This window comes from Crassostrea angulata, chromosome 2 (genome assembly GCF_025612915.1).
Source record: "Crassostrea angulata isolate pt1a10 chromosome 2, ASM2561291v2, whole genome shotgun sequence".
NCBI classification, from domain to species: Eukaryota; Metazoa; Mollusca; class Bivalvia; order Ostreida; family Ostreidae; genus Magallana; species Magallana angulata.
This window is the reverse complement of record NC_069112.1, coordinates 38,016,798-38,088,886: the sequence shown is the minus strand read 5'-3', so window position 1 is coordinate 38,088,886 and position 72,089 is coordinate 38,016,798. Positions and strand designations below refer to the sequence as shown.

Here is a 72,089-nt window from a genome sequence, read left to right as displayed (position 1 = left end):
ATCAGGATTGCACACGTGCATTGCATGGTGAGCATCCCTTTTACTTGAAAACTCTTGCTTGATGTTGTTATATTACATGCAATATGACGTTTCCATCAATTGTGAATGTAAATGCTGACACCTTAAACATGCATCGGTTAATCTTTTTCGTAAAAAATGATATTGCTTGATTCCATTGTCTGCACTGTTTCGGAGAATGTAACTTTTAAACCTGTGATATGCCTGACGTCATGACGTCTATGCCTGACGTCATGACGTCAGGCAATAAATACATCTTTGTATATGTATTTATTTGATCAAGCATCGACTCTAGTTATTACCTTATGTCATTTTTTTTATATTAGTTAGGTTGACTTCTTTTTCTCTGGAGTAGAAAAAGCGGATTTTATATTATTGAAATTAAAAGCCAAAAAACCCCCGCAAAACTTCAAATCACAAATTATTGCATGCATGTACTAGTACTATGTAAAACCTAGTGAAACACAAAAGATATTAGTATAGGTTAATTTTTACATGAGATATACAATACTGTTCTCAAAATTGAACTAAAATTATTTGTATGAATTTGAAAATACAACACAATAAACAGACTAAAGGTAATTATTGACCTTTTTTTTTTATTTTCACCCCCTATAACAATTCCTTAAAGGGGATCACAAATTCATTAAATAATTTAGTAGAAAACTGTGATTACGAAGAAGGCATCATTTTCTGGTTATATTTATACGATTTATCAAAGATGAAATACAGAAAACAAAACAAGTATGGGGAATCGCCCAATGAAAAACAACTACACAGTATTTTATTTTAAGTTTTATTTGGCGATGATTGGTCATGGCTGCTTATAAATGTGTGAGCCAGGCATCAATTTTTGCCTTATAGGGTATCCCTAACAAACAAGCAAAGCAAAAGCTTGAGCCCTGGGAACAGATGCTCAACTGCTTGCTCACCTAGACCATAATAAATATACAAATGCAAATAACTGTCAATTAATATTGTTGACATAGCACGAATGGTAAGCCAGAATGCCGCCCACTGTTGGAATTGCGTGGGATTTCTTTCAGCAGCCATGACGATTGGAGGCCAACAAATACAAAGTCACAACGAACCAACTTGTCCTGCAATGGTGTCTATTTAGCTGTAAATCAGTGCCCCGGCAAGACTTTCTTGCATGACAAAAAGCATGTTTAATGATGGATGAACCAACAATCCAGATTCTTGTATGATCTTAAAAAAATTACATACATGTAAATAAAAACATGCGAGAAGGTTGTCATCTTCAATACCTAAACATTTATGAGAGGTGCTACTGTCTTAAATAATTAAGCAAGCAAGAAGATTTCCATCTACCCTCAATTGCAATATACTGCTGACTTGCTCCTGGCGCCCAAGCATTAGATGCTGCACCAATACGGAATGAATGTGTCTTGAACAACCTAGTGTCTAAACCTAATTTCTCTAGTAACGTTGAAAACTGATACTACCTGGTATCTAGTCACCGAACTTTCTGAAATATGACAAAACAATGACCCCCTACACTTCGGCCTCAACTGTAAATATAACCTAATACAGGACACAGGACAAACAATCTTGTGTAGACTTAAGTTGAATAGCAGCTACCTACCCGCCTGATCAGTCTTTGAGTGATGAAGTACAATTTTAATTGTGTTGTCCAGTGATGAATATGACACATTTAGCACTTGGATAGCATATCCCACATCCTGCTTTGTGTTTTGTACTAACTCGCCCATTCTGAAAAAACCCAAAGAATGCTGTAACAAATATAGTTGTAAAAAGTGTAGATTCATAATATGAGTGGCAGTTGCTTGGGAAGGTCTGGACCATGGTGGTTAAAATCTGCAAGGTAATTGGTTTTCTAGTGTCATGGTGGGAATTGCTGCGGCTCAGTCCCAGCAAAACTTTTTTAAGTAAAAAACCATTGGTCCTGTCTGGGAAGCAATGTAATTTACAGTGGTAAGAAATACCTGCAATATATGTTTTAGTTGTGTTGGCTGAAAATTTCCGCAGTGATAGATATGACACAAACTTGTCTAAATCTGACTGAGATGGAGGCCAAACTGTCCGACTTAGATAGACTCGACAAAACAAATGGAATGCATTTACTGCAGTATCATATAGTTTGCATGTATTGTTTGACAAAGCATAACTCAGAAGCTCCTGGGATCTAAGCTGTAAATCATGTGCAGAAATGATGCAGGAATTGCTAATGGCTGGTTGTTTGCTCCTGGAAAACTGGCCTTGAATCGATTCCATTGCTGTCGGGAAAGAGAATCTGCTTTAACAATGTATATCCCTGCTATATGCTTAGCTTTGAACTGAATATTAAGCATCAGACTTTGCAAAACTAATTGCCTAAGCAAATACATAACTCTTTTTGACTTTGAGATATTACAATCGAGAATTGAAACTAAGGCTTCATTATCGGTTAGAATTATTAGCCGTTTACCAGACAGATTGCTGCCCCAAATTGCAAAAGCCATAGTTATAGGAACTAGCTCCAAAAATGTTATGTCCGAGAAGATATCTGATGCCTTCCAAAGGTCCGGCCAACCCAAGTATGCCCAATGATGACCAAAAACCGCCCCGTATCCTAAATCAGCATTAACTACACTAACTGGAGATCAAAATCATTTGACCAATTGACCAATCTATATGATGTAACTCCATTGGAATTTTCCAAAAACATGAACCAAGTGTCAATATCCCTTCTCATTTCTTCAGTAAACCTACGCCTGTGATAAGGACGCGACAGCCCACAGGATGCATCATACAACCTTCTAACAGATGCTTTACCAGCTGGGATAGCACGAATACAGAAGTTCAGCAACCTAGTTAATTCTTGAAGTTCTGGTAAAGTAACTTTGTGTTTTTGTAAAATATGCAACAATTTGAACTTTAACTGCTAAAGTTTACCTAGGGGATCTTAACAGTCATACTAGCTGTGTTAATTTCTAAGCCAAGATACACTAGACAGTCTGCGGGACCAAGAGTTTTGTCTTCAGCTAATGGGACTCCTAACTCTGCACAAATTCCCTAAAAACACCCATCAGAAAGGCACAGTCCTGTGATCCAGCTTTTCCCGCTAGTAAAAAACCAACCAAATAATACACTATGTTGTCACAACTTGATCTGTCCCTAAATACCCATTCTAAAAATTTCTCGAACTTAACACAGCTAACAGAGCAGCCAAATGGGAAACACTTGTCAATAAAAATCATGTCCTGTATCTTAAAATCTAACAACTCAAATTCAGACTTGTGAATCGGTAGCAATCTAAAGGTACTTTTAATATCAAGGCGAGCTATGTGTGCCCCGGGACCAAGATTAGCTAACACACAAAGGGCTTCATCAAAAGAGGAATATTTGATTGAACATAAAGTTTTGTCAATAAAGTCATTAACACTAGATCCATATGGGTATGATAGATGGTGATTGAGTCGAAATGAGCCTTTTTTTAGGTACCATGCCGGTGACAACCTTAGATTAGGAAGTGGTGAAAACACAAAGGGGCCCGCAACCCTCCCCAAAATAAGTTCCTTGCTGACGGCCTGCATAGCTTCCCGCTGCAAACAGTACAAATATTTAATGGTTTTTAGCGTCTGATGCAACCCGTGGACCCTGGTAACCAAGCTTAACCCCATATGTAAATCCCTGTAAAAACTCAAAAGCAGCTAGTTGATCTGGATAGTGAGCGAGATATTTACTTAAGTTTATGACATTAACCGGAGAGTGAGCAATGCTGCTAAAGTCTAAATTGGTGGGTTGCTTGGGGGGCTCTGGGACGCTGAGGTAGGGCAGGTCTAGCATAGGTGGACGTGGTTGACTGCATTCTAGGTAACTGAGGTCGCCGGGGTGTTGAAACGCTGTTTGGCCTGTAAGTTGAATCAGAACCTGAACCGCGTCTGCATTTGATATAGGGAAGATTTAAAGAACACAAAATGCACTCATGCTTGTATTGACATACACTTTTGGTGCTTTGACCTTTATAATTGAATTCATAACATCTATGGGGGATGTTTTGTGTCACAGACCCTTGAACAGCCAGAGGGCTGTACATATATAAAAGCCACAACTCTTGGTCAACAACAGCAAATGACATATTTCGATTACATTTTTTTTTCAAACGGAATTATATGTCATAATCTCTCCAGTCGAGAGCTTTTGCACGACTAGCCCCTAGCCTGATAGTATGCATATATTTTAATAAAGCTGTACTGCACTCAGGGTGTATAGGACATATATAGAGGCATAGACCAGAAATGCATCAGTCCATACCTGAATATCTGTAATAACCTTTGGTTTGTATTTGGATGATTAGGTAATGTTGCCACCTTGCATACTGAAGTATTTTGTATCGTCATTAGGATCAGATTCATTACGTACTCGCCGTTAGCTATTTTAGCTTAAGGTTATTGGAAACATTGTGCCCAAGGTCATTATGGTAAATTTGCACAAGTGACTTTTGATTGTTACTTATGGCTAGTGTAGGTAGAATGTCAGTACCTGGATACTCTGTGGATGCATCCTGCGTCATCTCATTCTGGGGATGAGAGGTAACTGCCCTACAAGACATGGCGGCCATCATTGCCCGTGTCACCTCGTCCAACTGCTCCCTGTTCAGCGCTGGTGGTTGCTTTTGGGTCGACATGGTTTTCCTATTTAGGTTAGGTGAGGTGGAGAAATCAACCAGATTGCACTATGCTGGGGACCATCAGAGCCAGAGCTGTCTGTTGCGACCCGCTTCCGGTTGCGCGGCTTTGCACGTGGTACAGGACTTCCTCTTTTGGCATAGTTTACTCATTAAAAATAAAAAGAATAAATCAACACATACAAATTTGTAAGATAAAACAAAGAATCGTCGGATGTTTTGAAAACACGTGCACGATCGAGCAATTGCTACATGTGCAGCGTTTTATTTTGAAGCATAAAAAATCAAGCTTTAAATTGTCATCGGCGATTGAAAGGTTTGAGAGAATTAAGAATTTGTAATAAGAATTCGTCGTAACAAAATAATTTACACAAAACGACGGCATAACCAAAACATTACAAAATGGTTGACAGAATCTGAAACAAAAACACGTCTTACCTCTTGAATTTTTTGAAGGATGACTAATGCAAGTACAAAATGACGTCACGGGTTTGGCTAAGAGCCCGATATTTAAGGCCGATGGTTAGGTTAATACCAGGAGGGGCAGATTATTGTGGGAATAATAGTCGTGAAATACGTGCCTAGATTTACGAGTTGATAATAAAATAAAATGTTAATATGATGAAATCTAAGCAGGATTTCCCTTTAATAAATGGATTTAACTCTGATTAGTTAAATCGTAATAAAATAACTTTGTTAGCTAGTTGGAAAGCGCATTACAAGCAGAATCAAGTAAGTAAAGTTTAAATGATGTTAATTAAAGTTTCAATTATGTTAACCTTGACTATTATTATATGTAAACATTTTAATAACCGTTTTCGTAAATATTTGCATTAACAGATAATGATAAAGTTTAGAGCTAAAAAACTAAACAAAATGTACAATTCAAAACCATGAAATGGTTCTAATAACGATTTACCTTCCATAATTGAAATATTTCAATTACTAACAACTACAGGTACATTTATAAAATTCTTTTATACTAGTATGAATCTGTAAAATGGGTTAAGGCAGTTTACGCATTATAAACCGCGAAGCTATTAATAATGTTTCTACCTTTATTCATTATATTAGGAACCATCAAATTAAAAAAAAAGAAATCAAAAATATCAACCTACAGAATTATTTTAATTATAAGTGGTACTAATATTTTACAAAAAAGGGAGCATTTCAATTAGTTTAAAACTCCGATATTTCTTTATTGACAGTCATTTGCACGAAATGCGGTTTTTTCGATTGATTTACAGATTTGTATACTGAGAACACAGTATTTTACTTTAAATCAAGCGAATTCTTTAATTGCACTCCCCTGAAGTTTCTGGTAAGATTGATTTACTATATATTTAATTTATACTGGAAATGGTGCAATAAATATGAATATTTTACACATAATGATATTTGTTCAAGTATCCTTCAGAGAATTCTCTTAATGCAGTCCCCAGAAGAATTTATAATTTATTTAGATTGGTTTACTGTATGTTTATTTCATACTTGGAATAATACATCATGAAATAAATAATTTACGCAACAATATTAATTTAAAAATCCAGTGATAATATTTCATTGCAATCCTCCGCACCAATTTTTATTTATTTTTCTGGGAATGATGCATTATGGAATGAATATTTTACACAAAAAATATTTGTCTACGTAAAATTCAGAAAACTCCACTCAATGCAACCCCATGCACTAATTTTAATTCATTTTTGATTGATTTACACGGAATTTTACAGCACCAAACAGACAAGACTTACGTGTATCACCAACGCACAACCGAAAAGCTGATCTCGGTTTTGCTTTCGTCGTGATCTGCTTCAAATAATTCAGACATTTGGTCATTTTTCAATTGCAATTTGAGGGTCTGCTTCTCAAACCGGGGTCTGCTTTCTCTGTACGCCCTGGGTCAGCCTGAGGTCAGCTCCGGGTCCTCCAAAGCAGACCAGAGGCAGAACCTGAGCGGATAGAGAAAGCAGACCAGGGTTTGGTTTGGGTTCGCTTTCTGTAAGGTTTGATATGATCGGTAATTTACTTTTTATTTTTAGATGAATATTTTGTTGTTTATGCAAATTATCTGTTTCTCCAAATGCACAAATCAGTCAGGACTTATTGCACTACCTGAAAGCAACAGGGTTTATACAAACATGTTCACATTCAGCTTTACAATACAACAATAGGGAGAACTGGCAGGTAAGTAAATCGCTACCGTATGAAGTTCAAATCAACAATTTGATATTTTTAGGTTTTTAACCTAGTAAAGGTAACCAAAAAAAAACCAAACTTACATAAATCGAACATAAGATTACCAATAATGTCTTTTGTCAAGTCGTACATAAAATTCATGTTTTAACTTCGCTTTTTTACGATAATTTAAAAAGTATTGAATCAATTGACGTAAAAATCAATAGGATTTGTCCTTTTACCATGCCAAAGAAGTGTACAAATATTTCACTTTTAGCAAAAAAAAGTATGGTTTTCTGATGCTAAATTATGCTTTAGTTCATGTTTATCTGACATCTCAAAAGGTGTGATGACGTGTATTTTTTTTTGTTTGGTTATAATTGATGAAATTTACGTATATTAAATTGAAATTATTTCTGTTTTCAACTTCATCAGAGAATTTTAACGAGTATGGAGTTACCTTAAGAAGAAAACAAAATAAACCTAAATGTTTTTTATTGACAGCACAGTAATTAAAGAGAAATAAAAGTAATACGTACTGATCAAGGTTATTTAAAAAACGTTGAATTAAATATAAATTAAGATACATTAACAAGCTTCACAGTTATATCCAATGTAAGTAGCATTATTAATAAAAGTCAGACATTTAACATTAAAACCTAAAATTTATATATATATATATATATATATATATATATATATATATATATATATATATATATATATATATATATATATAATATCTTATTTTTCCCAAGCATATGATTGGTCGATTGATGTCACATGACCGTGCTATAAATTCTATTATAGACCTCAGTATACACAAGTCAGTTGCAGTCCGGTATAGTTTCACAAATAGTGCCCATAGTTTATAGAATTTCGAGCGCATACTAGTTAAAGTAGCGAACGGACAGCGTAATGGATAAGCAAATCCAAAGATTGCAGGTTAGAAACCAGTTAAGGATGTTGTATTTTTTTATTATTTTTTTTTTCATATAAGACCAAAAATCGATTTTACAAGTTTAAGTGCAAATTACTTATATCCTCGTTTTAAAAATGTTCGTCTTTCTGTGTTCTCTGTTAACTAAATGACAATGGGTTTATCAAACACTGATATATAATGTTATACATGTAACAACAATAGCTGACCATTATCGAAATAAGAAAAAAAGATATTCGTTTATAAACTTTACAATGTTAAAATGACAAATAAAACGTAACTGACATAGAACAAAAAACCCTTAAACACATGTGATTTTACTTACAACTACACATAATAATACATTGCGGTTTTAAAAAACCGCAATCAAACTCCATCATTATTCCTCTTTCACAAGCTTAAGTTTAAATGAATGTAAAATAAATTATGAATAACAAAATATATATTGTGCAATATTGTTAAGTCTGTAAAATGTCTAGCTGTAGGTCTGTAGCTTGCAGTCTAAAAATGGATAATAGATGACCTTGGAGCTAAAATTCGGGTTAAAACGTTGCAATTTTCGTGTGGAAATAAGCTTAATCAGTCAAAAATTAGCGCAAATATGAGTGCGTTGTAAATCGCAACTTTTTAACAAGAAACAAAAGTAGCGTCTGTGTCCTTCATAAAAAACCTTTGCAGACATGGAGCTACATACCTTAGCCTTTAAAATCGGCAGATCCCATTATTAAAATTTAAAATATCACCGACTTTCTGTAGAACGAAAAAGATTTTAAATTGGTGAACTTTTTTTCCCTTAACCATCTGACGTCACTTCTCTCTGGTCATTGTGATTTCCATCATAAAATGAAAAAAAATCTTTAAATAGGGGGTGAAAACATGAAATATATCAAAGGATTCACATAAGTATTGACAAGCAACGAAAAAGAAAACATATCATGAACTAAGTCTAAGCTACTATCTAGAAAGGAACTGTTTAACAATGCATAGTTTATTGTGTAAATTAAAGGATAGATTGTGCTAAGGAGATAAATCACAATGATAATGCAAAACAACAACGACATTGAGTTTGCTATTCTGGCCCATAGAACAGAAGCTGTTTGGTTATACAAATAATACAGCTTTCGAACATTGAAAACTACAATAATAAATGGCAATCCACAAATATACAAGCCAAACCCAACCTCAGCAAAATCTGCACTTTTGAAAGATTTTATGTTCATTATTTTTAGCACTTTAAATGTTCCGTATCCGATGGAAACGACAATAGAGCTTATCCAAATGGCAAAAGACATCCACAGAATTTTTTTACAAGTCAGTATCAAACTGCGAAGAGGATTTGTAATGAAAACAAAACGTACATATGACACTAACACCATATGGAAAAATGCCGAATGAAGAAACAAAAAGCTAAATGTCCAATATATATATATTTGTGTATATTCTTTAAAAAAAGATTTTTCAAATATCTGAACATATCGCGTCACGGAGACGAGTACGTCAGACACTGCTAGGCATCCAATCAGGACGTATGTTGGAGTGTGCAGCCGTTTGGATACAGCAACAAAACAGACGGTGATAGAATTTCCAATTAATCCAATGCAGAACAAAACGGATGCAGCAATAACAACATACGTATTCGCCATTGTACTGCGTTTTTTCCTGATACACAGTTTTACGAAAATGAATATCAAACTTTTCCTGCAATACTGCTAGTATCAGTATATGAGGTTCCTATGCTGTCTGTAAATTAATATTGAAAAACAGTGATATCATAAACGCAAAGTATATTCTAATGTAAACAAAATAACATTTCATCTCTTTAACGTCCGACCCAAAAAAAAAAATACACACTGAACATCAACTGTATTTAAACAAAGTGTTAGAAAATAAATGAATATTCTACTCACTGATTAACTATGCTAAAACTATTTTCTTCGATTTGTATGACCAGGATCCAACGTCATCAAAATTTTCTTGCCATTCAATTTAATTCTCAATGAGAATCTTTATAGAGAAGTGCATTAATTTAAAGTTAATACTCAGACATTAGATTGCGTACTGCTAATGGGAGAGGAGTCTTGTGGGTGATGATAGTGGGGTTAGTATCTTTTTTAAGCATTATTTTTATCTCCATCCGGTTTAAAGTTAACATATATGTCACGTGACATGGTTGAAGAGAACCTAACAGTTTCTCTGTGTAGTCTTTACATATATATTTATATATATAAAGCTTACATTATATAACATCCTGTTATCAGGCAAGTCCCAGTACACTGAATATGAGGTCAACGTATACGCTACAAAGTACATAAAGGGTCGTTTATACTTTGCCGAAATAAAATGAAAACAGAGAGAAAAAAAAACACTTTGATTTCTCTACGTCTTTAAATAATGCAACAACGCAGCTTTAATAATGCATAACGTTGCAGTGGTTTTTAAAGCTGCTTGGTCCGATTTTTTTGTAATTACAGTATCAAAATTTTTTTCATACAAATCATATATCTTAGAAAGTTATGGACTTTCTCCTATTTACACCAGCAGAATCAGTCTCCTTTCAAAGTTAGAAATATTCAAAGTAAATAAAAATAATTTCTCTTTGGGCAAACGAAAAAACAAACCAAAATGCATCACGGGAATGTTTAGAAAAGGAAACTGAATGGTTTCGCCCCCCGAATGATTGGGGTTATTCAACCCGCATGCTATGCATCGATTGTAAAGAAAGCAGACTTTATAAATATTGGCTAACAGAACGTACACATGTTTATTTGTAATTTGTTTGATCATTTCGACCTTTATTTAAAGCGATGTCAAATTCGTAATACAACCATTCCCGCTTCGTCGTCAGGGGTGAAATTTAACATGAGGCGAAATAACGCGGTACCTTTTAATGTCGTTTGTTTTGTTAGCAAATTTTGTACGTATTTTTCTTCATTGAAATTTGGCATAATTGACGGGTAAAACTACTGCAATGTCTATTATTATACATATACTAAGCATAGCCATCGTTTAAAAGCGTGCATAAAATTTGATATAAAATCGGACCAAGCAGCTTTAAAGTAAATACGTATTGTTATACATATACACCCTAGATCTTGCATAAAACATTCGATATTTTTAGTATAGAATAGTTATTAATTTGTTAGTCAGCATAATTATAGACGATTTTTGATGGTTTATCTTTTTTATTCTGTAATGATATTTAAAGTACGCAATTCAAAAGTACTGAAAGATGCTTGGAAAATTTTTAAGACACTAATCTCAAATATTGATTATTGATATCAAATAAATGTCATGCAAGCAGAAGAAGGTCAATACGTACTTAAAATGTTTTAGTGTTAACACCATTTATTATTTTTATTGTTGAATTGAATCAAAAATTGGTATATCAAAATAAGATTATAAAAGTTTGGACTGATATATTTTATAAAAAAAATAATTGGCCAAAAGCTAATATTTTGTACTGTTTAGGTTTAATGCTCCTCATATTAATTGTATTTCATTTTTAGGGGGTTTTTTTCTTCAGTACACCGAGATAGATATTCTAATTATCTTGTTTTAATTATCTTAAAGTAAAATTGTATAACTTGATATCAATGTTCAAATATTAAAAGCAGTAGATTCTTTTATTGCAGCAACAAAATTATTTTATAACTATTTATGAAAACAGAATTTAGTCTTATCTTTTCTTTTCAAACCGGTAACAAATTGTTATTTATTTTTCTTTCATCTTTTTTTTAATCTGTCTCATTTCTTATTCTGTGTTGTATTATATTATATTGAACATTTAAATATTTCATTGTGTTCAAATTGACCTTGATGTATGGAGAGAATTCATATAAAATGGCGGTCATTATGGTGCTTTGCTTAAAGCCAATTTATGCTGACCTATAAACATTAAAACATAACATACAGATGTATGTAAAAGCATAATTCAGTCCTGTTAATATAGAAATGTTGACCAAAAATTGGTTACATTAAAAAAATGTAAGCCCAAGTAATCCGAAACAGATATAATGAAATTCGTGAAAATTTATAGGCATTTAGGATATAAGGAGTAGATGTTACCCTTTAAAAACATTTATCCCACTTTTTAGGTCACCTGGGTCACTCAGGTGACCTATTGCAATTGGTCTTCGTCCGTCGTCGTGCGTTGTGCGTCGTGCGTTAACAATTTTACATTTTTAACTTCTTCTTGAAAACTACCAGGCCAATCATTACCATTTTTGGTGTGAAGCATCTCTATAGTAAGAAAAATCTAAATTGTGAAATTTATGGCTCTACCACCCCTGGGGTGCCACGGGCGGGGCAAAATATGCAAAAAAGCCAAATTTTCAAAAATCTTCTTCTCTACTCCCACACGTGTGAGGAAAAAACTGATTACCAAAATTGTGAAATTTATGGCCCCTGGGTCAGGGGTTCAGGCTCTAGGGTGGGACAATATGGCCATATAGTAAAAATGTATTAAATCTTAGAAATTCTTCTTCTCTACTACCATATATATTTGTTAAAAACTAAATGCATGATTATGATGTCCATGAAGCCCTCTACCTAAATTGTGAAATTCATGACCCCTGGGTCAGGGGTTCAGACTCTAGGGTGGGGCCAATATGACCAAATAGTAAAAATGTATTAAGTCTTAGAAAGTCTTCCACTCTACTACCAGATACATTTGTTAAAAACTAAATGCACGATTATGATGTCCATGAAGCCTTCAACCTAAATTGTTAAATTCATGACCCCTGGGTCAGGGGTTCAGGCTCTAGATTGGGGCCAATATGACCAAATAGTAAAAATGTATTAAATCTTAGAAAATCTCCTTCTCTACTCCCATATATATTTGTTAAAAACTAAATGCATGGTTATGATGTCCATGAGGCCCTCCTTTAAAATTGTGAAATTCATGACCCCTTTGTTAGGTGTTCAGGCTCTAGGGTGGGGCCAATATGGCCATATAGTAAAAATGTTTTACAATTTAAAAAATCTTCTTCTCTACTCCCACACATGTGGGCAAAAAACTGAATACATGGTTATGATATCCACAATCTCTTTTACCTAAATTGTGAAATTCATGACCCCTGGGTCAGGGGTTAAGGACATGAGGGGGGGGGGGCAATATGGCAATAAAGTGTTAATGCATATAATGTTTAAAAATCTTCTTCTCTATTCTCACACATCTGTTTAAAAAAAAACGACTAATATTTATGTTTACCAGAAAGTCCTCTACTGAAATTTTAATATTCATGTCCCCTGATGTATGGGTTTTGACTCTAGGGCAGGGCCAAAATGGATGTATAGATGTTAATGCATATAACGTTAAAAATTATCTTCTTTACTCCCACACACTTGAAAGGAAAACTGAATTCATTGTTTTGTAGACCAGATCTTTTAGTTTTTCACCAAAATTATAGGTTTCACAGTTCTTTTTGAATTAAATGTGGTCGTCATTACACATTTAAAATTGTTCTACTCCAGTATGAAACCTAATTAATTAGATGCATATATGAGACTCCATGAGAAGTTTGTGTATGGGATATATGCTACTCAGGTGACCGTTAAGGCCAATTGGCCTCCTGTGTTGTATGATAAGCAGTGTTCTGCCGATAAGGAACGTTCTAAAGAAATCTACATTTAAAATAATAATACAATAAAAGACATATTTGTCAGACATTTCTTTTTGACAGTGTTATAAAAATCACAATTTACACATTTTAATAAAAAAAATTAAGAAATGTTTTTATGCCCATACATTGATCTTAACAATTACCAATAAAGCCTATTCCATTAATAAACTAAAATATTTCGTTCCATCTATGAACTGCAGCTTGTTAATTTTTACCTAACAAAACAACTAAATAGTCAGAGAGGAAATAATGTCATTTATTAATGGCGAATCAAAAACTTGTACAAATAAACCACATCACAAACAGGGATATCCCTGACAAAGTCAATACTTAAACGTATTAAAATGAATTATGTAACAGGGGTCTTCCTTATTAGTTAAAAAACATGAACAAATGTTAATATCACCATGTAAATATAAAACAAAAAATAGTAACCAACAATGGCAGGGTGAGCTCCCTTAATATAACATGTAAAATATTAAGGTGGCATATACAAAATTCTGCCAAAGTTCTGCATAAAAACCATGATGCACACAATATAAACATTAGCATAGATTTCTGATATTGGCACAGACTATGATGAATTTTTTGATATTGTCACAGACTATTATGACTTTTTTAAAGTTTAAAATTATTTGGACTGTTAGAGGGGGGTGGTGGTGGTTTTAACTTTACAAAGCGATCTATATCTTAGTTTACGAAAACACGTCCTTGTCACACTTGAGTAAAAACAAAAGTGATATCCACGTGATCAAAATACTCTCATCTCATTGGCTAATGACAAGGTACAAACACATGCATTTATAAATAGGTACAGGATGGACGAATTAGCAAAAAATAACCATAAAAAAACGGAACTTAAATTAGAATTTCTAAAAATAGAATTAGCGATACAATGATGAATTAAAACATATTATTTGGCAATAATATTTCAATGTTTATAATCACAACATTTTTCATAATGTTTTTAAGACATTGTTAAAACTAAAAAGAAATGTTTTATACAGTCTTTGATTGATATTGTATAATGTAAACTTTTTTTTTAATCAGCCTTACAATTGGAATAAAATGTTATGAAGACATGGACTTGAGTTCAAAATGTACACGAGGGTCGTATCTCAACATTGAATATTGAAACCAAACATGTTGAATAAATATCCTTAAACTATTAGTTGTAGTTTGCAGTATCGTAGCATTGTTTTCTTTAAACCAACAACATATAAAAACGAAATTTAATGAATCGATATTATAACAGATAAAAAACGGCTGCAATTTCTTCATTAGAAAGGTACAGTTGATACATGTTCATATATATTATTCTTTAGATTGACATGTGGACATTAACATTATCATTAATCTGTATTTAGGTGATTACATAAGAAACAGAAAGGTATAACCCAACGTTTATTTCAAAGCACCTTGTACGTTGTATGCATATGTAAACTGGACATTATTGATTTGTTTGGTTTTCAATACAAAAGAGTTCTACATGATAGCCTCCAGTAAATAGCGATTTATTTAACTTCAAACAAACATAAGAGTTTACTTATGTACTTCATCGTCAAAACAGTATAACAAACCGGTGCAGTCCCTGAAACATTCTACTTTTCCAATTTAATGGCGAGTGAACGATAAGCGCACTCTGAAAGAACAATGAACGCACACTGAACGGAATTGTGTGAGTACTTGTGAACTTTGGACCGTGAGCGAACGCAGAGCGCAAAGTGAACGGTGGATGATATGAACGATTTATTCGGAGTGGCTAGAGAGTTATTCTTACTTTGTATATCGTCGTTCATCAGGAAACCCCCCCCCCAAAAAAAAAAAAAAAAAAAAACAAAAAAAACTACATATATGTATTGTTATCAGCCGAGGTAAAAATTGTAGCTTGTTGTAATATCGTCTAAAATATGACACACAAACTGTACTGACTGACCTCCTGGACATTAGCATCGTACATATAAAAAGTTCCAATGATGTGCATTGTATTAAATATATACGTTATTTTACCATTTTACTCATTTCCTGCTACAAGAACTGGGCACAACGTGTAGATGTTGATGTTAAATTTTCATTTTTCGAGAAGTACAGCGCCTAGTCATTTACTGTTAACTAATACCGTTAAATAAGCATACAACGGTACTGTGAAAGTCATAACAAATCCAAAACCATGTTTTATTTGTATTTACGGATTTAATCAAGAATGTGAACTTTTAATCGTACGAATTAAATTGAATAAAAATGATGTGTCTGATGTGAAATGTAAATTTAATTCTACCTTTACGCGTTCTTTCCTCATTTCCTCAAAGACCGATCGTTTCACTTTAGAATTCCAAATCAATAAATGAAATGAATGAAGAAGGACTGAACAATAAGTGACAGCTGATTGAATGGTATGCACAAGGTGAATGTTTTGTAAACGCACAGTGAGCGCATTGTGAACGATGACCGCGAACGGAGCGCAGAGCGAAATTAAATGCACGATGAGCTCACCGTCAGCATACGGTGAAATCAGAAAAAATTGGAAAGTAGATCTTTTTACGGACTGTATAATTATGTATAATTCTAATAAAAACGTTTTATGACTTTCCTTTCCCTTTAAATAAGTTTGAAAACATTGCATCAATAAGTCACAATCTTTAAAAAATGTGTTTATTCATGTTATTGGTTTGCTGGTGATTTAAGATGTGTACTTTCCTTCATTTAAGGATACACTTATTCTAGGTATGATACTACAATTGTTTTCCTGTCCGACGTTTTTTTCAATTGTTATCATTAAAATTGAAAACAATATTTTAATGCCAATATCATTTTTACTTTATATACAGAAACTGGTAAACTGTAACATATCCAATTAATAATGGAAGCAGTTTTTGTTGGCATGGTAAACGCACGCACGCACGCCACACGAACACACACACATTTTTAAAAACATTACAAGTGAATTATATTTACAAACAGTTCAAAATCATTAAGTCGCTGAACAGAGATAAGATGTCCAAATCCTGCTCATGCTGTTATCCTTTATCTCAAATGCACGGGGTATTACCGTAGAGAAAAAATCGACATTCAGTTTTGTCTGTAAATAGAATCCATAACAAAATGATCTATTAATCAAAATCAAAAATTATAATTAAAAATGATTACTATACTATTAACAAAATTACTAGTTCATATATATTGTATATGGTCTAGAATTGTATCAATATTCCTACTAACTACCAAAAAATATCAATTCATTACATGTTATAAACTATTTAGCATCTATATAAATCTTTGAAAGTATATTCTGGAAATAATTCTAAAAGTGACAAGTCAGTATTCCAATTAAGGCATGTCGTAATAGCTGATATTTTACGAATTATAATAATTGTGCAATGAGCATCCCAATTATATCACATGAAATAATACGACATGCTAGTGATTTCAATATACTCCTTATAAATGATATAGAAGAACATTTTAGGCACGGTTAACTTAAAACTTTAGAAGATTTTTTTTTTAAATGAATAACTTTATGCCGTTAGATAAACTGTATCTTAAGATAGTACTTACCAGTGTTAGCTTCAATTTTTTCAGCTACATATTTACAGACACCTATCTTGTTGCCGTAATATGATCCAACCAAGAAAAGGTCATCGGGAAAAGCATAACTCAAACAGGACGCTTCTGACATAAGTTTTGAGTTAATAAATATGTATGAAAGGAAACGTCCATCTTCATCGATAACATGTATTTTTTTCGATGAACTATCACACACTATGATGTGTGACAATCCATCCGTGCAAATTCCACGTGGTAATAGTCCTGATCCAGAGGGATCTCCTGTGTAGGTAAAACGATGTTGACCCCCACGGTCTGTAACAACTACAGCACCTGTCTCCCAGTCTGAGTCGGACACTACCACGTCTCCATTGTTATTTTCAGTTATATAACGAGGCTCGTTATACAACTCCTGCCCAAACTTGTCGCAGATTATTGATTGTTTCAGTTTTCCGGAATTGCTATACCGGGTAACTATACCTATTTTCAGATCTTTTCTAAACATTCCGACGAGTAGATCCATAGAAAAAGGCGAACAGTACACACAATGAGGTTTCCATGTACTACTATTGGTCTGTAATAACGGGATTTTTGTTTCCGTTTCTAAAGACAATCTGTATATGTCGTAATCACTATTGATGTATATTAATTCGTTCTCCTTGTCCATTGTATGCAAACCGTTGAAAGCGAATTCAGGTAAATAATGCTGGAATAAATAAGTGTCACCTGTTTTGTTTATATGAATGATATCTTTTCCTTCATTGATACAAATATTGTCTGTTGTCAGACAGGATATATGGTAACTACCATAAAAATTTTCCACTGTTCGGTATAGCTCAATGTCAGAGCAATGTATCTTCTTAACTTTATTCTTTACTACTGGCATTGACATTAGAATAGCATACTCTTTATCAGAAACGGACATCAAGTCCGTATTTGTTTCCTCCATGTCAGACATTTTGTCTTCATTTCCCGTCTCATGGACAGACATCATCAGTGTTATACCTTCGATTACTTCCTCAAAGACGGACAAATTAAGCATTGCCTCATTTATTTCAGATTTTCCAGTGTTGATTTTTTGAAATTCCTCTGATGACTCGATTACATCAAATCTGGAAGAATTTGACTCTGCAGACATACAAAGGAAAATCATAAATTAACGTACAAAAATGCATTAATAAACAATAACAAAGTATTTATCTAGTCCTTGTTAAACAATAAAAACAAACAAACAAACAAACAAAAAACTAAAGAAACCAAAACAAAAGGAAAAAAAAACAATTTAAAAAAAAAACCTAAACAAAACAACAAACAAACAAACTAATATGAACAAAATGCAACAGCGGATACCAAATCATCTTCGCAAGTGAATTGTTTCTGATCCACTCCACTCTACGTAAACCGAACTGGATTAATTTAAGGGAGCTAGAAAGCCAGCTATCTGGTTGGTTTGAGTAACTCTTGCATGATCCAATAAAAAAGAAAATATAGCTCTTTAAAAAGCTGGCGAATGTACCCTGAAATTACTATAAAATGATGCCTAAGGACTTGCTCTTGAAATTGCACAGACATTAAAATTGCTGATTTATTTGCATTCTGTTGTTAGAGGGACCCAAATTTGCATGGGTGTACTGCATTTAGAGACATCCTTTTGTCTATTTTCCTCATGGTTTGAGTGCTAAATAAAATATTGTATTAAGTTACACGTACATTATTCTTTAATATTTAAAACATCCGAATTTGTAGGACTCTGTTGATATCAAAATATATATGTAACATGTTTTTACAAAATATTTTATAGGAGTCAGTTTTTCTCTGGTCTCATAAAAATAAGTCCCTGTAACGTTACATTTAAAACTGTGTTTTGGACCCTATGTACCAACTAATGATTCAAAATGCACTGCTTTAGGATGAAACGATTTATTCCACAACAATATTTACATGAAAGTCATATCTATATCTATATCGATATCTATATATATGTTGCTATTTTAATTGTTCTTTCAAAAAGAATGAAAAATTTCACAAAAAGTTAGCAGAAATAACAATTATCTAGATCTTGTAGATAAGGGTTTATAGAAACACAAACATTTTGTTGCAGAGGGATTTGATTAATGTGTTTCGGAAACAACCCCAAAAAGTAAAATTGCTTTCATATTTACATATAAATAAGCCCCCGACTTGGTGGGGGGAAATAAAAGTTAAACGCATTCCAGGTATTCACAGTAAAGGTAATAGAATGAGCGAACACCTTTTTTTAAAGTAATTGTAAAACTGAATAAATAAAAAAGAAGTACTGGCTGTTGATAACTAAAAACATGTGTATCACACCTTGAAAATGATGAATATAGAGAATGATTAAACAATATTTTTAAACGTCTCCACAAATTATCCGTTGCTTTTTTCAAAATGGGAACATTTTTAACTTAAAGTACGTGACTTCTCAATAAATTTCGCGAAAAAAAGTCATCATACAATATAGAATTTAAAATACAAAATCTGGTAAAAAAATAGATGAGATAGAAAAATATATTAATATGTAAGAAAAACATGATTTTGAAGAACTTGATAAACTGGAAAAAAAATGCAAAAGGCGCGCAAATAAGATCAAAACAAAGACGGACCAATGAAGGTAAAAAATACAAGCTATATCATAGAACTAGAAAAGAAAAATCAAACTAACAATACCATTAAAGAAGTAAGAAATGTAAATAACAAAATATTTAATACAAAATCCGAATTTATTGAAGAAATATGTCATTTTAACGAGAACCTTTACACGACGAAATCTATCGATGACTAAAAAATATCTAATTATATTAATGACATTACCGTATTACCTACATCGTATATTATGTGATTACATATTATTATAGGTTTATTAAGGTCTTCCGTTTCAAACGGAAGCCCTTATTGTTTTTATACTGTTCTTATTTAAGCTCATCTGTTTCCAAGGGAAACAAAATCAAGAATAAGGGACTCCTCCCTTAAATCAGGGGACAAAAGACTTGTAAATTATATTACAAGTATCTTAAAAACGATCACGATTTTGTAATGCGTTACAGAAGCAATATTGTTGATTGTAAGAATATCTCTGTGAAAACCTCATTCCGACACTCATTTATAACGTAATAGGGAATTTTATACATTGTATGAAAGTGTGTGTGTGGGGGGGGGGGGGGGGGGGGGGTTCGGGGTTGGGGTTAACTCTGACATTGTATCGATTTTTAAGGTCTTCCGTTGGAAACGGAAGACCATTCTATTATTGTAGTGGTTAAGATTATTCTTGGTTTTCTTTTCTTTTCTTTTTTCCTAGACGCGAACTTTGAAGCTTCATATCTTGCTCATTTCTGAACGGTTTTTGCTCAAATTTTAAGGGCTAATGGACTTTACAAAACACTATCTTAAGCAATTCATAAAATTTAGAATTCCCTTTCCGTTAAAGAGTTATTCTCCTTTTAAAATTTTAGACTATGATAGCAGGGAATGGGAATCCAACGAATTTGAATAACAGAGACATTGTAGTTTTGCACATCGGTTTTTGTTTTTAGATTACGTTTTATATCTAGGAAAAGGTAGGGGGTCAAAAAACAGGATTCCAAAAAGTGCAAAAAATTAGAAATATTTTCCTTTATATCTTTTAAACGAAAAATATTATGTTAAGATATGTAGGATAAAAGTTGTGCAGAATATCAAGGGCTTTATTTGACACCATTAAAAAAGGGCTGGCCCCTTAAATTAAGTTTTTGCTTAATAACTCAAAAACGGTTAGGATTTTAATATAGCTGTCGCTGGAAAAGTTATTTGTTGGGATCTCATAAAGGTCGTTACAATATTATTTTGTAAGTGATTTGTGAAGTATGAGCGTAAAAAGCTTTACATGTTAGCATGTACCTGTTTTCATTTGACAAGTTATACACAGGGCGAAAACAATCTTTAAGCGAGTCCTTAAAGGTGGCGTAACGGTGGCTTAAAGGATATACAATCTTTAAGCCAGCTTTAAGTCACCTTTAAGCTGAGCTTATAGGTCCTTAATGTCCAACCTTCTTAATTCACCTTTAAGTCATCTTTAAGCCACCTTTAAGCATCTTTAAGTGGCATTTAAGCTCCCTTTAAGTTGTCTTTAAACCATCCCTTTAAGTCAAGTTTGATCAAGCTGAACAATAAAAACATATATTAAATGCAAAAGTTCTTTTATAGGGATAGGAGGGGGTCATCCGAGTGATAATATAATTTCCATGGAAGGGGGGGGGGTGGTGTTCCAGGCGGTTTTAATTGTCGCTCCATTAAACACAGATCGCTATCATCAGCACCGCTCTGATAGACACAGATTGCCGTTATAAAATTCTTTATAATTTTGTGGGTGTTTCAAAATTTGTGTAGGGGTGAGCGCAGTCTCTGTATCTTAATATGTGCATAAAACTAATTTAAGTATCTTTGTTTCCTATTATAAATAAATCGGTGAAAAATTTCTCTCTCTCTCTCTCTCTCTCAGTTCATCCGGTTATTAAACAAAATAAAGATAATGAACCAAAAATGCATGATTTAATTTGATAATCGGTTTAAGGTTTGTATTTTTTTTTCTTTCAATTATCATTATTTCTAAGTCTAACTCTAGATCTGCTAGATACATGTTAAAGATGAAAAGACTCTCAACTGCCTTTGTTATATCGGGCAGGATATTACTGCTTTGTTTGTCTAGACATTGTTTTGTTCGTTTGTGTATATCTAATTAGAGTCTATTGTTTGTCCAACTTAAGAAAACCCCTGGAACTAACACAGAATATACAAGATATACACAACAGTTGTGTCGTGTGCCCAGGTGCATGTTTGTGTATATAAAATTAAAGTATATTGTTTGTCCAACTGAAGAAAACCCCTGGAACTAACACAGAATATACTAGCTGCAGGTCTGTAGCTCCTGGTCTGAAAATATTCGGATTGACGACCTGGGAGCTACAGTGCCTCCCATAGTAAAAAACTGCAATTTACGGCGCACAAAAAATTGCGCTAGTTTTGAACTGATTAACCTTATTTTCACACAAATTCAGTGAAAACAATCAGTACCATTAAATTCTTCAGACAATTTACTATTGATATTGTTACTTTACTTGCCTCAGACTTTCTTTGAATCACTAACCGGCCTCCGAGAATAAAGTATATTAATTCACGTCGAGATCGAGAGTCGCCATTTTTACATGTAAACAAACTGCACAACTTCACTTTACAGGGCTGGTGATCGTGTTTAAAAGAATATCAGAGGCAAGTTAAGTAACAATATCTGTAGCAAATTGTCCGAGGAGTTTTTTGGAATCTAATATTTGTACAGAATATGTTCGGAAATAAGATTAATCAGTCCAAGACTAGCGCAATTTTTTGTGCGCCGTAAATTGCAGTTTTTTACTATGGGAGGCACTGTAGCTCCCAGGTCGTCCATCCGAATTTTTTCAGACCGGGAGCTACAGACCTGCAGCTAAGAATATACAAGATATACACAACAGGTGTGTCGTGTGCCCAGGTGCACGTCAGGGTTTCTAAAGGCGTTGAATCTTAGTATGTACGAGTATACGATAAGTCTAGTGAATAAAAGTTAATTTACATTTGTAATTCATTTTCAAAGTAGTATTTCCTAGCTCTGGGTTTGTTTCAAAAATGTTACGTCTACAAATTAACGATACATGTATGTAAGAGTAAAATCTTGAGGCTATTTAATTAATGTACCGGTGATCATAAATAGGGGTTGATTATTTAAATATATGTAAAAGGGTAAATATGTCACATACCCGGCCTGGCACATCATACTATTGTATGTACAAGTATATGTATACATCATTTGCAATTGCCACATGCAGTAATTACCTCACCGGTGATTGGTAATATTGTTTGTTATAGAATTGATAGTTTAAAAATCATGTATACAATTACATGCAAATATTTAAACATAATGGAACGGCACCGCGATCATGAAAACCGAGAAATTGCAGGAAATTGAACAAATACCCTAATAGTATCAATGCATTTAATAAAAGAAATGATTTCATTTTCTTTCTCACATTTTTATAGCTATAAATTAGATGAACGTATATCTACTCGGTTTAAATTTATTAACTAAGAAAGCCTAATAGTGAACCTAACGGTTTCCATTTAGGTATAATATATTTTTGTTCACTGAAGACCAAGTTCCGTATTTCACTCTAAATACATGCATGCATGTAATTTATAAATTAGATATAATTGATTGTTACAAACTGAATGGTTTGTCAAAATCTTTTTAAGTAAACACATTCAATACATTGATTCAATATCCACTGACATATAGGATATAAAAACGCAAGTATGTTAGTTGCTGTGGCGCTGAGGAAGTGTGGTGATGCTAGTAAACTAAGGGTCCCGGGTTCAATTCTCGCTGTAGGGGTTTTTTTTTTCATTTTTTTTTCTAGAACAAAAACCGTTTTAATACCTTTTCTTTCATAAACTCTATACATTTTGTTGGAAATAACGCACAATATTGAATCAAAATTTTTTCAATGGCTTAAAGGTGGCTTAAAGGTAGCTTAAAGGTGGCTTAAAAAAGTTTGGACATTAAGGACCTATAGGTTGTCTTTAAAGGTGGCTTAAAGATAGTCTTTAAGCTGCCTTTAAGCCATATTTACGCTTTCTTTAAGCCACCTTTAAGCAACACATATAGCTTAAAGGTGGCTTAAAGATCGTCTTTAAGCTACCTTTAAACACCTTTAAGCTATCTTTAAGGAGGACTTAAAGATGGTCATTCATCCTGTGAATTAACGAAAGACTGTGCATACAACTGGCATAAAGTTACCGCAGAAAGTATGCTGGTTTATACAGGAGGCATTAATTCATAAGAATTTTTTTTTTAGAATACATGCTCTTTTTTTAAAGGAGTTTAAGTCATTGTTGTTAAGTTTTTATAGTGCATAATCCTTAAAAACGGGAATTGGAAAACAAAACATTCTTTTTCTTTTCTAGTAAAACACAAAATATGTAAATACAAAAATATATACATTACATTTTTGTTATAAACACCATGCATTTAATCAGAGCTGTGTGTGTGTACCATTACGTAAGCTCTTCCTCGATCGCGGCCGAGGAAATCGGTCACCGTGGTCGCGGCTGGACTACCTAGCAGTCAGCGGTTATCTAATACACAAGAGTTGCGTCTCTCATGTACGAGTTTATTTGGCCGCGAACTCAAAAATTGTTTTAGTTTTGATTACACATAATTATGTCTCCCCTTTCAAAGGGGAGACATATTGTTTTTGTCGACTTTCTTATTCTTCTTATTAAGGTCTTCCGTTTCCAACGGAAGACCTTATTGTTATTCTTCGGATTCTTTTTCTTCTTCTTCTTCTTTTTTTTTCTTACGGATTTTTGTGCACGCGATATCTCAGAAATAGCTTGACCGATTTGCACGAAATTTTCAGATCTTACCAACTATGTTCTGAACCTTATCGGAAATAATTTTGGTTGATGACGTCATTTCCGTTCTTGAGTTATTGGCATTTTAAGGATTTTTAGGGGGTTGGTTTGTCCAAGGGTGTTCTCCTAAACTACAAATGATATTGATTTCAAAATTTCAGGGATGATAGACAAAAGATTGTTAATCTGAACAAAACCATTCCTGTTAATTAGCACAAGAAACACCGGAGCTCGGTAGGGCTTGAAATTTGAGATATGAAAAGCGTCGTGAATTTTTGTGCTTTCTTTGTTTATCTCTTTTCTGGAAAATATTTTGATATAACATGTAAGGTAAAAAAAAGTTTAAATTTACAAGACCTTTTAGCTGATATCAAGAAAAAGGGGCTGGCCCCTTAAATTAGGGACCTATAGGGGTCTAAGGTCTTAAATCTATAGCTCCTCACCGAGGGATATTTCGTAATAAATTATAGAAGCAAATAAGTTTATCTTACAGTTATGAAGCCCAACAGTATAACGATTTTATCATGCGTTACGTAATTAGGGGTTTTTAGGGGTCAGAAGTCCAAAATTTTGATGCTCAATATCTCAAAATGGAGGAAAATTTTGATAAGCAATATTGAACAAAAGATGCTCAAAATATTGTGCTTAACAATAATCAACCATAATTTCTTTGTTATGCGGTCCTTAAAGGGACTTACACGGTCGGCCCCTAAAACAACCCTCTCCAGATATCTCGAGAACGGTACAGAATTTTTAAACACTTCTTGCACAAAATGTGTTTGAATTGACTAGAACATTCTTATGACATCAAGAAAAGGGGGCTGACCCTTGAAATAAGGGGCGGAGGGGGCTCTAAAGTCTTTTAATGATAACTATTTACTGTGAAATATTTTGTGATACGTTATAGAAGCAATTATCTTTATTCTAACGGTATTCACCTATATATGGTAATCATTCACTCCTTTGTTATGTTGTTAAGGATTTTAATGGACCAGACGTCCAAAACTGTGATCCTCAATATCTCAAAATAGAGGAAAATTCTGGAAAGCAGTATTAAACAAAAGATGCTCAAAATAATGTGCTTAACAATGTACAACCATGAAATATTTGTTATCTGGACCTTAAAAGGAGTATTAGGACCGGATATCAAAACGATTTTTCCCAGATATCTTAAAAACGGAAACCAATTTCTAAACTCTTATTAGCGGTACACAAAAATACCTTAAACTAGAATGAATGAAAAGGAGCTGATCCCTTAAATAAGGGGCATTAAAGGGATATATAGTTTTTCACCCAATACTCGTAGATCCCGCCTCCTTTTCCGGATACGTTTCGTTGACGCAGATCAAGAACAAGGTCATTCCATATTCTAAAAATCGGACGGAAGACCTCCTCGTTGCTCGCAACGAGATCGTGTCTAGTTCTTCTTATTCTTCTTATTCTTCTTCATCCAAATTTGTCCAAGCCGTAACTTAAATACCCTTTGACATTAAGACTTCAAACTTAGAACATAGGTAGATGGTATTGAGAAGGAGTGCACGCCACCAAAATTTTTGACCTTGACCTATTTTCTTTTTCAAGGTCAAGCGTTTTATAAAAAATAGAGTTTGGACTATAACACAAGATTCCTTAAACATACAAACTTTTAACTTGTATCATAGATAGATGGTATATAGTCCAGTTCAACCTTACCAAAATTTTTGACCTTGACCTTAAAATTTTATTTCAAGGTCAAATCAGAAAAAACTTCATTGTTCACCTCCTAAATATTCTTTGACAGAAGGACTTCAAACTTTACACAAAGAACAATTATAATACACTGAGGTGTACTATTGATAAATATTTGACCTTGACCTTGTTTTACTCAAGGTCAACTTGAGAAAAAATAATTAAATTTTGTCTGGGTGGTACCTTAGATACCTTTTGACATTAAGACTTCAAACTTGGAACATAGGTAGATGGTATTAAGAAAAAGTGCAGGCTATCAAAATTTTTGACCTTGACTTATTATCTTCTTCAAGGTCAAGCGTTTTATAAAAAATATAGTCTGGACCATAACACAAGACTCCTTAATCATACAATCTTTTAACTTGTATCATACATAGATGGTATATAGTCCAGTTCAACCTTACCAAAATTTTTGACCTTGACCTAAAAATTATATTTCAAGGTCAAATTAGAAAAAACTTCATTGTTCACCTCCTAAATATTCTTTGACAGAAGGACTTCAAACTTTACACAAAGAACAATTATAATACACTGAGGTGTACTATTGATAAATATTTGACCTTGACCTTGTTTTACTCAAGGTCAACTTGAGAAAAAATAATGAAATTTTGTCTGGGTGATAACTTAGATACCTTTTGACATTAAGACTTCAAACTTGGAACGTAGGTAGATGGTATTAAGAAGAAGTGCACGCCATCAAAATTTTTGACCTTGACTTATTATCTTCTTCAAGGTCAAGCGTTTTATAAAATATATAGTCCGGACCATAACACAAGACTCCTTAATCATACAATCTTTTAACTTGTATCATACATAGATGGTATATAGTCCAGTTCAACCTTACCAAAATTTTTGACCTTGACCTAAAAATTATATTTCAAGGTCAAATTAGAAAAAACTTCATTGTTCACCTCCTTAATATTCTTTGACAGAAGGACTTCAAACTTTACACAAAGATTAATTATAGTACACTGAGGTGTACTATTGATTAATATTTGACCTTGACCTTGTTTTACTCAAGGTCAAATTAAAAATAATTAAATTTTGTCTGGGTGGTAACTTGGATAGCTTTTGACATTAAGGCTTCAAACTTGGAACATAGGTAGATGGTATTGAGAAGGAGTGCACGCCTCCATAATTTTTGACCTTGACCAATCTTGTGTCTCAAGTTAATTCATTTTCTAAACTGTATCATATATGGATGATATCTAACATATAGCTGACTTCATTCTTTTTCACTTATTAAATTTGCCCAATATTACAATCCTTTGGGAGAAGGGGAGACATGTGTTTTTTTGTATAAAAAAACAATACCCACTAGTTTTTTATGGATTAAACGATTGGGTGTCAATTAAGAAATCGTTCAGTTAAGTAATAAAAGCAATGTCATTCTCAATCTAAAGCAATAATAAACATAGATCAATTGTGGGTTTTTAGTTTAAAATAAAGAACTTATATTTGATATAGTAAGGTCATTATACTGCAAACTTTTCAAATCTTCCTAGGTTCTGAGCAGTGCGTGTTTGTGCGAGGTACCTTTTCGTAATCTATCCTTCGCCCACGGCCGATGAGATCAGCCACGGCTGCACTACCTAGCGGTAAGCGGTTATCTAATACACAAGATTTGCACACAGCGACGTACACTTGCATCCATATGAACGTATTTGAGGTAATATAGCCGTAAATACAAGAACTGGTTTAATTTTATGTTATAAAAGTTTGTCCAATTTGTATTTATTTAATTAAACATTTGAGTGTAAATGAATATTTATGAACGATATTTCTCCAAATCGGAAACATCGTCAGACATAAATTCATGGTTGGTTTGTTTATCTAAAATATTTTAAAAACTACAATTCATGTTTGAAATCAACAACCCCCCTCCCCCCCCCCCCCTCAAAAAAAAATAAATAAAAAAAAATAAACCTTTAAATGATGATCATTTCTCGCACATGGCTGAGGAGATCCGACGCGAGTGGACAAGTTATCCGTGGTCGGTTCGTGTTCTTCTACATGTACCTTATCACGCGTTCATGTTTCATATTTTGCACGGACACAACTATATTTTATTATATTTTCATCTATTGTATTGGTTTAAGATGAAAAAGTCAAATTTATTTTACTTGTACAGTTGATTAAGCATTGATTTATACGATAGCGTACAAGGTAGTTTAGAAATCAAATCAAATTATAATCAAAGTTCCATGTTACATGTTTGCGGTAGGTGCTAGCACGATAAAAGAATGTCCTGAATTGATGCATTCGATGATTATTTTAAAGAATATTAACATGAGTCTTAAACAACCTTACATTAGATTCTATCGGTCACATATTGATCATTTCTGTAGTTTTTTCTACATGATCGTCCGTTTCATTGTGGAAGCGATCTCATTGCTGCGCCCCCACCCCCCCCCCCCCCCCTCCTCCCGCCCAAATTGGCGAAAAGATATCCAAATCTGTCGAAAATCATTTTTGGCGACTTCTTCTCATGTGTAAAATTTTGTTTCAATTTCCCACCCCTTTGTTTATTCGGCCAGTCTGTGTCAATTCAATTGCCACGTGCGACCGAGAATCTTGTGTCGCTTCAGCGCACACAGCTCAGAACATATATAGCCCCAGGTCATCAATTGTTATGTAATTAAGTAACAGTTGGACGGGTGCTTTTACTACATAAACAAATAAAATCATCCAGAAAAAGGTTACTCAATAGTCAATACCAAAAATAAAATCCGTATGATTACAAACTGAAATCGGTTTTTCAGCATTCAGTGGGATTTGATTTTTCTTCTAACATTTGTACTTTTATTGGTTTCAAAGAATACGATGTAAAGATACAAACAGTAAATAAACCTCATATTATTTAAATCGATAATGTTGAAAAATATTTAAATTAAATAAGTCACATTCGTTAGAAAAAAATATTATTCTAACAACCGATAATGTTTTTCTTATGTCGTATCATTCGCGTAAATAAATATGTTCTGTACATATTCATGTACCTCAGAAAAAATTAAAATGATTAAACAAAAAAAAATTTGTAATTACTATTTAGGATCTTTTTTTTTCACAGTTATTTAACATTGTATCGAAAAGAACAAGAAATAAAAATGGTTTAAATTTCTGATTAATATTCGTATATATTACCGGCGCTCCGTATAACGGCGTGTAGTGTATAGATTATCATAATCTATTTGAATTAAGTACCATGGGTATAGATTCCAATGATAATACATGTAATTGCACGACTGTGTACATTGTAGGAAAATCCCTGTGTGTTAATTTCTTCCAAGACTTCTTGTTTTCCGTTAACAGTGGTTTAAATAATTAAAATAATTACTTGTAAAAATAGCTATAAACTGGATTCCAAAGAACTTACTTCTTGCAATTCATTGAAATGAACAGTTTAATTTCTTTCTATGTTTACATTTAATTTTGTTCAAATAATTAATAAATTTTCTATCATTTAAATTGTGTGCTTCATCAGATACTAATTCCGGTTACCTTGAGGTCATTAATTTTCCATTGGCTATTGACAAAAAAGAGACGCTTGACCATCCAATGAAAAGAAATACACAGAGTTTGATTGACAGGTTCAGCCAGGTGCAGGTCTCACTCGATGTACGAGGTTATGTGTGCTGCTTGTACACAGCTGAATAGTCTCAGTAAGACTTATCGATGTAAATAAATTAAAAAAAAATACATGCTTATCAAAACATGATCGTGCTAGTTAAAGTTGATTTAGGTTTGTTCCAATAGAAATCATGTTTTGCTAACTGTATTTAATATTTTTTATGTATAGCGAATTTTAATATTGTACCAGTACAAACATCGTATAAAAACGCTATTATATAAATAGTGCCTGTTTAGGAGGGTAACAGTTGAAATTGACACCCCGAGAAAACCATTGTCAACCGACGCGAAGCGGAGGTTGACAATGGTTTTCGAGGGGTGTCAATTTCAACTGTTATCCTCCCAAACAGGCACTATTTATTTTGTTATACTGAATGTCTTTTTTAAAAATTTTAAGAAAATTTTACTGCTTTTATATAGGAATAACGTGAATTCTACAGCGAACCGTACGCGCATAATTTTCGCGCATGTAATATTTTTTAATGTTACCCGTTGCCAAGTGCGTTGCTAACGCTGAGGGTAATAGTAAATATTATTAACTGCGTCTTAACCAATCAGATTTCAGTATTTAACATGAAAGTATAACAAATATACATGTAGTCTGTAACCAGTCGTATTTTAATACATATACATTTCTTTTGTTTGTTAATTCAATTTTGTAAAAAGATAAGTACATGCAAACATTTTAAAGTAATGCAAAGCACGGACGCCATTTTGAAACAATTAAATTGTCAGAGTTCCGAATGAAATCTGATGAACGTTTCACACAGTTCTCGCACGCTTTGCTCGAAACGATTTACACGCTTTGCCCGAAACTCTGCACGCTTTGCCCGGAACGCTAAACGGTTTACACGAAATGCTTCACGATTCACACGAAACGGTTTACTCGAAACGTTTCTCGCACGTAATTTGCAGCTTTTTGGTGTAGTGTCATGTACAAATTTTGATTATCAATAATCTAAATTTTTGTAAAGGACAGGTTATCGTGTCAAAGATTTTACTTCTGTTTAGTTTGTTTTTCTTCTAAATTTTAGCGCGATTTTAATCAAAATACTTTCTCAGGGTTTGAATATGGCTATTGTTTTGAAAAAGCTTTTGTTAGGTTCAAATGTTGGTTAATCTCATTTACTCGTTAATCTACGTTTATGATAGTAAAAACGTCAAATGTCTTAGAGTTTTAGATAATTGAATTTCCTCACCTGTCATCTTTATTTTGCTAAAAGCATTTACAGGCATTATATACTTCAAAGGGAATTAATTGGCTAGGTAATTTACTTAGGGATTAACTCAGGTGTCATGGCCTGAGCTATTATTCATTTATCGTTTTACACATGTTACATAATTTTTGTTTTATATACTGTTGAAATTCTTTTGTACATTAGTCGGAATCGGACAGCCGTCCCGATATCACCGATCTGTATCAAAATTACTGTCAGATCCTTAATAAATGTTGAAACGCTGATTGGACTTTACTCGGTTACTTTTGCCAAATTGAGGGCTACCACCCGAGTGTTGATCGGGTTATAGTACAGCCGAGTGTTGATCGAGTTGTACAGTAGTCCTTATTGGTGGTGCTAATTTAATTGTCGGTAATCGTCCCAAACCTTTCTGGACTGGACATTGCCGGTAAAATCCTTACGGACATTCCGGGAAGAAGGATAATAGTTGTCATGTACAAATTTTGATTATCAATAATCTAAATTTTTGTAAAGGACAGTAGTAGTAGGTTTCAGGGTCTGTAGATTTTGTCAGCACGCAACAGTTCTAAACGTGCACGTACGTGCAGTCTTCAAAAATTTAGAAAGATTTAAATAAAGAAGTTATCTTAGAGAAAAGGTTACGTGTTTAGTAGGCGGGTTCGGTTAAAAAAAATACAATTCCTGACATGAATCATGAGTACATACTGTTTATAACAATACTTGCTACCCTTTGAAAATTTAACTCGCCATTAAACATCTCATTTTTTAAAGAATGTTTGAAACGATTACAAATGGTTTTCCTACATGTAACACATTTTCTCCCTTTCTTTTTCAAAACACGTTTTATATAAAGGATTTTCAATCACAACACGTTTTTATAACAAATGCAGAACTGAAAGTTTAGTCATTACTATAACATTGAGTCATGATTTTTTGAAGTACACAGTCTTATAATTGCAGCGGTGTGTGCATACAAATTGAGTAACTCGCGTTAGCGCGTTATGAAAAATTGTATGCAAACATATCTGCAGTTATGAGACTGTATACTTAAAAAAAATCATGATTTAATGCTTACATTTACATTATTTTAACTTCATGCCTTGTCTTCAAATGTGATTTATACCTTAAAATTCCTATCTTATCCTAAGGGTAAGTTCATATTAATGGAAGAGCCACAGTAACAGCCGCAAGCGTGAACATTGATTTTCGCTTGTGACGTTGCAGTTAACAGCGTTCAATGTTTGTGACGTCAAAATAAAACTCGTCATTTTAACCTTTGAGTACCCTGTGTGCATTACAGTGTTATAACTGCCGTAGCTTTCAACACAATATACAAGCAACAAATATTTGGAATATAAATGAAATCGTTTGACACCATATCACATATATTTTCAACTCGCAGCAACAACTGAAGACCTACTCGTGGCTTTGCCACGAGCTCTGCTCTAGTTCATGGTATCATTTAAAACAGATATCGCACGGAAGACCTACTCGTTATCTAGTGTTTGTACTGTTTCTTATTAAGGTATTCTGTTTCCAACGGACGACATTATTGTTTTCATACTGTTTATTTTTTTTTCAAAAGTTTGTACACTCAGTTCCCCAAAAAATATCGAACGAATTTCAATAATTTTTTTCACATATGATGGAATTTTATCTTAATTTTATGTTTTTTAACTTTTTGTTTTCGTCAATTTGTTTGTTGCAGAGTTGATATATGAGGAGATATGACATTTTCAGGAAAGGTAGACTATAGTTTGAAGTTTTGCACTATTAAGTTGTTTTGCACCAGTGGCGTCATTTCTTGTAGCTCGCTTATGCACGAAAATTGGGTACAGATTTTGTATCAAAATCTTCATACGTTTTGATATATATCTTTTTTTCAGTTGATATTTTGTTAAGACATATTTACCAAAAAGTGGTAGAGTATCAGGAGTTTTTCCCAACAAAATGAAGAAAAAGGGTCTGACTGCTATCATATCTAATTGCGCTTGCAATTTTGCATCTGATAATATCTTTCTCATATTGATTAAATGAAATCTAATTTTTTCAAAAAAAAAAAAAAAAAAAGAATTATTTAAATCATGTAAAAATGATCTTATACTAATTTTAAACATGATATCCAAGTTGTTCGTGAAATTCTGCGTCGGATGATACGTTTTTCGAATTAAAAAGATAAGATTTTTTTTTTTTTGGAGAAATGTTGACTCATTTAAATCGTGTTAAAATGACCTCAGATTAATTTTAAAACATAATATCTTGCGATTGCAATTTTGCAACTGACAAAATCGGGTTTTTTTTCGAATTCATGGGATAAAGTTTAAATTTTTCAAAATTTTTAAAATCATTTAAATCTTGTATAAATGACCTCAGACTGATTTGATTAGAAGATATCTTAGTTACGCTTGCAATTTTACGTCCGATGTCATCTTACACAAATTGATTGGATGAAATTTAAAGTTTTGAAATATTTGAATATCATTTACATCGTGTTAAAATGAACTTAAACTAATTTTAAAATATAAAATTTAATCTAAGTTTTGCTTGTAATTCTTCATCTGACGACGTCTTTCTCGAAATAAGTGGATGGAATTTACATGTTTAACTTTTTTTAAATCATTCAGTTCTTGTTTAAATGACCTCAAACCGATTTTAAAACATGACGTCTAAGTTGCACCTGCAAATCTGCGTCTGATGACATGTTTCTCTAGCTAATTAGATGAATTTTGATTTTTTATTTGAAATTCAACCTCATTAATATTGTGTTACATGGCCTCAAAGGCTCAAACTAATCTGACGACATCTTTCTCGAACTGATGGAATGAAATTTAATTGATTATTTTTTTTAAACTTATTTAAACTTTGTTATATTGACCTCAGACCGATTTCCCTACATGCTATATACGTTGTGCTTGCAATTTTGCGTCTGATGATATCTTAAACGAATTGATTGGATAAAAAATTAAATTTTTTTCTAGAAAATTCAAACTTATAAAGCGTGTTAAAATGACTTCAAACTAAATTTAGAAATAGAAGCAAAGTTACTGATCGCTACAATGGCATTACTTAAAAAAATGTTGCCCCTTTTATTTGTGACGTTTTGAGTGATATTCAGAGATATTCAGGAGACTGAAAGCTTTGATCTTCATTTTTTAATCATGTAGAAAAAAAACATAACAAAACAAAGGGGGAAACAAACCATAAAACAAAAATCCAAAGACAATTAAAAATCCTTGTTGTTGAGCATTGTTACGGATTTTGTCCTATTTTTCTGAATTGGGGTTGAGGTTATAACAATTTATCGATATTTCATCGTATCGTTTCAAAAATTAAACGGAATACCCACTCGCTACTCTTAACGAGATTATATCTAGTATTATTAGAATAATTCCAAAGTACAATTTATGAATAATATTATCTCTTATGTTGCCTATATAATTTTAAAAAATTAAATGCTATGTAGATTTGAGAAAAATGGTAAGACCTCTCAAAATCTAAAAATAGTACGTTTAGAATTATTTAATTAGATATATAAACTAGAGCAGAGCTCGTGGAAAATCCACGAGTAGGTCTTCCGTTGTTGCTGCGAGTTGAAAATTTATATGATTTGGTGTCAAACGATTATAATGACTAGTGACTAAAATTTCACTTCTGCTTTTGTTATGAAATCGTGTTGTGATTGAAAGCCTGTATAAAGACAGGAAGAAAATGTTTTAGGAAAACTATTTGTCGAACACAGTTTGTGTAATTGTTTTGAAATCTCTTTAAGGCCCTGTCACACCAAGTTGCGTTCCCAGGGCGTGTTCACGGCGTTGTAAAATTCATGGAATCGCCGTAGGATCGCAAGGAAAATTCAGAAAAAATATACAATCTTGTTAAAAAATTTACAAGTGAAAATGTCACGGCATCCTGATGGCGACTGAGGCGTTCTTACAGAGCTCCCAATTACGTTCCCACAGAGTTCTACTTGGCGATTGACTGCCCTCTCGCTGGGTATCCGCCGAGCGCTCATGAGGTGCTACGAGTTTTTACCGTGCGTCCATAGCGTGCTCTGCACGCTGACTGCGTGCACATGTGCTGTTGGAGACTTTACGGCACTGTCATTGCGACCTAACTCCACTTCTACGGCGTGTTTATCAGAACGCAGAGCCACGGCGCGTACTTTGTGCATGTTCAAAATGCGCGCCGTCGTGTGTCGTTCTAAAATGTTCTAGGCTAGAATATCCCACCGCGGCGAACGAAGATGCCGTTGCGTTGTTACGGCGCTGTAGAAGACTCTACTTCGTTCGTTAAATTATGTATAAAACACAAGGAACTACACCGCCAATTAGTAGATTCCCTGCGATCGCCTGTCTTCGCAGCCAATTATATTCTGTTGCAAAAGTTTTGATTTTGTCGGCTTAATCTGCCAAGGGTAGTAGGAAAGCAAAGTTGATTGCAAATTATTGGCTATCAAAAATGGTTTAACTATTCTAACCGACTGGTATCTGACATTTTTTTTCAAATGTGTCTATATTTCTTTGTTCAAATTTGACCCCCATCTAATATGGCCCAACCCTATCCCTCGATCAAAATTTAATTTCAACAAACTTGAATCTACTCTCTCTGATAATGCTTTCACACAAGTTTTACGACAAGCGCCTCTCATCTAATGATAAGGTCACCACTGTCGTACAAAAATGACAATTACCTATATAAAAATATATGCTGAGTTATCTTATGTTATGAGCGTTATAAACTACTATAAACGATTATTTGTAATGAATTACAATTATGGATTGATTTGTGTTGATTTGTGCTTATCTGCACCCACATCAAGCAATATCGAACAAAGACAAAAAAGTGATACAAACCTAGCTAGCAAGGTCCTTATTACTTTCGGTGTCATTGGTCAATACTACTTGGAGTTTGGGGTTCAAATTACATCATATGATCGTAAAACGATTTCTCTGATAGATATGATAAATAATCACTCGCAATACAGCTATAGCTGTCAAAAAAGTTATATTAGTGTGTGGATTATATCTGTTATAATTACCCCTTTTTCTTTTTTGAAAAATGATCCAGCTTAGTATTATCACCGCTAAAACTGCAGCAGTTGCAATTATGTAACTAATTGCAAGCCATCCACGAGAAGCTCCTCTAAAAGTTTCACTCCCGACAGTTTCCATTTTGGAAATGTTGAGATTTGATTCTGTAGTATGATATTCTCTACAATATGAATAAGATTAAAATATATTTTAAGTTATCTTGACCATATACCTATGTACATTGTACATTATATATGCACATGATTTGAAAACTTCAAAGTGCTACCTTTTTGCAACCATTATCAAATACTACCTTTTTTTGCAACCGTTGTCAAATACTACCTTTTTTTGCAACCGTTGTCAAATACTACCTTTTTTTGCAACCGTTATCAGCAGCAAAACACCGGAGCTCCCTATCAATTTCTAGGCACGCTGGATCTGTTCAAATACATGTACACGTACAGTTCGTAACAAACATAGAATACAATATAATACTGTATATAGTTATGTTTTTTTTCTTCAAATTAATGGATTATAATTTTATTGCTCTTATTTTTTTCTATAGGTCGTACAGGACAATTCCATATTGTGACGTACTGTTAATCAATATAAACAATAAAATGGAGGGTGATTTTATAAACAGTTTCTTTCACGAAATAGAGCAAAGCTCGTTGCAAAGCAACGAGTTTGTCTTTCGTTGGATCTGCGAGGCGAAAAAGAACGGTTCATGATTGATCATATTCTAAGTAACACTGTGACTCAAAAAAGATGTTAACTTTGTGATTGTAAAAACGGAAATAAGAAGAAATAAACGCAATTTAATTACACGGGAGGTTTCATGTATTTAAAGGCATTATCTACATATATCAGTTTAAAAGGCGTTAAAACACATTTTAGATAACACACGTTAACAATCAAGTTGTTTTGGACATTAATTTTGAGTGTCACTTGATTGCAATTCTGTCTAAAAATTTAAGCTGATATATTAATAGTACTAAAACAAGATATATGTGAGCCTATTGATACCCCCACTCTGATGTGAATATGCAAAATAAACAAAGTCGACATTTAACAGAGAGTTGGCATCCTTTTGGTACAGAAAAATAGCCCACAATATGGCATGCCTAAACAAATAGTGTGTTAAAATTTCAAGCATCTGCGATAAATAGCTGCTGAGAAATCTTTGAGGAAAATTTGTTTGAAAATTTTGGCTAAAATAAACAAAGTACTCATTTAACAAGACGATGAAGTCCAATTGGTACAAAAATATATCCGACGATATGTCATGCCTAAGCAAATCGTGTTAAAATTTCAAGCATCTGCGATAAATAGATGCTGAGAAATCTTTGACCAAAATTTATTTGAAAATTTTTGCTAAAAATAAACAGTCATTATTTAACAGGAAGTTGATGTCTGATTGATACAAAAATATATCCAACAATATGGCATGCCAAAACAATGTGTTAAAATTTCAAGCATCTGTGATAAATAGTTGCTGAGAAATCTTTGACGGAAATATGTTTGAATGAAAATTTTGGCTAAAAATAAACAAAGTACACATTTAACAGAAAGTTGACGTCCGATTGGTACAAAAATACATCCCATGATATACCATGCCTATACAAATACTGTGTAAAAATTTCAAGCATCTGCGATAAAAAGTTGATGGGAAATCTTTGACGAAAATTTGTTTGAAAATTTCAATTAAAATATAAGCAAAGTCGTCATTTAACAGGAAGTTGACGTCCGATTTGTACAAAAATATATCCCACGCTATGGCATGCCTTATCAAACACTGTGTAAAAATCTCAAGCATCTGCAATAAATAGTTGCTGAGATAAATGCGACAGAAATGTTTCTTACGGACGGACGGACAGAGAGACAGACGGACAGACATACACACACAAGGGTAAAACAGTATACCCCCTCTCGTTCGGAGCGGGGGTATAATTATGGACTCAACAATTGGTGCTTAAATACAGGTAAATGGGATGGCGGATAACTTTCAATTTCCCCGGACATTATATACATTAAATGTTACCTAATTGGGCCAATCGGGAATTGTTTTCCTGCTAGCATTCTAGTCCGATAAGTCGAAAAAAACCTTTTAATGGCAAATAATTATTATTTGGTCCAGCATGATTTTTAAACATAATCAAAGTGTGCCGATTCCAAAAAAAAAATATGCTGGCCTTCATGAAAATGGGTTAAGTAGATCATAATGGCGATTCAAAATGGCGGACAACCAATTTTTACATTTTTTTTCTTAAAGTCTTTTCATTGATTGACAAACAATAATAAAATGATCCAGCTTAGTATTTTATCATATCTAAAGTTTTCTAAGTTTAAAAAATTTGCTGGCCCTCCCTAAAAAAGGTTAATTAGGTCAACATGGCGATTGAGATGGCATATACCAAGATTCTATATTTTTTTTCCTAAAAAAAATTAAAGTAGGGAAAACGCATAAAAACAATAATAATTCAGTCCAGCAAAGTTGTTTTTTACATATTAATTAAGGTGCTTAGTCTGAAAAATATGCTTGCTATGAAAAAAAGGGTGCTAATACATGTAAGGTCAAAATGGCGGTCAAAATGGTCGACAGGCAAGTTCTATAATTCTCTTAAGTCTTAAAAAGTGAGGTAACAAACGATTATAAATTGGTTCAGCATAGCATTTTATCATACCTAAGGTGTGCTTAGTCCAACAAAATATGTTGATCGCGATAAATAGTTTAAAATGGTGGACAGCCATATTTCATTATTTTTCGTGTCAGTCTGTTTTTTGGGAAAAAAAATAACAATACAAAATCAAAAATTGGTCTAACAAACATATTTATCATAATTAGGTTGTGCCAAGTTTGATGAAATATGTTGGTATTCATGAAAATGACGTTACTTTTGTCAAAATGGCAATTCAAATAGGAGTATATTAGTAGCAAAATGTCATCATTCTCTATTTAGATTACTAAAAGCCTCTTAAATGGGGAAAATGTTTGAATATCATAATTTCAATACTAATGATATAACTAACAATCAAATTTGAACACTTGTATTAATTTTATTTGGAAAACAAATTCTGCTTTCCCTTATTAAGCTACAGTATATAATTATGTTATTTATACCTTCTTTTTTGGAATGATTAGATTGTGATTTGAAATTTGCAAATGTCTTTACCTGGAAAGTAGGCACGTTTACATTCACAAATAAAAGTTATGCAGCCTGTGCGGCAGTTGCAACATATCATTTCTAAGAAAGCTTTAGGTATACGATCTTTAGGTCATTAGTTCTAGCAACAAACAACCATCACTTGATTTTGTCTATCCCATCTCGGCCGGGCATGGTAATATGGGCATTCGTATATATGCCTGTCTCCCTATCATTACCTTGCTATGTGTTTGTTTCATAAGCAACGTAAGGCAAATCCTAAGTTGGGATATATTCCCGGGCTTTAATTTTAGGAAAGAATACAATTAAATCGTGTCAGTGGGCAATGTATCTTGGTTATCAAATTGAATATGACTGAAGAACTTTTCGAACTCTTCTATTTTCTGGTTAGTTATTTCCCCTTTTCATTCTTGTTTCTGTTCACTAATTATGTCGATTTTCTCGATATGCTGTAGAAATAAGAAGTTATGTCACACCAGATCAGTGAATGACATGAACCAAGTGCAAATTCAAAGTTCTATAAAAGGGGAACAGTTTCTCTTCAACAACATTGACATGGATGTTTATCGGCTTTAAAGAGGTTCATACATACATCAGCAAACTTAGTTGTGAGGATAGATTGCAAATAAACACTGGCATGGTCTAGCATAACAGGCCTCAACTTTTCCTCTGAATATAGACACGCGTTGCTATACTTTCCTCAGCATATTTAAACAAACACATGTTTACAATTTTGCAAGAGCTTCTTTTATCTTTAACAAAGATAAAGACAGCTTCATTCCTGATACCAATATATAAAATGTCCCTAGTAATGTTAAAAAGAGTAAAAACTGTTGGGTTGCCAAAAACATATTGCGCATACTTATTACTATATATAAAGCTGGGCGATTTGTTAATCTCGGCTCATTTTGAATCACGAGCTGTTCCAGTGTATATGGTAATATATAAGTAAGATTTATTTGCTGGAAAGGTATTATAGGAAGAGACAGACAAATACTACAATAGTTCTTTATGTCGTACAGTGTTCCTAAGTACCTTATTGTATCTCTGTTATCATGTAAGCATATGACATCGATGTCTATAAAGCATACAAACACCAGTTTTATAATGCAGAAATATTTCTCCTCTCTCAAAGTTTGCTTTGTATGCATTTGTTGTATTCCACCAACTTGCAGGTCGAAGAAATCGGTACATAAAGTTTGATTTTAAAAAAAACCAAGATAGGTGTAGGAACAAGACGGATATTGAAAAGCATGAGCACATAATGTTTAAATAAGATACCGGTATACGCCTTATAAAGACAAAACGAAAAAAAAACCCCAATTTTTAGTAAAATATGGAACTGTTCTATTTCTTCCTTAAAGTGTTCCAATCTAATTTTTCATGTGCATATTTGTATAATGTATACTTACACGTTTTATCCCTGTAAACGGCTTTAAAAGAGAATTATGAATTCTGGCAGTCGGCCATTTTGAAACCCAATTTTTACCCAAATAACGCCAGTTTTGTAAAAATAAGCATATATCGTCAAACTCAGTATACCCTAATTATAAATAATAACCAAATTAAACTTGTAGGTCTCATGCTTTTTTCCGTTTTAAAAAAACTTTAAAGAAATAAACATGAAATCTGGCTGTCCGCAATTTCGACATAAAAAGCATCGCTATATTGGAAACCTGCATGATTCCTCAGACTTAGCACGTCTTATTTAGGATTTAACAATTTATTTAAAAAATTTTAATTGTTTGTTTCTCGCTTTTTAACCATTTAAGAAACTAAAGGAGAAAATGGATGTCCACCATTATGAATCGCCATTTATTTTTTTTAGATAATATACGACATTTTCTTAAAAATGGCATATTATACATACCTATTCACACCTTACTTGTCATTAAAAACTTAGCTTGATTGCTTTGCTTTATTCCTAGATGATAAAGAATGTTTTGGGCGAAGGATGAAAGGGGGGAGGGAGTCTGCATCTGTAAACATTTATACCTAAGTCATGTCAGTTAATTATATTGGAATATGAAGTTGACTCTTGATTTATTTGAATTTAATTGGAGCATTTGTTAATTTCCAAAAGACAATATGCAATGTTGATAATTATATATATATATATATATATATATATATATATATATATATATATATATATATATATATATATATATATATATATATATATAAAGAAATCAAAATTTAGGGAAAGTAACACAAAATATATGTAATTTACATGTAATCGTCAAAGTGGCATTTCAAATTATTACTTTATGTAATTGTAAGTGACATTTGCAACCATTCTTCTTTGTTATTGTACATGTATTAATAATGATGGTTTTTTTAACCCAGATTGGCATTGTGTTTGAAAAGGGGTGGAGTTGAGGAAAATAAATGTTTATTAATCTTGGACACACTTTCGCAAGATCATAACCTGGATGGCTACTTTTGATATTTTACACAGTGTTCAAAGAGGTTAAGAGGTACATGGAAAAGTCGGCTGCTGCTTTGTCTTACTTCGGATTTGCTTATTCGCTGATGAAAAAATGACGCAATAACCCTAGTAAATGATGGATTGTCGGGTTTATTTATAGATATGGCGTTGTAATTAACTCGATTCAAATAAAGCAGGAGTGATTTTCGGTGGAGGAGATCACATTTAAATTATACATGCAACATTAAAAAAAATGTAGAAGGGATAATACCTTTTTGAAATATGTGTGACTTAGTATTGTTTTTATAAATGTTGATGTCACGTGATAGACACGTGATGACTCCAAATGCATATGTGTCTAAACACATGGGTCACTTAAGTTAAATATATATATATATATATATATATATATATATATATATATATATATATATATATATATATATATATATATATATATATATATATATAAAGTGTTGTGCTAGATTTGATTGATGCAAGCATCACACTTGTAGGTCGTTTTTAATGAAATATGCCCGAGTTATTTATGTAGATGGTGCCTTAGAAGTGCTGTGTATGAATATGTAATACGATTTAGATTTAAGACTAAAACGTATGTTATCGATATAACATGCCTATTCTAATCACCTTAGCTTGGTTTATTTTTGTGTATTTTCTATAATGTGTTACTCAATGGTAGCGTCATATTATAAAAGGTTCGCGATTTTTTGAGTTGCTGAGTGTTTTTAGTTCTGAAATTCAGTCATTTTGTGCATATTGGCAACAAACTTAAAATTGCGCACACCAAACTTTGTTTAATTCACAAGTTCATAAAAATAATTTAAGCTTGAAAACCTGCTTTGGTATTTTTAACTGAATTTTACGGGCATATGCAAGTTTTTAATTCCTTGCGTTTTAAATATATAATACTGTAGCTTATTGAAAGTCATATAGTAATTTATGCACGTGATAATTTTCACAGGTACATATATTAGTGTTCAGGACAAGCTTCTACGCACATGTATTTCGTACCGAAGTCTTTTTTCTTCAATACAATCTTTTAATTTAATTTACTTTTATTTTAATTTAATCTACATGTTCCACAGGTACTTATGGACAGAGCAGTGCATCACCCTACGTCCACGTCTTTTCCCATCAAATGAAAAAAAAAGTTCATTTCTTATCTCTAACTACCACATTTTAACGAAGCAAATATATATAAACGGTACGTTACATAGTGGTTCTGACTCCCTAGAAAAATCCACACTTATTTAATCAACCAATCAAATGATTAATACAAAATCATCTCCTAGAACCCCCCCCCCCCGGATCTTTTTTAAAATAAAACCGCGCATATGCATTGTACATGTACATGTATAAAAAACGTATCGTTCGTATATATGCCTCTCTCCCTATCATTACCTTGCTATGTGTTTGTTTCATAAGCAACGTAAGGCAAATCCTAAGTTGGGATATATTCCCGGGCTTTAATTTTAGGAAAGAATACAATTAAATCGTGTCAGTGGGCAATGTATCTTGGTTATCAAATTGAATATGACTAAAGAACTTCTCGAACTCTTCTATTTTCTGGTTAGTTATTTCCCCTTTTCATTCTTGTTTCTGTTCACTAATTATGTCGATTTTCTCGATATGCTGTAGAAATAAGAAGTTATGTCACACCAGATCAGTGAATGACATGAACCAAGTGCAAATTCAAAGTTCTATAAAAGGGGAACAGTTTCTCTTCAACAACATTGACATGGATGTTTATCGGCTTTAAAGAGGTTCATACATACATCAGCAAACTTAGTTGTGAGGATAGATTGCAAATAAACACTGGCATGGTCTAGCATAACAGGCCTCAACTTTTCCTCTGAATATAGACACGCGTTGCTATACTTTCCTCAGCATATTTAAACAAACACATGTTTACAATTTTGCAAGAGCTTCTTTTATCTTTAACAAAGATAAAGACAGCTTCATTCCTGATACAATATATAAAATGTCCCTAGTAATGTTAAAAAGAGTAAAAACTGTTGGGTTGCCAAAAACATATTGCGCATACTTATTACTATATATAAAGCTGGGCGATTTGTTAATCTCGGCTCATTTTGAATCACGAGCTGTTCCAGTGTATATGATAATATATAAGTAAGATTTATTTGCTGGAAAGGTATTAAAGGAAGAGACAGACAAATACTACAATAGTTCTTTATGTTGTACAGTGTTCCTAAGTACCTTATTGTATCTCTGTTATCATGTAAGCATATGACATCGATGTCTATAAAGCATACAAACACCAGTTTTATAATGCAGAAATATTTCTCCTCTCTCAAAGTTTGCTTCGTATGCATTTGTTGTATTCCACCAACTTGCAGGTCGAAGAAATCGGTACATAAAGTTTGATTTAAAAAAACCCAAGATAGGTGTAGGAACAAGACGGATATTGAAAAAGCATGAGCACATAATGTTTAAATAAGATACCGGTATACGCCTTATAAAGACAAAACGAAAAAAAAAACCAAATTTTAGTAAAATATGGAACTGTTCTATTTCTTCCTTAAAGTGTTTCAATCTAATTTTTCATGTGCATATTTGTATAATGTATACTAACACGTTTTATCCCTGTAAACGGCTTTAAAAGAGAATTATGAATTCTGGCAGTCGGCCATTTTGAAACCCAATTTTTACCCAAATAACGCCAGTTTTGTAAAAGTAAGCATATATCGTCAAACTCAGTATACCCTAATTATAAATAATAACCAAATTAAACTTGTAGGTCTTATGCTTTTTTCCGTTTTAAAAAAAACTTTAAAGAAATAAACATGAAATCTGGCTGTCCGCAATTTCGACATAAAAAGCATTGCTTTATTGGAAACCTGCATGATTCCTCAGACTTAGCACGTCTTATTTAGGATTTAAAAATTTATTTAAAAAATATTAATTGTTTGTTTCTCGCTTTTTAACCATTTAAGAAACTAAAGGAGAAAATGGATGTCCACCATTATGAATCGCCATTTATTTTTTTTAGATAATATACGACATTTTCTTAAAAATGGCATATTATACATACCTATTCACACCTTACTTGTCATTAAAAACTTAGCTTGATTGCTTTGCTTTATTCCTAGATGATAAAGAATGTTTTGGGCGAAGGATGAAAGAGGGGAGGGAGTCTGCATCTGTAAACATTTATACCTAAGTCATGTCAGTTAATTATATTGGAATATGAAGTTGACTCTTGATTTATTTGAATTTAATTGGAGCATTTGTTAATTTCCAAAAGACAATATGCAATGTTGATAATGATTTATATATATATATATATATATATATATATATATATATATATATATATATATATATATATATATATAGATATACATATAGATATAGATATAGATATAGATATATATATATATAAAGAAATCAAAATTTAGGGAAAGTAACACAAAATATATGTAATGTACATGTAATCGTCAAAGTGGCATTTCAAATTATTACTTTATGTAATTGTAAGTGACATTTGCAACCATTCTTCTATGTTATTGTACATGTATTAATAATGATGATTTTTTTAACCCAGATTGGCATTGTGTTTGAAAAGGGGTGGAGTTGAGGAAAATAAATGCTTATTAATCTTGGACACACTTTCGCAAGATCATAACCTGTATGGCTACTTTTGATATTTTACACAGTGTTCAAAGAGGTTAAGAGGTACATGGAAAAGTCGGCTGCTGCTTTGTCTTACTTCGGATTTGCTTATTCGCTGATGAAAAAATGACGCAATACCCCAGTAAATGATGGATTGTCGGGTGTATTTATAGATATGGCGTTGTAATTAACTCGATTCAAATAAAGCAGGAGTGATTTTCGGTGGAGGAGATCACATTTAAATTATACATGCAACATTAAAAAAAATGTAGAAGGGATAATACCTTTGTGAAATATGTGTGACTTAGTATTGTTTTTATAAATGCTGATGTCACGTGATAGACACGTGATGACTCCAAATGCATATGTGTCTAAACGCATGGGTCACTTAAGTTAAATATATATATATATATATATATATATATATATATATATATATATATATATATATATATATATATATATATATATATAAAGTTTTGTGCGAGATTTGATTGATGCAAGCATCACACTTGTAGGTCGTTTTTAATGAAATATGCCCGAGTTATTTAAGTAAATGGTGCCTTAGAAGTGCTGTGTATGAATATGTAATACGATTTAGATTTAAGACTAAAACGTATGTTATCGATATAACATGCCTATTCTAATCACCTTAGCGTGGTTTATTTTTGTGTATTTTCTATAATGTGTTACTTAAAGGTAGGGTCATATTATAAAAGGTTCGCGATTTTTTGAGTTTGAGTGTATTTAGTTCTGAAATTCAGTCATTTTGTGCATCTTGGCAACAAACTTAAAATTGTGCACACCAAACTTTGTTTAATTCACAAGTTCATTAAAATAATTTAAGCTTGAAAACCTGCTTTGGTATTTTTAACTGAATTTTACGGGCATATGCAAGTTTTTAATTCCTTGCGTTTTAGATATATAATACTGTAGCTTATTGAAAGTCATATAGTAATTTATGCACGTGATAATTTTCACACGTACATATATTAGTGTTCAGGGCAAGCTTCTACGCACATGTATTTCGTACCCAAGTCTTTTTTCTTCAATAAAATCTTTTAATTTAATTTACTTTGATTTTAATTTAATCTACATGTTCCACAGGTACTTATGGACAGAGCAGTGCATCACCCTACGTCCACGTCTTTTCCCATCAAATGAAAAAAAAAGTTCATTTCTTGTCTCTAACTACGACATTTTAACGACGCAAATATATATAAACGGTACGTTACATAGTGGTTCTGACTCCCTAGAAAAATTCACACTTATTTAATCAACCAATAAAATGATTAATACAAAATCATCTCCTAGAACCCCCCCCCCCCGATCTTTTTTAAAATAAAACTGCGCATATGCATTGTACATGTACATGTATAAAAAACGTATCTTATTGAGCCTTCGTATATCATAGCTTTTTTTCATCAGTTAATGATATTTATGTCGTTTGTTAGTTTCGTAATAATTTTTTTTCGGGAGGAGCAGTTGTAACGTCCACACTGCCGCCTGACGTCATAATGCAGAATTAAATTCATACAACTGATATTCGTCTTTATTGAGCGTGCTTTAAGTTACGTTCGTAACAGAGATAGAAGTAAGAATGTACCCAAATAAGAAGAGAATATTGCAAAACAGAATTACAAAAAATTACACAGAATTTTAAATGGGCTTGTAAACAATTTTACCTTTCTAATTGTTCAAACCTAATTTTTTGGCCAAATATTGTAAAATTTGAAAATTCTAAAACAATTGAAGAATTATTGTATTGGCAGGTGTCCCATAACACCGTAAACGGTCCTTATAATGGTCGAAACAAGATGCATCGTTTTACTAGTAAGAAGGTTTTTTTTTACATCGACCTTATTTATCGACTAAGAAATAAAGCACAATTTTTAAAAATCTGAAGTTTGAAAGTATTACAAGAAAAAAAAATCATAGTTTTTTTTTTTTTAAAGTAAACATCACTCACATTTGTAGATCTCTTCGTCATTATAAAATTCCAAAGGACAGGTACTATTGAATTTGTCCACACAGCTGTAATGGTCCAGGTCACCTGTACCTTCCAGTATTACACAGTTACCTGTTATTATTCAATTTTTTGTGAGATATTAGACTTTTTCATAATTTGAAACAATGATGGCATTGGAATATTGGTGATTTTTAATACAGTAAACAATAATAATGCGTTAGTCATTGTCATAACCGGCTTATTTTTTTTCTAAAGCTTATAAATTTGTATTCAGATGACTTAACAATATACATGTAATAACGTATTATAGTCAAAATTATTACATGATTATTTGTATAGCAACAGTACTTGCTCTATAAATTCCTAAAATGTGGTACAAAGAAAAACGATACCATTTAAAAATAAATGAATTGATTGTCATATTATTCCAATGATTAATGAATAATTATCACTCATATAATATTCGCCATTATACCTTCTTGATAAAGACCTTTGTGTCGGTCTGTGCAAAATTCTATTAGAGATGATAGGTATTTATTGGGGGCACACAGATATCGTAACCCTTTTGTGCAATTTCTTCTTTGTGCTGCTGTTTCAAACTCATCTTTGCTTCTAGGACATTCGTTAACAGGATAAACAGGAAATCGATAAGGTTTTGCTGTAACCTATAATCGAAAAAAAGAACATCTTCTGTTTTAGTTGCAAATTTAAGTTTTCCAAACAGGTTTATATTTGTCGTTTTAAGCGGGTTTCTTATATTTGGTCAAATAAATGCTGTTACATTGAATGCTATTGAGTTTCTACTGTGACTAAATAAAATGCTAAAAGAACAGGTTCATTCAAAAGCAGATAAATGGAGCTCATACAGGTACGTTCGTTGAGGGACCTAATATGTTGAACTTTGTCTCGCAAGGAAAATGATTAGAAAAAACAAATTTTGATAAATTTCGGAAATCAAATTATCGACAATGATTTGATTTGGTTTGATTTCAAGAAAATGATTAGAATTGCTCACTGTAATACGATTAAACAATATTATTTTAATATGTAAGTCTATATTGTTCCAGTTTTTGCAATGTTCTCCTTCATACTGGCATATATGTACCTGATGCATATTTTATAAACAGACGAAGATATAAGAGAAACATGAAAACGAATGTTCTCCATTTCCTTAATCAAACAGGTGTGTTTTATATCCGTCCTAACATGCGTACAAGTTCCTCTAATTTCTTGTTTGCAAACTGAGTCCCCTTTTACACTGAATATTACAATTCACAGGAGTTCTTATTTGATCGTTACAGTATTGCTAGAATAAATTATAATATATTCATTTCTGTTAGAGTGAAACAAAGTCAATATTTTACGTCTGTACTACAAGGTTTGAAGGAATTATTGAATGTATAAATATACATTCATATCAAAGTGAAAGTTGATATTCCCATTAAAAGGGAACAAGGGTTCTTCAGCATAATCGTTTTTACAAAGTTAATGATTAACCTTTATAGATATCAACAAAAAAGTATGCCCATCCATTTTTACTTTACAAGTATTATCTTTGCGTTTTTAGCAATTTGCTTTATGTCTTTTTTATTATTTTTTTTTTATATTTACGTGTAAAATAGTAATTAAATGCGGGTGTCGAAGAAAGGACACATATCCTTCTCAAACCTTCGAGACATCTACATAATACACTACATTTACTTTTTTTTTAAATTTCACAACATTGACATCCATAATGCATGAGTATCTCCAATTCTAACAAAAACTGATTGTAATTCACAGCTTTTCAGACACAGTTTTATAGAAACTGACAAAACGTAAATCTATACTATCCAGTTCTTACAGTGTACCAGGTTATCGATCGGTTGAAACCTCCAGCAACCTAAAACAATCAAGGACAGCACAAAATAATTACGATAATTTCCGACTCAAATTCTATAAAGGACGATTTGACTAAATCTCTTAATTAACGTACGGATGAAAATAACTGCGTTACATTATTTACTCTTCACGTTTATTCATAAAATTGTTATAAGAACGATGTAAATAAATTTATTTGTGTAGAGAAAAATTGATATAATTTTTGACACGTCAAAACTTCTAAGTATTAACCTAGTATAATGTATTTACTATATGATATAGGCACAGGTATTTGTCTTGTCGACGGGGTGATTGATTTCCACCTAATTGTAATGATTCATTGATTTTGACCTCTTGTTGCGAAACAAGACCTTAAGGGAAATCTTTTAAGTGTTCTTAAGTCTCTGTAGTGTTCTTTTTGTAACTACTGTGCATTAATGTATGTTTTGATACCTTGAACACATTTAGTTGAACTATTTCACAATTACTCTGATGACATTGTTTTTAACTTGACCTGTTGATTACGCTTTCACTTCCTTCATAAAATTCAGGTTTATTGTTATTATTCCTTCGGTCCGCCAGTCACGTTTTTATTTCTCATACTGCTCTTACATTTTACGGATTTTACTTATGATCTCTTAGGATTTGATTTTTGGTGTTCTTTTAATGCTTGAATAGCGTTTAAAACATGCAACACATTAGCTAAAAATGAAGCCTTTTTAACCCAAAACCCGCTTTCCAGAACTCTTGCTACATTTTACACAATATCAAATATCATTTGTTAGAAAACCATTGTGGATGCCCTGTAGATGCGTCATAAAGTCTCAAAGGTGTAATATCTTACCCAGGAGTCATGGCTAGAAATGACGGGTTATTTGTGGTTGCAAAAAGTTTGTTCAAATAACGTTATCATTTTTTGAAGTATTAACCAAATCTATTTCTGGAAGAATGTGATTAAACATATTTTGTTGGTGATTAATAATAAAAGTCAATTTAACTTTGTTAGTCACTACATGTAGGTTGCAAAGAAATTATGTTTTTTTTTTTTGTAAACATGAATACCCGAGTTGCGTTTTGTAAAATTAATTTTGCCTTTATATTGCGCACAATAATTTTAAGATTAAATCTGTTTACTCTCGTGCTACAAAGCAGCTTTTGATGTTGTTTGGGTTGCATGTACAGCAAATGCATTTGCATTTACATGCAATAAAAGTAAATAATACCATAACATATGTATATATTTTTCAAATATTGTTTTGTGCCAGATGTTTGTAACGTTATCATTATAGTCAGTCCAAAGGTATTCATGCAGCGCATCTCACCTTTTAAAAAAATATACAGTCCTCTCAAAGAAAGGCAATTCAAAATATCTAAGACACTTGTAATGGCATATTATATTTTTTTTACTGCGAAAATTCTAAAAACAAAAAAATATTTATAATGCGAAATGTTCAATTTTTTTTTTCGTTTTGGAGGTCTTTCGTATTACATGTACCTCCCACATATATAAACGTTTTCACCAGGGTAGTTTTATAACTGGCGCAATGAAACATTCTCGTATTATTTTATTTCTACCATTTTATTGAAACTTGTACAGCTTGATTGGGTGTTAGAGAATATAAATCATTGGATATCTTTAATAGTATTAAATGAACATCATTTGAAAATATGATGTATCTACAAATATTTAATAATTTAAGGTAGTAAGGGACAGTTTCGAATAAAGTACCCGTCAAAAGTTTTGTAAAATTGAGAGTTTCTGTACTTGAAGGCTTATGAGTGTTGCTAAAATTTATGAAATGATTTTTAATGATTATCATTAGTTAGAGGGGTGTCTCTTGTTGAAATTGATATGCAATATGTAGGCCCCTTATGTTAGGTACATGAGAATCAGAAGTAAAATGCGAAACCTGCGGCTATGACTTTTGTGCTGACTTTACACAGTGAAATTGCAAGTTACAGACGGGAGGTAAAATAACACGAAAAGTAGGTAGATGGGACATTGTAAACTATACACCGGTAAGTTTCTGACATGTGATAGGGCAACATGCACACGGTGCGGAAGGTCAACCCTCTGCAGGGAATTAGCTGGGGGAGGGCTAAAAAGCTGAACAATCATGAAAAATCAGCAAAATATGAAAGGGTCAAAATCTCATAAACACCAGTATGTAGAGAATTTTACAGGTTTTGGTTAGTTATTTTCTTCAGAAATTGGTGATTGGCCATATACAGAGTGAATTAAAGGTATTTGTGCTGAATGGGAACTGAGGAAATTCTAGTTACAGAGTTCCGAAGACATGCATCCCTTGGCTACAATGAATTGTATTAAAAAAACTGTCCCCTGCCACCTAAGATAATAAATAAAGTATGGTCAACACTAAAAATATAATATAAAACTATAAAGTGCATTGTTTAAATCCTATTTAGCATGGACTTTACCTAAGCGAACAAATAGACACCAAAGGAATTTACTAAAGAACCTCAAATCGACAAAATAATGTTTAAGTTCATAAAAACAACATATTTCCAATCTTTTTGATTGAAAAAAAAAAAACACTATAAAATTTTGGCCAACTAATTAATTTTGTTGATGAGAATTGTTACACCACACATGCATAAAGATGAATTTTTTAGAGTAACATACTTGTATATACTAAATATAAAGTTGCACAATTAGAAATATTAAAGTTTGTTTTATACTTACCGGATTTTCTGTTGCGATGTTAAATGCGTTAATGACTAGACACACACGAAACAGTAAAAGTCCCATTATTCAAATGTCCATTATTCTGCTTTTATCTGAAACTGAACATGTCAGAAGATTTTTTAATGTTAGGGTTTTGATAAACATTCTAATTTTTTTTTATATACACCAATGACTAAATTGTTATGTTTGACTTTCTATCGTGAATGTTTTTTGCTTTAAATGAAATCCCGACTTCATCATAAATTGAGATAATGTTATTATTTCATGAAACGTACGGATCATAAAACATTGTAGTCAGTGAACATTCTTCCAAATTATCCAGACATTAGTTGTGCAATAAACATAGAGAAAAAGCGCTGGCCAAAACTATTATTTCTTTTCATTTGAGAGGTGAATTGGTCGTAATGCACAACAACAAACTAAGTGCACACATTCCAACTCTTTGCAACAAAGACTTTAAAGGGACAGACTGTGTCGGCCATAATAATGTGTAATATATAAAGTGATCCATTGAAACGCTAGCTTTCTGCAAGAAAATATATACATATATAATTGTTCAAAAATACATTATCCTGATTAATATAAGATTTGAACTTTACAAAATACGATTTAAAGTTATTTAACAGTAAACGTATTGGTAAGAGGCGACTTCTTATGAGAAGTAATCAGAAATTTGGATAAAAAAATGGCTCCCATGAATTTACAATTCAACTTTCAGTGATGCTATTGATGCAAACATTCACTCAATGACACGAAATAACACGATATAACAATTACAAGATATTCATATACTTTACATACTTATATTGTTTTGGATACTTTATTTGGTTTCGGTTTTGCTCTGACTTGACATGTTAAGACCTGCGGAGAACTCAAGCGGAAAATGCAATATTGTATGGAAAGCCGAAAGGTTTTATCAATATTCTCTCTACGCAGCACTGTTGCGGTGTACTATCAAAGTGCTTTTAACTTTCTTAAAATATATGCATCTTTTAATACAGAATATCTATGAAATTTATATTTACATGTATATAAACTGCCACTTCTATGACACTTAGTGTTGATAATTCACAAAAAAAATTCAATATTGCAAGGATAAACCAATATTTGCATGAAAACGATGTATCAAGTAGAATCTGCTGCTTCATTTATAGCTCGTATTTTATTACAATAAACATAAAAAATGAACTTTGCTTGAAATTGCTATGACTTGATATTTTGAGCATTTATTTTTTAGACTATAAACTTCATTAAAACAGCAGCACTTTTTGATGTTTAAACACTCTCGTTAGTTATGTAATACATGATAATAATTTGTTATCTTCAGTCCTTGCAAAATATTCATTATTTTGTTTATCAGGATTTACCCATCGAACATATACATTAAACGATTTGGGATTTAAAAATATATTTTCTTTAAATAATAAGTATTGGTTGGTTAAAACAGCAATATCTTACTTGTATATAAAACTCGGCTTGGTTTTAGTATGCATTTTTTTTCAAACGAAATGGTATATCCGCGTCGCCTCTCGTTTTATAGAAAATCTTTGCGTCCAAATTTACAGCATGACGTCATATCGACATACAATCTCAGCAACTTGTTGAAATTTATCGATGTTGGATTTAGTTGTTTACAAAGTTGCATGCAAATGTAATTTTTAATTTAGTCTGATATGTTAGTACATATGAAAATTGCAAATTTCTTTTTTTTTTTTTTTTTCGTTTTTGATTACTTAATTGTTGTTTTGTGTCATAACATAGTAAACATTAGTACTTTCTTGTTGGTGCGACTACATAATTGACCTTTACGGTGCTGCTTATGTTATTATGTGTTTGTGTTTTTCAATTACGTTATTCGTTACATGTTTATTCTGGTATAGGAACCACACGCATTGCAAATCATTTGTAAATAGTCACTTGTAAGACTTTTCGAGTTTTGGTAAAAAAAAATTATTCATAACCCGATCGATTTAAGTTTGAATTTTGTATGCGAGTCATTTTTAATTTGTTTGTCTGGATTCGTAAGGAACTGTTTTTTTTAATAACGACAGGAGCGCTAATGCTACGTCGAGTCTAAGGGGAAATGGTTTATATATATATTTATGAGTAAGATATCATATCAACCTGAACTTACGATCTTTTATAAGATATGTTGTTAAAAACTCGATATAAACATATGCTTTCATTAAAAACAAAGACTTGAAATATATATATGCTGATACTCAATGCCATTTCTTTTTAAATAGGTCGTGGACTGTATGACCTCGAATCGCATTCATTATTTACAAAAAATACAGATTAAAAATAGTTAGGTGCTCCGAAACAGAGAATTTAAAGGGACAGCTAATGGCGGCCATGTGTAAAAATCAATAACTTTATGGAAAGAACCCGGTAGCTATCTACAGGAAACCCTATAAGTACAGCAAATATATCCCCTTGGCTGATAACAAAATTTACCTTTGGCAAAACACAATTTATTTAAAAAAAATATTTTAAACAAGAAGTGTTTAGATAAATGTCGACTTGTTGTGGACATCAATCAGAAATAAGGATAAAAAAACAAAATGGCTCTCGTGAATTTACGACTCCATGCTTAGTCATGCAATCGATGCACATATCTTTTCAATAGCACAAGGAACTGCTAATTAACACAAAAAAAAACGATTAAAAGATGTCTTATATTTTACGTACCAGTACTTCTTTGGCTATTCTATCTAGTTTCGCTTAATGACTTGGCATTCTTTAAGCAGCGTAAAACCCAAGCGGGAAATACAATAATGTATGGAAAGCCAAAGGGTTCAATATTCTATCCTCTCAGCACTGTTACGGAATATTATGAAAACATAAGGGCTTTAAATGTTTATGAAAACGTAAATATTTTAAAACATTATTCATGCAAAATTATATTAATAAGATCTGATGTTAAATGAAACAGCATTTTATAATGGCTCTACGATTACACAAAGCACTAGCCCCTGATATAAAAGTCACCTGATATGTGTTGATAATTCAACATCGCCCGGCAGAGTGAGCCCTCATTTGAATAAACACGTTCACAAATGAATAAATTATAGGAACCTAGTTAATTCTGTATCTTTTATTATAGCTGTTCTTCTATTACAACAAACATAGCAAAATGAGCTTTGTTTGAAATTGCTGACTATTGCAAAATATGTTGAGTATTTTATTTTTAGACTACAGATTTCATTAAAACAGCAGCACGTTTGATAAGTTAAACATTCTTATTCATATTCCAAAGATTATAATAATATATGGTATTATTTTTGGGCTTTTGTATAACTTGATGTTTTGTGTCATATAATAGTAAACGTTTCCTGTACTTTCTTGTCGGTGAGATTACAAATTCTACCTTTACAGTGCTTTGCATGTCATTATTAACTCGTGTTTTTCAACAATGTTATTTGTTAAGTGATAACAGAGAATGTTTGAGTCTTGAAACATTGTATATAGCCATTTGTAAATCGCCATTTGTATGACTTCTCTTGACTTTATTATTTTTTAAAAATAAAATTAGAATTAAAATTAAAAATGTACTTTTTATGACGATAGGGACGCGTGCTACCTCCATTCTTATGATAAACAGTCAGCCGAGGTATCATATCATTTTGTAAGTATGATAAATAATATTCAATGCTGGTAATTACTCGATGCAAGCCTATGTTTCTAATAATAAAGGCTTTTAAAATATAATTGCTAATGACCAAGCTCAAAGTTGGCAATTCTCGTCAATATTAATTGAAATCCTTTTTTAAAAAATGTTATGCATCGAAAAAATTGTTGGGATTGATGGACACGGCTCTGGCACCCCAAAAATTCAAATTTATTATATGCACAAAGTAAAGTTACCTAAATTGGCCTTTTTACCTTCCTATTTCAAAACCTATCCCTTTTGAAAAATGTGAATGAATTAGGAAGGTTTATACTATTATATGCATTCCTGAATGAATTAAAAAAACAACAACAACATCATGAGTACATGAAGAAGACAGTTTGTTTACTTAGTATATGTATTTTTAATTTGCAAAAAACCAATGTGATTATAAGTAACAATTAACGATGCGAGTAGCTATAAGCCCATAGTTATATCACAATGAATATTCTAATTTCCTACGATATTTAAGTTTGTGTCGAAGCAAAATGAATTGTCAGAAACGAAATGTTGATATTTTTCCGTTCGATTTTTCAGTGAATTATGTAAAGTATAAAAGAATGTTTTTGTTGTTTTCAGTTTAGACGTATTTACATACATAGTTCGGTGTGCATTATAAAGATACATGTAACATATCCCTTTTTTGCTCAATGAGAAATGTGTAATTGTAAAGTCCAGTGGTGAGGCTGTCAGCGCCTGTACAATAATATAGTTTAAATGCTACTACTGACTACGGTACATCAGATCATTAGAATGGACTTGATTGCATTAGGGCAAGAATGTCATAGTTCTGTTTCCGTGCGTCTAAAAGGGGCAAGGTTAAACACATATCTCTAGTACTCATTTAAAAGCTGTGTTTCTGTCTCTTCTTTTTATACAACTGAGATAAATTCTAACACTTCCGCGCATTCTCAAAAGTTAATAGATTTAAAAGGTTTAACCTTTGTTTTTCTGCTTCAAATATTTTTGGTAATTAATACTGTTTATAAACTTCATTAAAAATTAATATCGATATTTATTGTGAAATTGTTATAAATAAACTAGACTCTTGTTGCAATAGCAACAAAAAGGACTTCCGTTCCTCATGTAATAATCTGCACAAAAAATCCAGTTATCTTGTAAACAGAAAATGGATATAATAGATACATTTTGTCTTTCCTCAAAGTTTGGATGTTCAAGTTTCTGTTAGTTATAATATCTCGTTGAAAAAAGGTATTTGTCTCGGCACCGGAAACGGACAAATGGAAGTCATTAAAGAAATTAAAAGTAGATAATTTTAGTACATTTACCTACGGTACGTTACTGTTCATCACTCTGAGTGAAATGTTGAAAAAAATTCTAAAGTTAGAAAATAAACCTCTATTGCTAAAACCCTTCGAGTGAGTACCGGAAGTGACGTACGGCCAAATGAAACCCGTTAAACACATGTTCCATCGAATGTCCATTATCCATAAAAGTTTTGCTGCTTGATCTCTTACAGTTTCTGAGATAATGTGGGTAGTTTGTTTTTAAAAAAGAAGGCTACCTGAGATATTTTAATACGTCTCACCGGAAGTAGATCTTTTTTACGTTTTTTTTTTATCATGTGCAGATGACATTTTGTGTTTTTATAGCTAAAATGTTACTTCCTTGCAAATAACCAACATATTTTTAAAAAATCAAAATTTGGTGTACTTCCTGTTACGACGGAAGTTACGGCGGATAAAACGAATTAATGTTAACACATGAACATACACAGGTCTATATTCCCACAAAGTTTGGTTGTTTAAATCTTCACCGTTTTTGAGATCTCGTCGAAATAAGGATTTTTGTCTCAGGACAGGAAACGGGCAAACGGAAGTGCGAAATGAAAATTATATTTGTTATTTTTTGTTTACTTACCTATTTTACATTACTATTTATCGAAGTAGGTAAAACTATCGAGTAAAAACAGTTAAACAGATAAACAGCTTGATTTGATTGAATTCTTCCGGTGTAAAGCGGAAGTGACGGACAACAAAATGAAACTGTTTAAACACATCTTCAATCAAATGTCTATCATCCATATAAGTTTCATGTCTTGATCACTTATAGTTTCTTAGATCTTACGGGTACAAAATATGATTTAAATAGCTAATTAAGATAATCGAGATATTTCACCGGAAGTAGCATTTTTTTTTGTTTATTTAACATTGCATAGATTACATATATAAGGAACTAAACTAATATCTTTATTCTACGGAAAATTAATTAAATACGTAAAAACAAAATTTGTTGAAGTGCTTTCGGTGACGACCGGAAGTTACACCGAAAAAAACCAAAAAATGTTTAAACACATCTACAACTTAAGGTCTATCATCCCTCAAAGTTTGGATGTTCATGTCTTTACCGTTTCTGAGATCTAGAGGTGACAAGGTTTTTTGTCGTGGGACAGGAAACGGACAAACGGAAGTGCTCAATGTAAAATGTATTAATTATTTATTGTATACTTGCCCTTTGTACATTACTGTTGATTGAGCTAACAACAAATATCAAAGAAAAACAGTTAAACTAATACACAGCTTGATTTGTTTGAACTCTTCCTGTGTGGACCGGAAGTGACGGAAGAAAAAAATGAAACCAGTTAAACACATCTTCAATCAAATGTCTACCATCCATGAAAGTTTTTGGGCGTGATCATTTATAGTTTCTGAGATCTCGTGGTTACAAAATGTGTTTCAAAAAAGCTACCTGAGATACTTGAGATATCTCACCGGAAGTAGAATTTTTTTGTTAATATAACATCGCATACATAACCTATGTATAGATTTATACTTATATATTTATTCTATGGAAAAAGAATTTAATGCGTGAAAGTTATTATTTTTGAAGTGCTTCCGGTGACAACCGGAAGTAACGACGAACAAAACAAAACAGTTTAAACACATCTACAGCTATAGGTCTATCATCCCACAAAGTTTGGATGCTCAAGTCTTTACCAATTCTGAGATCTTTTTCGACGCGGGACAGGAAACGGACGACTGGAAATGATTATTGACAAAATGAAAAAACGTCTCGAGATATTGTCATTATCTTTCATTCTAGAAAATTTCACAAAAATCTGTCCAGCCATCTCTGAGAAATCTAGTGGACAAAAAAAATTAAAAAAAAATAATAAAAAACATTACAATCACTATAAGGTCTTCCGTTGGAAACGGAAGACCTTAATGAATAATAGAATAGCCAATCTAGAAGATGTCCTTCTGCCTTTTTCTTTTCACCACAGGATGAACCTCTGTCATTCGCTCAACTGAAAGATGACTGAAAGGTTATTGAAATGTGGCCGAATGGCATAGCTATGGGATTCAGTCACCTTTCCAGAGCATTCAGTTAACATTCAGTTGACTGAATGGCAGAGCTTCATCCTGTCCTTACAGATTGGGAAACGGGCTGCGGTATTTAGAGGAGGATACTCTTCAGAGTAACACCTTGTTCTTACGCGGGAAATTAGGAAAGAAGATTTCAAGGATCTATATAAACTAAATAACATCAAGCTCCACATAACAAAAAATAAGCGTTTTGATAAAACGTACACGTAGTGGAAATGTAATAAAACAAATAAATATGTCATAAGAATATGTGTAACTGAAAAAAAAAGTAAAGATTTGTATATATGTATGCAAATGAATATATAACTATGCAACTGTGTAAATTAGGCATGCATTCTAAAGTATGAGCCAGATTGGACCAAACGGAGAAAAGATATGATCTGGACAATGTTTTTCAAATAATTCTGCTATGACTTTCAAGTTTGACCTTGAAACAAGGTTCAAGGTTATTGGACACTATTTACTGAAAGGCACTCTGTTGGTGAAGAGTGAGTAAGATTGGGCCAAGAGGAGAGAGATATATGCTCCGGATAAGTGATCATGGACGGACAGACAGACAAAAAGATGGATGGACAGACTTATCTGATCACTATAGGGCGCCAACAGAGCGCGGTCCTAATAAATTGACATCATATGGTATTGAATACATTTATATACTTTTGAAATCATTAAAAACAAGTTCTGGATATATGCATTTAAGAGGGAATGTCACGAACCATCAAGCTTCATCCCTAAAATTAATTGAAACTACATTTTTTGAAAAAACAATTTTTACTCCAGTTGTGGGTCAAGTAAAACAATGATAATATATCAGACCATTTTTTTTTTGCAATATTGCGCTCCATTCCCATGGTTACCAATAGGGAAAAAGGGGGGTTGAAATTTAGTTAAATGTGAAATTTTCTCAAATTTAAGATGTTGCATAATAAAAAGTAGAAAAAATCAATAGGTATACAACTGTTTGCCTCAATTCATTAATTTTCACCATTTTTCCCATATCTTTTTTCATTCACTATCAGTTTCAAACGCTATAATAACGAATTTTTTATCTCAATTTTCCCCAATTTCAATGCTATTTTTCTTAAATCTGCAACAACATAATTGATCAAACAGAATATATCCAGAAAGTGCCACACCTAAACAATATAAATCAAAAGAAATATTGAGAAGCCTTTGGACAGACGCCACGGTGACAGTGATTCTCTGCATGAACTTTTTTAATTTTTCTTAAAAATTGTGCCATAGAATTATCTCCCTTGAATGAGCTTTTTAATAGTAAGTGCACAATAGATAGTACATGTCAACTTCCAGTAGCAGAAGACACTTGTCAACAAATCAATGAAATGCAGTATCTTTTTTGATGTGGTTTTAGTGTTTTCATGATGTTATAGATGGAGTGCTCTTTTTCCCAGTATTCAAGGATTACTTGTAACACTAACATTAACACCAAACCATCATCTCAGATATGTTCATTCAATTCTTGTCATGACAACATATGAAGCACATCTTTCACAAAACAGAATCAACCCATCTTCTTTTTGTAATGAACAAGAACTTGTTAAATTTCGTGCTGGACTTTTTGAATACGAGACTGACCATTTCACAATTCGTCCAAACCACCGCTACTATTTGGGGAAAGGATGGAAGGCATCAAAGCTGCTGAAACCCCCACTTCAGGGGGGGGGGTGCTATGGTGTAAAACTGGTTGCTAAGGACTTTTTCAGCTATATGGTCTTTTTTATGCAAGTTATTTTCTTTCTATTATGACTAATCCTCTAAAAAGATCATTCTGCAAATGAATTTAGCTTTTTCATTCAAAATTTGAAAAAATGAAAATTAAGCACAAATGTGATTTTTAAACACAATTTTCCCGATATTTTTATAAAAAGGCTTCTCTATTTTATTTATGATTTTGATAAAGATGCTATTGGTCATTTGTATGCAACATACTTTTTTTGCCTATTTTGTTGCAGAGTTGAAATATTCAATTTTATGTTAGAGGGCTATTTTAGAATTTGGTTATTTTCAAAAATGTCTAAAATATTGGTTACCATAGCAACCCAATAACCAAACTATTTTTTCTAAAGTGTGTTAGATTAGAAACTTTGTTTATGTAACATTAATCTACTTATAAATTGAAATGTGTTTAACAGTAGAAAATGCCAATAAAATATACATGAAAATCATAGAAAATGAGTTTTTTTTGGTATTATAGGCCGTTTCCATGGACATTTCTGAAATCATTAATAAAGGTGACTTTAAATTATTCATATCCAAAAAAAAAAAAACAATTAGTACAATTAAGATGGTCAATTTAGAATAGAAAAACGGGGGAATTTTTTTTTCAAGTTTCATAGCCAAGCTTGATGATTCGTGACATTCCCTCTTAAAACATGGGTTGATAATATAATACATAAGAGTCTGGTGCAACTGCAAACTCACCTTTATTTTTTTTAATCTTTGATCCATATTGGAGGGAAATCTTATTTTAATAAACAACTACTCGACAATAATATTAGATACACCTATGATATTATTGCAGAATATAGTACTTTTTCCTAGTTAAGATGAGTTTTATGATAGTGTACTGACAGATGTAAAAGTAAACTTTTTAGTACGAGGGTCAATCAAAAAATACGAAGACAATGTGGCTGTTTATCATATATTTTTCATGAAAGTCATACTTAACAGATTAATCTGTACACCAACACTTATGTTATTGATATGCCAAGTTTTAGTCCATTCGATGAAACGGTATTTTTGTTACCCCTTTTTAAAAACAACATGTTTTGTCACCACGGCGCACGGCAACGTTCAAAACATGACGTCAAGATTAAACACGCACAGTTTATAGATATACCCCATCTTTATATCATGCTTAGTCTCTTGTGCCTTTCTCCTTACAATTTAAAATGGCACTGAACCACTACACATCTTATTTGCACACATTTGTACAAGAATCATACGTTAGTTCTTCAAAGTTTTAATTTTCTAACCGTGTATCTCTTAGTTTACAGTAAGGATAACCCTGAACGTCGCTTGACGTTACTTCTTTTTTGACCAAATATTTACAGATATTCTACTCCCTTTCAGACTGTTTTATATTCAAAATACAATGACCACCACCCCCACAAAATTTATTACAGTTAAACACAAACTTGCAAATAATTGTTGACTTATTTTTTGCACCATTGAGCATTTTCACAGCTTGTATCGGCTTTTTCCTGAGTTAAATCCGTTTTATTTGTACTTCTCGTTGCGCCGTGACGTCCGGCGACGTCGATGTTTTTAGTCAATTCTAAAGAGGACTATCTGACTTAAGTTACTAATATCTGTTCGACAAAACAATTTATTCCGTCATTATTTGGTACATAGAATACCATGAACTTTACTAAATTTGAAGTTTCAATATTATTTGGTTTTAAGCCCAATTTATGGAGATATTACTTTCAACATAATATGGTTTATTGTTGACATAACACACATTTTGACCGTGCGCCGTGACCACATTTTTGCAGGATTAAATTCTAAATAATTCTTAGAAATAAAGAAATTTATTAATTGTTTTTTCTTGCAAATTGTTGAAAACTATTGCTAAATTATGTCTACCAAATTTAGTAATGATATGACGTTAAGTAACATAGATATGACAAAAGTCTTCGTATTTTTTGATTGACCCTCGTATATACAGGCATAATCCATTCTATAAAGACTTACATCAGAACTTTAAGTAAAAACCAAACGTTAAGAAAATTAACAAACTGTTTATTAGAGAAACCATACACAGTGGAGCCTCAGTTATCCGGACGCTTTCTTTCCCAAGTCCAATCGTCCGGATATCTGAAATGTGTCTATTGTTGTCATGAATGATAATGTATTTGTATACAATGGCTCCCGGTGTTGATACTAGTTTTTTTGCCTTTCATACCATATAACAACACATGCTACAGTTGTCTGTTGTTATGAACGTTTTTAGATATAAAAAATTCTGCTTTTTTTATTATTTTGTCATGAAATATTAACTGGACAATAACAATAACCGAGTCTAGATAATTTCTTTGTGTCCAAGTGTGATATGTGTGTGATACACTGCTGTTCGCAATTTTCCAATTTCTGAAAGTGATTTGGGAAGTCAGTGTGTTTATACAAGCTACTCATGAGGGTCTTGCACGTAAAAAATGTGTGAAACTTAATTGACAGGGGTAATCTTTTGTACTGAGTATGGTATCATCAAATTTTACCGTCCGGTTAAATGAAGCAAGATTAGTAATATATCAGTGTTTTGCGGTTAAAACAGACCGTCTGAATCCGGAACGCGGAATTCCGGATAAATGAGACAAAATAAAATATTAAAAATATGTTCCCAAAAAAAATCGTCCTTAAACTGAAGCGTCCGATTATCTGGCGTCCGGATATCTGAGGTCTTACTGTATAAATTTATGAAATGTAAAAGTCACAGTTCTTTTATGATATTCTTAACAGTAATACCCCTTGTGACAACAGGTAATGAGAAGGAAGGAATGAAATGAATGAACAGGAAATGATTTTTTAAACACTTTTATTTAGGGCATCCTTGATAAAAGCAAATATATCCATTTTTTCGTTTTCTTTGGTTAAAGAACTATATTTGCACAGCGAGGTGTACTGAGAAACAGTTGATTGTTGCTTATGCAATGTCGTCTTAAAAGCTCTTTTTATCAAACACTTAAATAATAAAATTTATTTCTTATAAAAATGGCGATAATGAGATTTTTGATAAGAATTGGAAGATCTAAATCCAATTTTTACTTGACTTTTACTTTTCTCCCTCTCTCTCTCTCTCTCGTTCTTTTTTTCTCTCTCCATCCAATTCTCTGAAACAAAATTATCACTTCTAAATGTATTCATTTTAAGCATTTTAATTATGCATTGTATTTCTGCAGAATGTGTGAATAAAACGTTTTACTTTTTGCTGATTTATTTTAAACATATTAACATTCGCTGTACCATGAATTCATAATTTGCTTTAACGTGCATTGTATCAAAGTTTATTCTTTCCAATAACAATAGGACGACAGTTTGAAATGAAAAGTTTACAATTTTGCATAATTATGTATCTTTAAAACGTCACTTATTCAAAACAGTTTAATTTAACATATATACATGAATCGTTTTAACATACAAGTTTCCTTCTTTTTTACGAGAAACCCTAACAGGTTGCGTACTATTATCCCTGTAAAAATGCAAAAAAACCTGCTAGTGTTAACCTGAACTGACCATAGAACTAACGATAAAAATAGGCTATTCTGTAAAACAACTGTTATTTGCGTGTGAGAAAATTTCGCAAATTTATATAAAACCAAATGTCTCAAATATCTTTCGCAGCAAATAAGTCCCCAGTAGAGCCTCTAACGTATTAGTTTTAAAATAGTATTTATCTTATTTATGAACATTAGTAGTCGTGAACCAGTTTAACAGTAAGTGTTATAGAATATTAGTATTTGAGTAAACTTACCGGAAAAAGAGCAAGGTCTGGTCCAAATTTCAATTACTAGACAATATAGATATACATGTCTGCTCTGGTCAATGTCCAGACAAATATTGTCAAACTTGGCGGTAAAACACATAAAGCAAAATATACAAAGCCAAGCAATTTCAACCTGACATAAACAACCAATAAAAACCAAGATCACAAATATCCACAAACCAATTCACGACCAAGCACTGCCCATAGGGTATATGTACAGATGTATGAATTAAAAGAAAGGGTGGATCTAACTGTTTTTATACGTATACTGTTTAAATGTATTAATTACAATAACTTTATCTATTTAAATCCACAATTTTCATACTCTAACACAATTCACCAGATAGGAATGCGTATCGTATTTTCATTTGAAAGAAAAACGTTGGGAACAATCGTTTAGTTTAAAACGGGGAATGGGTAAGCTTAACTGCTTTCATTCAACGTATCGCTCGTGCTTATATGATTAACATTATATGTCAAGACACAATGGATGCTTGATAAAGACTGATTATAAAATACTGCAAAACTAACTCGACCAAACAAAGGATTGAATGAGCTATGGAAATACTTACTAAATGTATTTAACGACGAAAAAGATCATGAATGTTAACAACTGTCAATGTTCTTCTATAAATAAAAGTTTTAAATTCACATTGTTTTCCAAAAACTGCTTGTTGATTTAAGAATAAATCCTGGCATTCCGTACAAAAAGTTACAAAGCTGAAAAACCGTATGATCACGCACGAACACGCACGGTAAAAAACGCAAACCAATTTTCCTGATACACGCACGATCCCGCACGTTGCACGAACGATCACCCACGTTACACAAACTAATTAACACGATTGGCTTGTTAACAATAACGTTGTTACCTCTGTAGCAGTAATAACAGAGAAAATGGGGTAGCACTAATAAACTAAAACTTAGGATTACCTAGTAGTGTGATACATAATATACGCTAAACATCTATAATTACACACGTCTAAAATGTCACGATTTTCTGTGTTAGTACCTTTCACGGCGTTTTGAATTTCACGGCCAATCGGCCTCAATTTAAATGGAGATTGAAACACATACATATTATGAATATGTATATGATTTGTAATGAACATGTAACCATACATTTACATTATTATTTTTTTGAATCACGTAAAGTTGCTGTCCAAAGTCCGTTAAAACTTTTAGAAAGATAATTTAAGTATGTTATCGAAGGTAATTCGTACTATTGTATATTGCACACCCGACATTTCGAGCCTGAACATTAGGGGACGTAATATGTTCAAAATATGTATGACTTTATAATCAATTAATCTTAAACGCGAACTGCAATATGAATGTCAATCGCAAACAACCCGCAGGTTGTATAGTAATCTCTTTTTAAGAGGTCCGAAATAACTACAATGGCTTCGATAGGGCCATAAAGCTGAAGGGTGTTTGAAGGTTAAGGAATGTTCCGTTGGTATTATTACATGTAGGTGTTTAATAAGCATAAATCATACATAATATGTATGCTTGTGTTTTTAAAAGTACTATAATTACGGTAGGGAAGTGGTAATTTTGGCCCAACCTATGCACAAATCTTTCAATATCATCTTTAATGGCGGCATACACGGAGTTTGCAAATGCACAGTGAATATTTACAGTAGCTTAATGTTCACGTCTAACCGTGAACATAGTGAAATTAAAACCATCGTAATGTTTTCCACGTCTGCAATACATGTAACTTGCAAGTACATATCTGTTATTAGTTTTAATCTTTTATCAAAAGTTAATAATTTATCTATCACCGTTTTTGTAAATTACGAACCAAAAAAAAACCCGTGAATTTATACGAATGCACTGTTTATGTAGAAAAGACCAAGTAAACATGTTATGGACGTCTTTTGAAAGTTGCTACATGTGATTTCAACTGATCAGCAGCTCTTGTGTTAATGTCACAGGTTGAAAACTCAAAGTTAGTTTTGTATACAATGTTGATGAACCAAACAATATTTTCTGGACGATCTGCTTTGGCATACTCGAATGTGTCTCTATCCATCAAATTTGTTGGATCATCACCGTTGTTTTCATCAAATGAAACTTGAACAATCCAAATTTCATCGGGATCTGAAAACAAACAAAGCATCATTAACTTGACGAAGTTTGATAAAGTAGCAATTTTTATTTTATGTTTAAATATACACTTAACAATCAATCAATTTTATTTTATTCGTTTTAATTAATATAAGATATATAATTGACTAAATGTTACTTGATAATTGAATAGCGTGTCCGTCAATAACTGTTTAAGACTGTTCGTTGGATCTTGCCGGTTTGCAGAGGAAGGGAATAGCACTAGCGCGAGGCGTTGCGGGCTAGATTGGCCCGATTCTATTTCTTTTATTAGAATTCCCGGAAGAAATTTTTCACAAAATTTTTCGAAATGCCCATATTCATCCCCTGATTGACAGTAATAAATACCTGTACAAAGGATAGATACATGTGACATGGTTACCGTGAAAAATATTTGTACTTCTAAAATCAAAATTGCTCTATAAAAATGACTATCAAACGCAAAAGAAACGTTTTTAGCATTATAACAGATAGTAACTTTAAATATAAGTGTTAAAAAGAACTCAGGTAACAAATTACTCATAACTTAAAAACCAGTTCTACACCTGAGAGCTCTGCATCTATAATGTGGCAAGGTTTTAGGCAAATACAATGAAGGAATTATATCAATGTACCTCTATTCATTTTTTAACAATGCAAGGCTATAATAATAAATTGCTGATTTCCTAAAAAGCAGCACAAAATACTGAATTCCTGCAAAAAAGGCACGTCAGTCTGATGAACAAAAACACATTTTTATGAAGCTTGGTAATATATTTCAGTAATAAATAATATTAATAATAACTAGACACGATCTCGTTGCAAGCAACGAGTGGGTCTAAAGTCCGATTTTTGGATAGATTAGATCAAACTTATCAATTCAAAGATAAAATCGTTGATCTAAGCGAAAAATAGTAAAAAAAAAATTTGCGGCCTTCGGGGTTTGAACCCGGGTCGCCTTGGCCATTTTGCCGTGCTCTATTTCGGCATAGTATGCTTACGCTGTAAACCCTTTGTATACTCCGGAAAATATATTTTTTTTAATATATAGCGACAAACTGACAGAAGGCATAATTATAGAAAATGAATGCAGTAACGTATAACTATGATAAAAAATTATTCAGTAGGACGTGTGTTTTCTTTGCAATAAAACCCATCTATACATGTATATTACGATGGACGTGGATTTTTTGGCATAACTTACATATATTTAAAGAAGGACTTCACCAAACAGTGCAATTAAAGTAATGCACAACAACTTCAATATTTATTAATTAAATTCATTTAACTAAAATATGCCCACATTGTTCAGTTTATATTAATACTGCTTTACATTGCCTTCTGTTGTTTTTCTCACTAAGCTGGATGCTTGAAGTCTCAATGAGATGATCTGAATCGTCTAAAAGTAAAAACAAAAATAGTTAAATTTCTCTATATGTGGGCTGTTCGAAAAAAAATATTGAGACATTTACTCGTACATGTATTTCCATGGAAAAAAGACAAACCCTTGACTTTCAACAAAAAGTGTACCAGTAAATAGTTTGGAAATGTGAACATTTTCTAGTCTCAAGCATCATTCAATAAATCTTGGAAAGCTAACAAACTTTCCCTTGATTAGCGACATGATTAAATAATAGCATATCGCAACATTGATGTAACGCGTCTTTTTGCTGCTATTTTTTGTTTTAAACACCTTTACAAACGAGAATGAATTATAAATTATTATTCATAAATTATATTTTTTATAGTGTTTATTGTATTTAATGTGTTGTATCATGAACAGTTGTTACAGTGGGATTCGAACTCCGTAAAATTTGATTGTCACTTCAGCCGTTAATGCTGGTAAAAGGAGAAATATGATTACAAGATAAACTCACATTTAATTATTTACATGTATAAGTAACGAAATTAATTTGTAGTTGTTACTCACCTTTTGTAACACGGCGACAAATGCAAAAGAGAATGACGCATGCGATCATACAGAAGACAGCAATTGTAACTATTGTAAAAGTAGTTATCGTATCTAAAATTAAAAAAAAAAGTTTATGAACCACTTTGCTCTCCTAAGCGACATTGCCCTTGAAGATGCACATCGTTGAAGGTAAAAAAAAAAATGAGAAAGACATTTTTCTTTCAATCTTATTATTCAGTCATATTGAAAATTAAAAGAACCAATCGATAATTTTGAAAAAAAATAAATGCTCTGATTAGCGTTTAGATTAACATCTGAAAGTTGTTACATGTATAGACAGTAAAAAACAAAATATGGTGATCGTAAGTCTATTCATATAAAGTAAACTATATTTATTTGAAGCCGTTCGGTGCGGACGTTCCAATGTTGTTTGTACATTAATGATTTGGATACAAACCAATTATCTTTCACCTCTTTACACCAGAAAAAATTGCCTGATTTCAAAAGTCAAATTCCTTGAATTATGTTAATATAATTTCTAAATAGAAATACACACACTGTTTAAAGCGTTTAAACACTTTGTCTCGTCTTCCAATTGATCAGGTTTATTAACATGTAATAAAGGTTCGAATAACAGGTATTCGTATTTAGTTTCACCTCTTATATGTTCAGTTGTTGGTCACCTTGCTGGGTGACATTTGAATATGCATTGCACGGGTTTTTACTCTCCGACATAAGCTCTGGGGCTCGTTTCATAAAAGGTCGTACGTCAAGTCCTAGCGCTGCGCCGGTGTTAATATGGGACTAGTTCGAATATTTGCGTTTCATTAAAGAGTGCATCTTTACGTTCGACTAAAGTTAAGCCACAATTTTACGTCATTTGATAATCAAATAATTAACCATACGTATTTTAAGTCATCTTTGTCTGGAAAACATTGTGTATAGAGTACCCCATTTGTACGGATAATTCCAAATACGTTTTCAAGATTTAAGCTTCTTTTGTGTTCTGCACTTTTACACGTCTGGAACAAGTGTATATAACTGGTATTTTGCTTTTTTGCTTTTTTTTTTTTAGAAAAATCCAAGCCTTGCATCTTGGTACTTTTTTCTATAATATAACACACATAGGTAATAAATTGTGTTAATACAATATTACTGCGCCTGTAGTTTTTAAGATAGGGCTTTTTTGCAGTTCAAATGAATATGCACCATTTTAATTAGATTCATACTTCGATTTTTGATAATATTGAAATTACAATACCAAAAACGAAACCGCGATCATAATTGTTTTGGACAGGGTCGGTCTCCGATAAGACTTATGAACTCAAGGTTTACAAATGGTTAACAGATAATGTTCATACACAGTACAAAGACAAGATTAAACAGCTTCCCACTGGTTGAATACTTGACCTATTTTTTTTTAACATTACCTGACAGGACCAAAAAGATACACGTTATAGCGATAATATATCATTATCTACAATAGCAATGCCACGACTTTTGAATTCTTAGAGCACTTTATTCTCTACCAACATTCAATATCTCTTTATGTTTAAATTATATTCTAATCTCTGCCCCCCTACCCCTCCTTTCTAATAAACACTGTAAGCGGGCGTTTAAACAACGGTCCAGAGTACGCATATCTCACTCATAGATAGGATAGGATCGTACATGTTCGCCATGGTTTGCGATTTTTGCGTTAGACATAATATAATATTAAAAGTTGCATTTACATGTAACATTTGTTTATTTCAGGAAGAAAGTTGCATAATGCGCATTTACTACCTACTAGCTTACTTGTCAAAGTACAGAAATAGAGATACATTTCTCAATTGTTTACCTTTTAATCGGCAATTAAAAGTCGAAAAATGAATAAAACTATGCTATAAGACTTGAGACAGAGGTTAACATTTCAACATACTTTAATTAAAAATAACATGTATGCTTATTGACTTTATTGTGACGCGCCGAAAAAATAAATCGCAAACAAACTTGAAAGGTAAAATAATCATTCATTATATTATACTATTGTGGGGTTGATCAGAGTCAAAATTCACGGTGTGGAATGATTCTATTAATCTGCAACCGACCACACTCGATGTCTATTCTGATATTCTGAACAGTTGAACCCGAACAGTTTTATTTAAGATCTCTTATACAACCAATATACAAGAAGCTCGTTTCATAAAGGGTCGTACGTCCAGACTTAACGCTGCGCCGGTGTATTAACGGGACTAGTTCGAATACTTGCGTTTCATTAAAGAACGCATCTTTACGTCCAACTAAAGTTAACCCACAATTTTACGTCCACTCATAAGTAGGCGTAGGTTCGGACGTAAACATAAGTAAGCATATATAATATGAAACGACTATTGTATTTTATCACTATTGCGATTTAAGTTACATGTATTGTCACATTCAGATACTGAGAAAGAACGATTTTTACTCTTAATTCTGAACTTTGATTGTCACGGAAGTTTCTTTCGAATTAATGTGCACACGAAGGTTTCTCCCAAAGAGAGAGAGAGAGAGAGAGAGAGAGAGAGAGAGAGAGAGAGAGAGAGAGAGAGAAGAGAGAGAGAGAGAGAGATAATAATTTATATAAAAAAACGTACCCAAATTTTGATTTTTTGTGTGCATTTAATAAACCTACATTATATTTTTCTAAACCACTATTTTTCTTTCTACAACATAAACCATGAACAAACTTACATTACATTTAGTAATAACTTTACCTCTTCAAAATCTTTCAATAAAATTACTTCCCAAGAAAAAAGCTGGGTTTTTTTTGCGGTTTATATATGAACATGAAAGTATAATAAACGATGTATATACCTGTAAATGCATTAAATAATATTGAATGCAAATTATACTAAAAATCGAGGCCAAGTAAACTCACTAGTACTAATGCACAATTGTAAACTTAATTTGTGATTCTCCTTTTAAAGTGAAGATATGTTATTGATACATGGTTTTTAACTACACAAATGATGCCACATAAGAGTTTAAGCAAGTCTGCAATTCAAACTGATTTGATAAATACGAATTATTTTTTCTGAATACTGGATACAGAAATTGTAGCTTATCATTATATATGTATACATCATTGGACATGTATAAACTACATTGTATTGCGATACAATTCAAAACATCGCGAAATGATTCAAAACAAAAATGCATTAATTTTGTTTTAGAACCCCCAAATTCATATCAATTGAACTGTGTAATGACAAACAACGACAGAGGTAAGAGAATTGGATGTAAAAATCAATATGACAATTTGTAAATTTACACCGACCCAGTAAATTCAAAATTTGAATATGATAAATGTAATAAATAACATATATTTTGGACTACCTAATTACTTACGATCATATATTGATAATTCTATTGAGCAGATTACACAAGTCATTTACTTCAGCCAAAATAATACTGAGCAAGCCCGCTTTGAATTAAATATTATACATGTATTATGCGAATAATTCATTTAAGATTACCATGTGTTTTCGACACTAAATAACACTCCTTGCGCTGGTATTCCAGAAAATCATGTACACGTCACAATGTTTTTTTTTTGGTTTCCGTCAAATTAAGGTCTTCCGTTTCCAACAGAAGACATTGTACTGATTCTGATGGTAGTTCTTCATTAATAAGGTCTTGCGTTTCCAACGGAAGACCTTATTGTTATTCTTCGGATTCTTTTTCTTCTTCTTCTTCTTTTTTCTTACCACTTTTTGTGCAAGCAATATCTCAGAAATGGCTGGACCGATTTGCACGAAGTTTTCAGATCTTACCAACTATGT

General features: G+C 32.3%; 3 protein-coding genes and 1 pseudogene across 3 annotated transcripts; all 4 read right to left on the bottom strand.

Moving 5' to 3' along the window:
* Positions 1-1,060: 1,060 nt before the first annotated feature.
* On the bottom strand, positions 1,061-5,595 carry LOC128174296 (uncharacterized; annotated as a pseudogene).
* Positions 5,596-8,644: 3,049 nt separating this feature from the next.
* On the bottom strand, positions 8,645-9,929 carry LOC128170633 (olfactory receptor 51T1-like). The gene is made up of 2 exons (XM_052836408.1): positions 9,695-9,929; positions 8,645-9,527 (listed from the first exon to the last, which is right to left on the bottom strand). The coding sequence occupies exon 2, from the start codon at positions 9,428-9,430 to the stop codon at positions 8,645-8,647; it is 786 nt and encodes a 261-aa protein (XP_052692368.1). The 5' UTR covers positions 9,431-9,527; positions 9,695-9,929.
* A 6,391-nt stretch (positions 9,930-16,320) lies between these two features.
* LOC128170634 (uncharacterized) lies at positions 16,321-17,786 on the bottom strand. The gene is made up of 2 exons (XM_052836409.1): positions 16,964-17,786; positions 16,321-16,487 (listed from the first exon to the last, which is right to left on the bottom strand). Exons 1-2 carry the CDS (start codon positions 17,616-17,618, stop codon positions 16,438-16,440), a joined length of 705 nt encoding a protein of 234 aa, XP_052692369.1. The 5' UTR covers positions 17,619-17,786; the 3' UTR covers positions 16,321-16,437.
* An 18,154-nt stretch (positions 17,787-35,940) lies between these two features.
* LOC128170643 (uncharacterized) lies at positions 35,941-51,859 on the bottom strand. Its single transcript, XM_052836417.1, has 5 exons — positions 51,758-51,859; positions 47,669-47,858; positions 47,194-47,304; positions 36,347-36,413; positions 35,941-36,139 (listed from the first exon to the last, which is right to left on the bottom strand). The coding sequence occupies exons 1-5, from the start codon at positions 51,821-51,823 to the stop codon at positions 36,097-36,099; spliced, it is 477 nt and encodes a 158-aa protein (XP_052692377.1). The 5' UTR covers positions 51,824-51,859; the 3' UTR covers positions 35,941-36,096.
* Positions 51,860-72,089: the final 20,230 nt, after the last annotated feature.

What these genes read in the sequence shown, in the direction of transcription:
- LOC128170633 (XM_052836408.1), bottom strand. Translation starts at nt 9,430, where the DNA reads ATGGCGAATACGTATGTTGTTATTGCTGCATCCGTTTTGTTCTGCATT.
- LOC128170634 (XM_052836409.1), bottom strand. Translation starts at nt 17,618, where the DNA reads ATGGACAAGGAGAACGAATTAATATACATCAATAGTGATTACGACATA. An exon ending in AAAAATTGAAGCTAACACTG is followed by an intron (nt 16,488 to 16,963) that starts GTAAGTACTATC and finishes TTCTATTTACAG; the next exon opens with ACAAAACTGAATGTCGATTT.
- LOC128170643 (XM_052836417.1), bottom strand. Translation starts at nt 51,823, where the DNA reads ATGGGACTTTTACTGTTTCGTGTGTGTCTAGTCATTAACGCATTTAAC. An exon ending in ACATCGCAACAGAAAATCCG is followed by an intron (nt 47,859 to 51,757) that starts GTAAGTATAAAA and finishes TTTCGATTATAG; the next exon opens with GTTACAGCAAAACCTTATCG. An exon ending in CAAAGGTCTTTATCAAGAAG is followed by an intron (nt 47,305 to 47,668) that starts GTATAATGGCGA and finishes GAATAATAACAG; the next exon opens with GTAACTGTGTAATACTGGAA.